Consider the following 60,948-nt stretch of genomic DNA (forward strand, 5'->3'; position numbering starts at 1 on the left):
CCAGTACTGTAGTTGGTTTTCGTTTCGTTTCTAAGTGATATTTCACACAATTTTGACTCACCCGTAATCAGGAAAATTTCGCCACTTTCCTGGCTATATATACATTGTATTTTTACTGAATTTTTTTTTTTAATATTCCACATACATTGCTGTCATCGTGCTCCAACTTATTCTTTACTATAGTTGTATTCTTGGTTGTTTCACTTTGTTCTTCATTACAAATGACTACCGAATCAAACACTTGGCCTGAAGACAGAATTCAATATGGAATTCAGAAAAATAACTGCTTTTTAATTTGGATATTAAGACTGATTAGGGCAAGGCTTTTGATTCCGTTGGCTAAACCGTAAAAATAAGCGTGAATGGTAGATTTTGAGACATGCTCGGATTTAATATTGCGTTCTGAGCGTCCGCAACACAAAAAAATCTCTCTTTCTCGTCAAAGTGATGTGAGTGATGTTGAGACTAAACAGTGTAAGTTCCTGAAGAAGTAGACTTAATCTTATCCAACAGACAGCATTTTATCTTTATTCGCCGTTTCAGTCTAGTGAGCAGCTCTGGTTTTTTGATGTTTCAGCTGGAAATTTCTTATTATCCTTTCGGTCCTTTGAAAAAAAAAAAAAAAACACTGTTTCATTTCACCCACGGCCTTAAAAGAGACGACTGAAAAATTTCTTCCTTGATTCGACAATAAAAAGAAAAAATATTTTAGAAAAGAATTCAACCATCAGACAAGCAGCTATTGCTTTTTTTTGTGTTTTGTTATTTTCAAAAGCTAATCCGAAAGAGCTGCCTTCATTTTGCTTTGTAAGAATTCTGCTGTGCAATTGTAATACTAGCAGTAGCACAGCGGTTATAATCACCGCCCTCGCCCACACCGGGTGGAAAATGCCCGGGTTTGAATCTCGTCATCTCGTCACTGACGAGAGGAACTTTTATGGGCTTTTTTCACACCGTGGCTAATTTAGTTGTAGTGCAAGTTTTCTTCTCCCTAAAACTCTGGTTTTTCTTCCAGCAAAACAGCAAACTGAAGAGAAAATAACAATCTCATTCTTAGTACACGTAGTGAATACAAAGTTTTAATGGTGCAAATAAATTACAGCCCAACAGGAAGAAAGTTTATTCCATTGCGGTTAAGTCACATTCGGAATACTGCATATGGGTTTCGAAACCTGATAGAGTGAATGTTGATGGTATCCTTATTCTTTCTCAGACGAGATACACAAGGTGACATTAATTGAAAAAGGACGGCTGCGAATACATTTGTAGAAATTGCCTTTAGCCAGAGAGTAATTGATTGTTGGAACAAACTTCTATTTGGTGTAGTGAAATTGGTATGTGGAATAAACTTAAGGAATTCCTCCTTAAGTAATAATAATTTATGTAAATTTATATTTTTCTATATCAGCTCGCTACTTTGCATTATTTTACCAATACCATTCCTAATAACAAAGTCACTGAAGCTGATTGCGACACCTGTTGCTCATTTTTCTAAGACTAATTTATATTTTAGCAAATACCATTACAGTTAAAATAAAGCTGGTAGCCAAGACGAAAAAAATTCGAAATTAATACAGTCATAAAGCCCATTTCACTAAATTGGCATAGGAAACTCAATTGGCTTACATTGGTCGAAAACTAACTCATGGTGAAAGATACGCTTCGAATAGCGAATGGGTGGAGTTCAAGGACATCAACTCCACCCATTCGCCCTTCGCCTGTTCTATAAAGTACCTTATTATTGTGACTAAGGGCTACAGTTATACTACAAGCGACTGAATTTAGAGGAACCCGAAGCGCAGAGCGTTATGCAGAGGAATTGGATGACACGGCTCTTACAAATACCAATAATCGATCGAATTTCGAAGCAATATTCTGAAAATAAAACATTCATTGCACGTTTTCGATGCATTCTCTAGCATTAAAAAAGAAGGAAAAACCGGAAAAGACTTGCTTCCCGTAGAGGTCACTTACATTAATTGGTACAATTATTAATCAGCGAAACGACTATTTAAAATGGTAGACTATAATTTTGTGATGAACAGAGAATTAAAGGCAGACTGTATTATAGAAAAGGTTAAAAATCACGCATACAGGTAACTAATATCGTATGTCATAATGTTTAAAATGACCAATGATGTTATTAAAAATCTACTGCCCAGCATCCTTTGTTCATATAATAAAAAATTCACAAACAGGAATCTTTACAGACGCAGACTTTACAGACGCAGAACATTGTTTTGGACGTGCTAAAATTTGCGAGCTTGTTAAGTTTATAATTTTTAATCTCACTGCTCACAGTTAACTATATACACTCAATCATCACAGAATTGTAACCATCATTATGACCCCATCCTTACGGAACGTGCCGCATAGCTCGCAGTATAAAAAGCCGATAAGCTTCGTATGCTAGTGCAGTGGCGAGACACACGAGTTCATGGACCCATCGTGCATTGTGCCCACTGTCCAGGCAGGTGGCGGTGGTGGCTTAATATGGAGCATGTTTTGCTGGTAAGATCAAGAAAACTGGTGCGTTATGGACCGACGTTTCACTGAAGAGGTCTACCCCCAGCTCTGACTCCTTGGCTGAGTTAGTCGGTCGCAGGCATAGATAGCAAAGTTTTTCTCCCCAGAAACTGGGGGGTTTTCGTCCAGCAGAGGCAAATCAACCAGAGAACACACAATTTACAGACACAAAATACGGGTATTGAATTACGGGTGACCCTAATTAATAATAATAATATTATTAATTAGGGAGGCAATGTGCACCCTGCCATGTTGCATTTTTTTGACCAAGACCATAATGCACTGTGTCGTCGGCCCACACTGTGCACGAGTGGTTAAAGGAACACAGTTTAAGAAATCACCCATCTTGATTGACTTCCAAATTCGCCTGACCTCAATCCAATTGAATATATGTGGGATGTTTTGGAGCAGAAAGTGAGGCGTATGGACACCTAACCATCATCTATTCCATCATCATCCATCTTCATTGCTAAAGATCCCTACGAACGTCTTCAAGCAGCTGGGAGTCAATGCCTAGGCGAATAGCAGCTGTTATCCTTGCGAACAGTGATCCAACATAGCATTAAGTAGGTGGGCATAATTCAGTGATCACTGAGTGTATATCGCAAAACAGATTGATTTTTACATGCATGCATGTAAAAAATACTAATACTGGGATACGGTCCTAAAGTGGCTAGGAGAGTTTACATATTCTTTGTAGCTGTTTTTTTGGCAGCCAGTATACGGGCCATGGTTAACGACAGGCAGCATTTCCTGTGGTAGAGTACGTCTAAACTACCATTGATTTCAAAGATGAAAGTCATTTATAATGACTTTCACCTTTGTCAGGAAATTCCTCCTCATTGCCAGTCCCTGAAACCCAAGGAACATGTAAAGAGTGTGTATAAGTGTAAAGTGTAAAGTGTATTGATGTCTAACGGCACCAGGGATTTCTCCCATCTCCGCGTTGCTTTCATTGTAGGTGTACCAGTTCACTGGAAAGGCCAGAGATTTAAAAGTGTGTGGATTTTGTATATGTGTAATGTTGTGTATCGTTGTTCATCTGGCCGTTTAGCCGCTGGACCCCTACTGAGGCCCAACGTTGTCCACACTTGGCCTCGTGGAGGCAGACCAGGTACACAGAATGAAATTTTACTCTGGCAGGCCCTGCCACCTAGTTTCCTGAGATTTCAGTGGCTAAGGCCAAAAAAAAAAAAAAAAAACTCGGTAGGGGTGAGCGCTGGAATTAGAAAAGCCAATTGAGGTGTATGCGATTTAATTTGGACGAAGTTAAGTTTTTGCAGTTTGTGTGGGGTTATACGCTGGCGTATTAGGCAGAGTGGGGGGGAGACTGAAGGCTGGGGGGAAAAGATAGAAGTATGGGGACGATAGAGAAGACGACCCCAGGATTTTCAGTGAGGCAGGCCCAAGCCCCACCAGGAGAAGAATCAGGGTTGGCAGAGGTGGGAGGAGACAAGACTGTCTCCTCCTCCCCACCAGGGGAAAGGGAGTAAAGGTACCAGGCAAGGGAGCCCGGTACTGATCGCCACAGGCATTGACAGTTGTGAGCACGTGCGGGTCCAAGCGATCTGAACCGGATCTTCTTTGGTGTTCTTTTTCAATGTGGGAGTCAGATCCCAGTCGCAGGGTCATACATGAATCAAGTCCTGTGTCAGGTTGTCTCTGGTTCAGACGTAGGTCTTCCTGGTTGTCAGTTCTCTCGTGAACAAGGCTAAATGATGGTCATGTTCGTGGGTTATTTGGTACAGTTTTCTTGTGTATTTCGGTTTTCTCTAGTCCTGGTTTTGGGATTCATCATCAGCTTCTGGGTGCTGTGCATGGTGGTTTGCTATAAGTGCTCGCCTTCTAGCAAAGAGTTTCTGTGCAAAAATGGTAAGGGCTTTGTATTCTTGTTCCGAGTCGAGAAGATGCTGTTCCATGTTCTGCGGGAAGTAGGTGATAGCAGTGGTGAGCCTGCATCGCAGGTCCTCATACTGGTCGCAGTCATACATGAGATGTTGCCATGTCTCCTCGTGGCCACAGAGGCAACGGGGATCCTCAGTGATTCGGAAGCTAGATAGTTTTGCATTAAATGGCCCGTGCCCCGTGAGCAGAAAGGTGACGTGGAGTCCTGGTTGAAACCAACTCGGGGGTTTTGGAAAGACTCTGTTAACGCTAGGGAGGAACTTCTTGGTGATTTCACCTTTAGTGGATTCTGTCCACCGATCCTGCCATTCCTGTCGGAGGTGGTCGAGAAGTCTGGTTTTTTCAAGTTTCCTGTTGTTGGCGAGATCCAACGTGAAGTTCAGGATAGTGCATGGTATTTCTTTTGCCATATTATATGTCAGGGCGCATCTGATGATTTCCAAGTCCAGCGGGAGGACTCCGGCCAGAATCTGGAGTGCGTGCGTGCTGACTGTGGAGACAGCTCGTGTGATTGTCAGAATTATTGACCGCTGGATGCTGTCCAAGGTTCTTCTATTTACCACTGTGGTTACCTTTTTGTACCAAACTGGTGAAGCATATGTGATGACCGGGATGAAGGTAGACATGTAAAGAGTGGGAGAAGAAAACTCAGGTTACCGTCTCTTAGAAACTGGAGAATCTCTCCCTTTCTTCGGATGTTTCTCCATTTTCGATGGTTCCGCTGGCCCTCTGTTGACCCACAGTGACTGTCTCTTAGTGGTAACCATGATAACCTGCATTATAATGGCATTCCCAAACCACTGAGGACAACCAAATCAAGATGGTTGTAGTAGGGTTTTAGGAGCATCAGCGACTAAGGCCATATTACTTCGTATATACTATCTGTAAATTGCGTGTGTTCTATGGTCGATTTTCTGTTTTCTGGACGGAAAATCCGATTTTCCGGGAAAAAAACACTATGCTACCCTCGCCTGAAGACCAAGATGGAAAGTCATTATTATTCCATTCAAATACGCGTTTATCCGTTGTAATCGCAATCAATCTCTACCAAAAGCAGTCCCAGGAAATGCCCGATTAAATCCAAATGCAGTCCCAGGGAATACCCGATTAAATCCAAAAGCAGTTCAATCCAATCCAAAAGGATGGGATTTTGCTTCTGCCGAATTACGCTCAGTTTTGCTTTTTTGAATCTGTTCCAATGCGAAGGAAATTCAGATTTTATGCCTTTACTTACCATCTGAACATTACAAGAATTCTAATTCTATCAGGTGATTAGTTTTACATATAAAATCTTCCACTCTCGCGCCGAATGCTGAAGACTTTCATATGCCACTCTCTTGGAATCAAGAAGCAAGAAACGAGCTCATAAAGACACTAAAAGATATGGGCTTGAACTTTGAGGAGACACTACCAACTAGACAGACAAATTCCCCAATTTGATATCACGTAATATTCCTTGTTTCTCACCAGCTTTGAAGAAATTCAGATATTCATCTAATTATTATTTTATCTCCTTTGAAGGCCAGTGACCTTTTGAATTACCGATTAGAGTTGCCTTTCTGGAAAATATCCAGGTGGAGCAGTCCATTTACTTGCGAGATCACTTAGTTCTATTGCCCTGGAAGCAGTCTCAAATATAGTTTGGCTTTCAAAATGTCCAAAACCATGAAATTTTCTTGAATTTAAAATCTGCCTTAGAAAAGAGGAAACGAACATACCATAAGAGAAAATGAGGTAAAAGTACAAAACACTTGATTTCCTAAAGGAGAGATAGGGTACCATGCACCAGATATAAAGGGAAAGCTCACATAAAAAAACTGGGACCATAAGTCTTCTCTCCTCAATATGAATTTCCAATGAGCAACTGCATATCGAGATAATACTCTATACGCTTGGAGTGTGAGAATACCGTAATTCATAAACATATTTTTGAAAACTGAATACAGTGAATTTGTAATAGCAGTCTGATGGGTCTTTCTGTCTACGACCTTCTACATTTCTCTCTTGCCCAGAGGAAACTGGCCTCTCTGTGGCCATCACAGAGGTTACTCTTAAAAGAGTAATTCACAAACTCCCATACCCATCAGGTCAAAGCTGCCATTGGGCCTGGTCGATTTCCTTTATTTATGCTCAAAATCTGTAGCCCATACGAAGGGTGAAAGTTTCCGACTGGTGCTATTGCGGCCGTGTTCAGTTAGTTTGAAAATAAACGGAAGAGATATGTTGTAGTTCAAACATCATCCTGGACAATCTTTCTACCACACATAGTATTAGAGAGATTGTCCAGTAGACCGACAGGTTGCAATAACTATCAGTTTTATTAGTAGCGTTAACGTTCCCTGTCACGAATTTGCTTTATAAAGATTTAGGGAAAAGGAAGGTCTTTGCAAAATCTGTGCCAAACAGGCTCACGGATCAACAGGAGTAACGAAGAGTGTCATCATGCGAAGACTGCATCCAGACTTCTTAAGACTATCATAATTTCCTCGACTGTATTATCATAAGAGATGAGTGTTGAGTGTTTCTGTACGTCCCAGAAACGAAGTGTCAGAGAATGCAGACTTCAAAATCATCACCAAGGTGCAAAATGTTTCGTTACAGAAGTCCAGGATCAAGACAATACCGATCATGATTTTCGACAAACAGGGTGCAATTCACAAGGAATTTGCAACCGAGAGAGAGCCAACAGCGCTCTCTCTCTCTCTCTCTCTCTCTCTCTCTCTCTCTCTCTCTCTCTCTCTCTCTCTCTCTTTTTCGAGGCAATTTCGAGGCTTTTTCGAGGCAAAAAGGCACTAACTGGATCTTGTTGCATGACAATGCCCCTGCTGATTCCGCACTTCTGAAGACATTTCTGACAAATCATGGCATTATACAGATCAACTATTCACCCTACTTTGCCGTTCTAGGACTTCATCTTTCCCAAAGTGAAAACTATCCTCAAAGGCTTTCAGTATGTTGAGGACATAAAGATAAACAACTGCCCAGCTGCACATAATCTCTCTGGACCTTCGCTGACTCTTTTCAGAAACTTTCAGAACAGTGTAATATGTGCATTCAATGAGGTTATGATTCCTTTGAATACAGATAAACCATTTTTGAGTTCCTTCACTTTGTGTTTTTTTATGTTTGTGTTCCTTCACTTTGTGTTTGCACCATTCCGGGAACTTTATTGCCACACGCCGTATAAATTTGTACTTTTACCTTTTCTAACTTTGGAAGCAGTATAATATTAAACCAAAACCAAGGCTCCACGTTACATTCCCACAAAAATTACAGACCAATCCCAATTTGATGTAACCTATTAAAATTCTTCGATATTACCACGGGCCAAACTACCTTCACGCTCTACTATCAGTGATCTCCACCACTACGAAACTGCTTACATATAATATTTGAAATATAAAATAACCTTAATGGCATTCCCATTAAGGTTAGAATTCCGTCAACAACTTGAGAATTTTCTTTTTAAAAAGACAGGGCAATCAGAGCTTCTCTTCTTGGTGTAAAATCCTCTTTCAACCATGCGTACACTTCTTTACATCATGAAAATGACATAGAGAAATTCAGGGATGCATTCAGGAAACATCTGGGATGAGAACGGATTCTTCCATCCACTCTTCCAAAGTGCAAAAGTGAAAACTCGGGTGTCACTTTGGAGTGCTCGTCAAGGGTTGATGGGACTCTCAAACTCTAAGCTCATCTCACAGTACATCCAAAGGTGCTGTACTAAATATTTTCTGTGGTATCTTGGCATGACATATCGCTAAAACCGTTCTAATATGGCGGTTTTCTGTACGACTGGAATGGTCCTCGCGGGGAGTACAGTAGATTATAATTTTAACTGGAACCATTTCAACAACAGGTGGGAAAGGCCTGAGTTCGAATCCTACAATGACCGGAGAAATTTCTAAAATTCTCTTCAATTCAGGCTGTATTTAGCCGATCTATAGGCAGAGGGAGGAGGAGAAGAGTTCCCCTCTCAACCCCGCTCGAATTATTCCTGGTTTTCACCATGCATAACAAATCAGCCCGACCACACTTGTAAATACACAATACACATACAGATATAAACTTATTGATTTAAGGCTGTTAAAATAATAATTTGTGTACTTTAAGCCTCAGTTATCTGGTTGTCAGTCTTGATTATCTGCCCCAATCGATTCCTAGGAATTTTTAGGAATTGAATATTGAATCCTCCGATGACTCGATAAAAGTACAAAATGCCATCTCACTGCCAATTCAATATACAACTCAATTCCAACCTTGATGTGTCCCACCCAATCCCACAGAAGTAGGTTATCAAAAAAGAAAACGTTATGACATTGGATTCCTGATGTTTCTTTGGTTATTGTTGAACTCATCCTCGTGGGTAGCATACAGGGTGTTTCAGTTAAACGTTTCAGAACTTCTAAGAGGGGTAGGGTACATCCTGACAACTCGAAATCATATAGCAATGTGGGGTCGGAAATGCTTTCCTGAAGCGGTGTTGTACACAGAAGCACCATAAAGAAAAGAGACCGTAAGTGAGAAATCGTTTTAATAATACATGAAAAGAAGCAAAAGGTACATGGATTAAAGTAAGTGTTCGAAGTTTCTTCCACGGGCTACAATGCACGCCTCACATCTCCGACGCATGGACATCCGAACATTCTGGAATACTCCAGGCGAATTTCGAATTTCTTCGGCAGCTACTGCGATTCTTGCAACCAGCTCCTCAGCATTGTCAACAGGGGTGTCATAAACTAGCGATTTCATATGACCCCAGAAATAAAAATCAAGACATGATAGGTCGGGTGACCGAGCAGGCCAACGCACGGGACCACCACGTCCGATCCACTGTTGACCAAATGTGACATCCAGGTAGTTACGAACATCTCCGCTATAATGGGCAGGGGCTCCATCGTGTTGGAACCACATTGTCTGTTGCGTCGATGCAGAAATCTGTTCATCTCTCAAAAGTTGTGGCAATACTTGCTGCAGAAAGATCAAGTAGATAGGTCCGGTTAGACGACACGGTAACAGGTAAGGTCCGATGAGGTGATCTCCCATAATACCGGCCCATACATTGACCGAAAATCGAATCTGCGCTGCATGACGTCGTATTGCATGCGGGTTCTCGACCGCCCAGATATGGTCGTTATGCGTGTTGAAAATTCCTTCCCTTGTGAAGGATGCCTCATCGGAAAACAACACTTCAGCAGGAAAAAGGGGATTTGTAGCACATTTTCCAAGGTACCACTGTGCGAAAGCAATACGAGGTGCATAATCCTCCGGTTGCTGTGTCTGGACACGCTGCATGGAGTATTCCAGAATGTTCGGATGTCCATGCGTCGGAGATGTGAGGCGTGCATTGTAGCCCGTGGAAGAAACTTCGAACACTTACTTTAATCCATGTACCTTTTGCTTCTTTTCATGTATTATTAAAACGATTTCTCACTTACGGTCTCTTTTCTTTATGGTGCTTCTGTGTACAACACCGCTTCAGGAAAGCATTTCCGACCCCACATTGCTTTATGATTTCGAGTTGTCAGGATGTACCCTACCCCTCTTAGAAGTTCTGAAACGTTTAACTGAAACACCCTGTATATTATAATCACAGCCCTGGTTCGAATTCCGTCAACAACTTGAGGATTTCTTTTTCGCAACAATAGGAGAAATAGTCTTCAAATAGTGATCAGCGAAATACCGTCTTCCTGTTATTAGAAATTGGTTCGGATCCTATCGACTAGAATACAGGTGTGAATTTAAGAGTAAAAGTAAGCGTTATTAAATACTGCTTTAATAAAATGCAGTATTTAATATTAGAAAATATAAGAATAAACCACAGTTAATACACTGATGGACAAAACTTAAGATAAACTTGTGTACAAATACCAAGTAGGTCCGAGTAATGTTTCATGTTAGGAACATGTACAACAGTACAAAGACACCGTACGAGTACACGTGTGAGTGATTAACTGCAGTGAAGGGCAGTGGCAGCAGGGAAAAAGGTCAGTAATAGGCAGGGGTAGAGAAGATCCTAAATGCCACCCAAACGTGATATCCCAATTGTCGAGAGAGTTCTAGAAGACAGGTAAAGTATTCCTAACAAATATGTACAAGATCAACCAAGGGTCGCAACACCAGTAGATGTCTGACCGTAACTGCCAAACATATAAAGGGATCATAACAAGTCTATTACAAGTTCAAAGACGCCTCGAAGCGAATTATTTCCAGCAGAAATATATCCCGTAATCTGCGGAAATAAGTTCTGTATACAAGACGATCCATGATTTATATCCCTCTCACCTCAAAGCGGAAAAGAGAAACTAGTATCGTGAATATGTCAATTATCGAATGTGATAGAAAGAGAGAGACAGATCTAATGGTCTGAGAAGGCGCTTTATGAGTACGTGTGATTGCTCTGAGGTACAGAGACAAAATCTTCGAACTGTCTGTCAGATCCTTTAAGGGGCTCTACCTACCTCCACTTCCTTCTAATAGACGATAATATTCAGCTCCGTAGAGTGCAACTAGTAAAGGCTCTCTTCAGAGGGAAAACAAATGGAATGGCCATATCTGTGATATGTAGACTCGAATCCTATTAAGCATTTGTGGGATTCTCTGAGGAGATAAATTTAGTTGTTAACCCCACCCCACATCTAGAATTAGTTACGAATCGCACTTCTGAAAAAGAATGAGAATCCGTTGTAAACGTTGATGGACTGTTAGGAATAATCCTGAACAATCCTGGATGCTATTATGTTGCACAGTCTCTTTTTCTAGATGTTTATTTTCAGTTACGCGTGAGGAAATTTGCATATTTCAGCAATGATATACGTTCCCATAAATTTACCAATAAACTCGAGTACGTCATAACATAATTATATTTCTTTGCCGAATTTCAGTGACCTATATCGATTATTTTTCAAAACTGCTGCACGTTTATACCTTAACGTTAAGGTATAAACGTGCAGCAGTGCGTAATGTTAAGGTATATCATTTATACCTTAACAATTTTCTACCAGCGCACTTTCAACGCAGAACAAGCGCGTATTTTTTTCCATTTTAGATCGCTAATTTTCTTTGTATCAAAGTAGCTGGTTGCATTTTCAATGAGATGGAAGTTATCCTTCTGATAAGCAGATGTGCATACTATCTATGTTCAGCGTATCTTATGTATGGTTCTGTTAAGTAAGTTCGGTTAAGCCTGCAGGTGAAAAAGGATTTACATTTATCTTGATCTTCGAAAGTTGCAGAAGCAATCCACGCTTCCTTGTTGCGCCCCTAAAGAATGTAGTGGTTTGCCTTTGCCTCTTGGAAGATTTAAAAACATTCTACTCGGTAGATTATTTGACCGAGTTGATTATCCTCAACTTTTCAAAGATAATATTCTTAAATAAAAAGGTTTCTTTCATTTTTTTTCTTAATTTTATTGTGACAGTTGCAGTACTTGAGTAACGAACGGCAATATAGCCTCATTCCAAGTCCGTTATGATCTACTATATAAACATTAATGTCGCTATGCCGAAATCATGACATTTTGATGGCTACTCCCACCCTGATTTTCATGATGTGACTTGTAACTTACGAACTACTTGATATGTAAGAACCATCGCAACGGAGTTTGCTCCAAGGCATCAAGGTCATTTCTACGTTGCGATACCACTTAGCTTCCCCATCCACGCTTAGAAAGGTTAACGTCTCCTCAGAGATAGTCAGACGCCTACGTCCTTAGCGTAAACGGGAAATGCTACCCACATTACGTCAGCTGCGAATTTCCGAAAGAAGAAGTAATGAGTATCCCAGTTCCAGTAAATAAAATCATATCTTTAGGCGTATCAAAGTCTGTCAATCTCTATATTATCCGCGTTTTGCTCTCTGTCTTTGTCGTAACTAAATTAAAACTAGTTAACGCTTTAAAATTACACTTATTTTTTAGTACACATGAAACGTAGGGTAATCTCTTACGACTGATATGGAACTAAGTCCATTGGTTCGTGTTCTTCATCATGAGTGGTGTTAATAAAAATATATCGCGATTCGCTTCTTCAGTCATTATGCTGTGATTACAAACTTTCATTTTAATAATCCCCGCAGAGCATATAAGGCATTTCAGAACATAAACCTCGTCCTACCTTGTCACGGATGCAGTATCACAGCCGACAACCGAACCTAGTTCCACTCACGTCAGCAAAAAACAAGAAGGTGCGGTTACAGTGAACTCGGACCACCAACACAAACCAATGGAGGATTGGAAAAACGTTGCGTGGTCTGTTGAATCCCGGTTCTTGCTGTTTCACGCTGATGGAGACCGGAAGATGACAAAACCAGAATGAGTTCATGGACCCATCCTGCCACTTGTCAACAATGCTAGTTGCTGGTGGCGGTGTAATGGTACCGCGAGTGTTTTCATTGTGCATATTTAGTCCCTTGATATTAGTGCAACTACATTTGGATGTCACAGGTTATCTGAAAATTGTTTCCGATTTGCATAGAACTGATTCCAGGAACACAAGTGTGAATTCAGCATACTACGGCAGCCTTTCCAATCACCAGATTTCAATGTAATTGTACACCTGTGGGATGAGATGGAACGGGCTCTTTGGAGTAGAAATTCGCAACCATCCGATTTGCAATAGCTGGATGAAGCAATTGAGTTCACACCTCGTTGAGTCTATTCCGCAATGAATCCTGGCTGTTCTGAGATCAAGAGGGATGGGGGCGTCTCTCTGTTAAGTAGAGTGCTCTGTTAGATCTACGTAATAAAATAGTCGTTCGGTGAGTAGGATGTAAAGGATGCAACCCATCCAATCTATATCCTATCAAATGGAACGAAGATGTAGGCCAATATGCTCCGAGAAGACATTAGGTATTAATGACAATCGACAATCGCGTTTCATTTCTCAGCAAACATAACAGTATTGCATGAATTTTTATAGTAACCTTAAACAGAAAATGTTTCCAACATACGTGTGATATTCCCGTATGCCTTAAACTGAATCGTGACTAGGAAATGAGAGGATCGGGGTGGCAATACTGGACTTAAATAATTATAATTGAAATTTCAGGAAATACATACGGAGGAAAGAATGAAAGTAAAGGAAAGAAAAAGAAAGAAATTTTAGTTCTGTGAAGTATTGACTTAAGAATGTGCAATTTCTCCTTGCTTGATGCTCTAACGGTTTATGAAAAAAGGGGTGGAATTATAATTTCCATCGAATATCTATAATAAACGTGTGCCTCAGAAACTATAGCAATGGTGCTGTTTGCCGGGCGAAAACCCCGAGTTATGGGGAGACAAAGCCTTGCTATCCTCGCCTGAGACCCACTAACTCAGGCGAATTGTGAAAAAGAAAAAAACATAAAATTCCTCGCGTCATTGACGGATTCGAATCCCGGTCTTTTCGGTTATAACCTCAGAAACTAATCTTCTGATATTCTCACAGATCTCTTCAGATGTAAGCACCTCACCCATCTCTTCAAACCTATGTACCTCACAGATCTCTTCAGATGTATATAGCTCGCAGATCTATTCATTTTATTCCCTGATGGGGGTGAAATAGGTAGATCTGTGAGGCCACTTGATGAAATAAGTCACTGTCTTGTAAAGAGACTCCTCCAGAAGCTTGAGTCCAGTCACAAATATAGAAATAGAATTTTAGAGTAAAACGTATTTGGGATTTGTATATTGTTGATAGAAAGTCGCAAAAAAAAAATAATTAAAAAATAATTCATATTAGGGCCACCCGAGAACGCTCTCATCTGCCCTTGTGTATTATATACATAAATTACGTTGTTCTTTGGTCGAGTTGACTGTTGTTCTAAACGAAAAACCCGAGTTCCTGTGGGGAACCTTGTTGCCCACGCCTGAGCCCGACAGACTCAGACACGGAGTGAAAAAAAGCCATAAAATTTCTTTGCGCCACTGACGGGAATCGAACCGGGCCTTTTCCACCCGGTGTAGGGAAGACGGTGATTATAACCACTGTGCTACCTTTCTCCCCCTGGCCTTTTCTGTCGGCTGGGGTTCTCGAAGAACCTTGGCCCATAGAGAGAGTCATCAAAAACAAATTATGATATTAGGGTCACCCGTAAATGATTACATATACCCATACATTTATTTTGTCTGTAAATTGCGTGTGTTCTCTGGTCGATTTGCCTGTTTCGCTGGATGAAAAAACTCCAGTTTCTGCGGGAAAAAACCTTGTTATCTACGCCTGAGACCGACTAACTCAGCCACGGAATGAAAAAAAGCCCACTAAAGTTCCTCGCATCATCGACAGGATTCGAATCCGGGCCTTTTTCCACCCGGTGTGGGGAGGACGGTGACGATACCACTGTGTTACCCGCGCAGACACAGAGCGAGTCATCAGAGACGTTCCAATTGAAATTTCCTACGTTTATTTAAACATGTACATTATGATAATTAATTGGGTATTATACAAAATGCAAAAGTAGCCGATCTCAGCTCGAGGGTATAGGGTTCCCTCATCAGTTATTGCAGGTTTTTCAACATCTTATGGGCCTTTTCTGGAATTAGAATTTGGAACAGCTGGACTGTTCCAAATCTAATTCATATATTCCAAATCTTCCAAATGGAAAATATTTTCTCCCACCCAAGAAAATGTTCATTTCCTTCGCGAGTATTTAATAGCAGGATCAACTTGAATCAATAACCTGGACGCTTTGGAGTTGGTGGTTCCTGTCTGCTGTAATCGCCAAAGTGAATCCGTGTATTGTTTCTTATTGGAATTTGTTAAGCAATGTGTACAGAAATAACTGTCGTAAAAGTGAGAGCTGAAACCAAACCACAGCAGTTATGGTTTGGTTTCAGCTCTCACAATGGAATATTTCACTGAATGAACACCAGCTACAATTAAGCATAACTTCCACAGACGTGTGTAAATACTGTTGGATGCACGCAGATTGCATAATAAAACGTTTTAGGTAAATAAAATTGGCATGCTTCGCGAATTGTGATGCTAAAGACGATATTTAAGTAAAAGCCATTCATCACAAGCGATTTAAAATAGAATGCTTTTTCAATTTTTCAGAACTAAAATAACACTGGAGTTTACACTCCAGTGGGAAATCCTCTTTTTATTTGACACTTAGTAAGCTACAGATGGAGTATATTTATGCCAAGAAAAGTTATTTAAGGATTAGCAGATCAGATGTCCCCATGAAGAGATAAATAGAAAGAAATTTTAGACAGAATCTTATCTAGAAGCCATAGTATTATCGAGAGTAATCACACGTTAAAAAACTATTTTTGCAGTAAATAAGATATGATTAAACAATTGAAATTAAAATAAAGTTAAAATTAAATTAGAATTAAACACGAAGATAGAGAATTTAAGAAGTTAATGTGGGACGGGAGATAATTGAAAAGCTTTGGTTGTTTGCTCATCATAAGTTATGTCATCCACAGTTTCATGACGATAGCATTGCATATTGTCGTCAGCAAAAGTGTGAGTAAGATTCTCATTAAGAAGTAGAAAGTTCTTGTAAAGAAAGAAAACATTAACCGAAATGCCCAAGGCACTCGGGAATTAGCCGATAGTTTTGAGGATAAAGTGGTATCCATCATCGCTCGCATAAGCAGCTGGAGAGGAAAGTGATTACCAATTTCCAAAGGCAGAAAATAAACTACAAGGGGATTTTACATAAAAGACATTTATAAAGCAATGAAATGGATTTTAAACACAATAAAAACTGCTTGAGAGTTTTCTGAAATGGCTTCACTGTTGATTGCTAACTGTGATAGGTTCTACTTGGCGCTTATTGATTAGACAGAGATCTATCCTGAAACAAAAACAAATTTTAAATAAAATCGTTCGTTTCAGGATAGAGAGCCAGCCAATCAATAATTAAATAAATAATATTTTACATTAAGTGCGCTTTTGCTTAGAATAGAGATCCACCTATTCATTTGTATAGATTTTGAAATTAAGGGCAAGGTCTTGGTTGATACTACGGTTGCATTGCAATTATTTCGATTGGCCATAATTTGTAATGCTGTCACCACCGCGACGGCTATTTTGAACCTCTTCACAGGGTGACCAAGAAAGTACCAACAATTCGGAGATTTAAATGGCAGCATCAGAGATACAAGATGGTGGTTCCAATTTTTTTTGTTATAAACAAAAAGATCTTCAAAAAAACTATACATCTTAAAATATAATAAAGGATCTTAATTAAAAGGATTTTAACCGTTAACCGTTTTCTTTACTTTAAAAAGTTTTCAGATTTAGAAGCAGATGGACTGTAGTGTTCTAAGGAAGCATTCTGTGTAATTCAGCGAAGTAAAAGGCAAAACAGGGCATAATGAAATGGCAAATATTTGTCTCCTATTTTCTGGGAAGAATGTGATATAACCGAATTCTACGCTACAAGAAATGTGACAGTAGAATATAAGCGTGTCAAGATGTCACAGAAGATGACATTTACTTTAGAATCGTGGTGAGTAAGGTGGGGATAGAAACCCCTTTTATGGGTCGCAAAATATTTTCTAAAAAAAATTTGCCGCTGCTGTAGAACACAGATCTCAAGAACTGAAAAAACGTTGTCAGTCCCAGAAAGCCTGCTGAGGTAAAAATATCTCTGATACTTGATGAAATCACGTCAGATGTATCAGAAATGTATCAAGAAAGGTATACTTCGTGTGGCAGGAGAAATTTGTCGATATCGCCAATGTTTTATTCGATGAAAATGGGGTATAAGGGACTCCTACAGCTAAACCACAGCCTCGCCTATTTTTGTAATCCTGGAAATGTAATTTTGCCAGTAAGTCGTATGATTGCTATGATCTGCTTTGCTCTTAAAGATGAGCAGAAATTAAGAGATGTGTCTTTAACATGAAAGCAACTGTGTCAGGGACAAAAATACATTTCCTTGGACATATAAACCCAAGTTTTAGTTTTATAATAACATGTCTGGGAATCCAAAAGCTTTAGTACGGGGGTAAAAGGAAGCTGTAGATTTTACTTCAAGTTACAATTCTGACATTTCTTTTCTCATGTGGCTACCCGTTAGAAAATTTTGGCTATGGAAAGTCAAGATTTGTGACAAGAAGCACATCATAACGTAACATTCGTGTTTCATTGTATTTTCCTTCTTGAATAACTACAACGTAGCCAAAGGTTAGTACATCACCCTTCAATTCACTTCATAATGTATGCTTTAAGGTGAAACAGTAAGATTATTCAAATACCTACGCAGTGTGGAACAAACTAATCAGTAAAGAGTATTTGATAAAGAAACACCACTGAAGTCTTAAGTTTTGCAGAGCATCAGTTTATTTCATAAACATTATACTCCATATATGCATCAGTACACCAAAGACACCGGCACAAAACATACAAGGTATATACAGAGCATCTCTCGCACATGTAAAATATAAAAATATATTTATCATTTTTTCTCTCACTTTAATAAGCTGATATTTGGATAACAAAGAAACGTGTGAGCTAAGCCTAATATTTACATATTGGCTACAGTGTAATTCCCTGAAGAGTCATTTCAAGCAATGCAATGCCATAAGAAAGGGAAAATAAGAGTGATGATCAAGGCACCAAATAAAAGCTGAATGAAAGCGCTGAGTAAGTCCGGAGGAATTAACTAAATTGTCCAGTCCTATAGTCCATGGATTTTACCAATGTGCAGCCCAGTGGGGTCCCCAAGCTCCGTGATGTCCCCAGAGACCATGATGTCCCCAGGCTCCGTAGTAAGGATAACCATGATGCCAGGCGCCAAGGTGACCAGCGTTCCATGCGGCATGAGCAGGGTCAACCGGGGGAGCCTTGGGAGCAAGTGCAGCTATGGCGGCAGCTTCTGCAGCAGTCTTTCTGTCTACACTGATATCTCCAGAAGCCACGAAACCTCCTGCTCCAGCGGTGTAATGAACTGTGCGGGGATCGCCGTTGGGATCAATGTAGCTGTAGCTTCCATGGACGCTTCCATCGGCAGTTCCGCTCTCAACACGGGAGTGGCCACCCGCGTCTCCAGTAGAGTACCCGAAGTTGTATCCATGTGGGTAGACGTCCATAGCCGTATGAGCGGCCAGGGCGACGGTGAACAGCAACGGAAGCAGAAACTGAAACAAAAAGTTTTTGTTCAGTACTTCTTAATTTCATTTAGAGCTGACTGGAGCTTATCATATAAAAAGAAAATTTGTTGTAAATGAAATGTTACCATCTTATAATTATCATCACAATTGCTAGAGTGATTTTCTAATAACACTATAAATTAAATTAATGGCTTTATCCCAAAGTTAAATCTAACAATTTATTCCATTAGGTTTATGGTATAAAAACATTTTTTTAGTATTTTCGAAAAGTAACACTATTTAATATTGTTATGATCAAAATCATCTTAAAAAATGAATTGCTGTTTCGAGGTCCTCGTCCAAAGTTGCTGGTGGATTGCCTGACAGTTAGCATTTGTTATGGTTACACTGTTGTGGGAAGCACAGAAATGACAGAAAATTACACTAATTTATAATTAGTGTAATTTGTAATTATACTAATTACAAATTAATATATTATGGAGGCCTCTTAAAAACAGTGACTGCCTTTTATCTTGTGAATTCCTGTAATTTGGTTAGCAGTAGTAAGAATTCATGTTGCTTTTCGAAGTAATCTACTTAACTATTATATTTTATAGTAGAGTGTTAAGCATGGACTAATTTAATGATTAGACAATTAATGCCAAAACTAGCCTGCAACGATATTCCATGCAATGCATCTATGAAAATTTTAAAATCATTCAGAATGTCCCAAAACACTTCAGTTAGAAGTAAATAAAAATATCAATATATCAGTTATTGCACTGATTTTTGTCAAGAAGATTAACGTAAAAGCTAAAATGAAGTTGCTAGTGGGGAAGACAAAATAGACAGTAATAAAAATTAGAGGGAAAATGAAACGAGCTCAGATGAATTTAACAAAAGAACACACTAAAGACAAACAGTACAAAAAAAAAAAAAGTTTAAAACCTCTCTTCCAAAATATCTGACTGCAGCAGTCCGTAAGCTAAACGAATGTTGAATATGGTAAAGAGGCTGATGAGAAGCCCATACAAGCTTGTCAAATGAAATGTATTTTCTGTTTATATTCTAGGATAAAACTGTCATAATAGGGCCACCTAAGTACTAACTTATATGTCCATCAATTGCGAGTGTTCTCTCGTCGATTTGACTATTTTTCTGGATGAAAAGATTTCAGGGGGAGAAAGAACCGTGCTACCAACGGCTGAGACCGATTAACTTAGCCACGGAGTATAAAACCCCATAAAAGTTCCTCATTAACGGGATTCAAACCTGGGCCTTTGCCACCCGATGTGGGCAGGACGGTAATTATAACCACTGTGCTACCCACGAGACTGTATTCGAGGATAACCACTGTGATTAGAAGAGAGTGCAAAATAGAACTTCCACAATATTACCATATTTTGAGGTATCACATGGATACTACCACGCCCAGGCTGCGTGTTCGCTTCCACCTAGAAGTCCTTTGCATCCATCCATACTGCGTTTTGGCGAGTTATGGCGTTTAGATCTTATATTTCTTTTCATTAAGATTTCTGAAATACTTTTCCATACCTGCATTCATGGCCAAGAACACTACACACCTTGCTGGCCATGAATATGCAGGGTGTAGACAAACACACACACACATAATGTGTACACACACGATATACATCATATTGTTATAACAGGCGTTGGCTCAGGTGAAAGAAGTTTGCTTTAGCCTTGTTCTAGAATGAAAGACAAAAAGGAAACATGTAGACCTAGTAACCTTGAAAATAACTGTGAACAGTTCTGTAAAGTCGCAACAGGTGTTTCTTTTCTTTATTTTTTTGCACACTGTTGTTACTGTTTTGTTTTTGTACCAAAGAAACTAAAACTGTGAGGCGTCAGTGTACTGTGTATGTTCCGTGGAGTTACGGATACCTTGCTTGAAGCAGGCTAACTCAACCACGGTTTAAAATAATAAATAAATAAAGCCCATGGGAAAGTTTGGGAATCTCTAGGATATATGGACGCTGTTCATGCCTATATCCTAGAGATTCCCAAATGTATCTGTATGCATGAAGGTTTCGAGAGGAAGAATTAGCGAAAAAGAAAGCGTATTTTATGCAGCGAAAGTAACATTTATAATTTGCCTGTAGAGCAAAAGAAATCAAGTATTAGATGACTATACTAATATCTCGTATATATAGCGCACAATATATAGTATTACAATATTAACATAACCGATAATCTGTGGAATCACCTTCTGGATCTAATCGGTCTAGTCTAAGTAGTAGGATGTTTTGACATGCAAAAAGGACGGACATGAAAGATTTAGGAATTAAGTAGAAGAGCTTTTTTGCTCGAACAAGATGGAAAGTGGAGAAAAGGGAAATAATAATGAATCTATTGCTACGAGAAATATAGAATTGCTTTATTCTATAAGAGATACAAAAGACAAGCGGAAAATTGAAAGGAAATGATAATGCCAGAAGGAAGTAACATGCAGTCTGATTTTGTCCATGATCGAAGCTACAGAGAAGTCTCAAGCTCATGTATTCCATTCAATAAAGCCGACCCTGCTGATATGAAACACTGTACAGTCATCTAGAACAGAACATATGAGAGCTGTTTCTGTCTAAACAGATATTAAAATGTCAAGTGAAGAAAGGACTTTTAAATTTTTGAAATAAGAAGACGAGTATAAACATTTTTAAATAAATTATCCACGTTTCTCCTGTTAGAAATTCCTTAAATTCAATTAAGACTGAAGAAGTCATCAGACGCACATATACCACTAAAAAACGGCATAGCTAACTAATAAATAAAAAATATAATTCGAATAAAATAGTAATTAATATAATAATTTACAGAATTCTTATTCCTACATGCCCCTATATATGGAGAGCTTCAAGATTCCTTTAACTCCACATATTTATAAGCCAACAAAACAAATTTTTAAGAAGTATTTAATAATATTATGTAAGAAATCTACTCCTCTGTATCTTACCAGTTTCATGACGATGTTCGACTCAGTCTGAAAGAATTGAACCCCAAAATCTGATATGTTCGTTCTGTTCACCCTCTTCCATTTATACTATTCAGTGATCAGTTTTTATGAAGTTATTCTTAGTTCTGGACGATGTTATTGGCCCATGTTTATAAACAACATTCATTTCGTAAGCAACGTAGCTAAGGGAGGGTTAAAATATATACCATCATTCAAAGCTGTTGACGAACTCTGCTTGTAAATGAAAGCAAAACAAAAAATATAAAAAAAAACTTTACCTTCGTTTGACCTCTAGAAGCTAATCATCGAGACATAAAAAGAGCAAATTCACAAGGGAAGCTCTCTAAAGGTGCAGCAGAAGTCAGGTTTGGGAGGGTGGAGATGGGAGGGGATTCTAATAACATCATGAAGGAATGAAGGTGATCGGATGGAAAGTGGGTCATTGTGAGCCAGGTGTTAACAGGAAATCAGTTAAGAATACTCACGCTGAGTTCTGTTATTTAGTTTCTCAAAGACAACTTAGATTATGATCCACCTGTGAATACCCTAGTATTTCTTTCGAAATTAACTAACTAGGCAGCGAAGAATTGTTACTCCAAGAAAAAAAAATTCCTCCTGATCGGGATTCGGACCATTCGATTCAAGATTAGTACCAAAGACTGTGTCTTCTTCCTAATTCATTGTTAATGCATAAAGTTCAAATTCAGCCCTTAGTGAAGCAGTTAGAGAGCGATGGGTGATATATTAAAAGCAAAAATGCGAGCTCAGATGGTTGTTTAAATATTTTAGCTCATCCTCTTTCCATTTTCTGAGTATTACCGCAGACTTCTATCTTCAAAGTAGAAGGTCCAAACTAGATACTTGAACGTCTCTCATCTCACGTATGAATCAAGGTTCCCAGACGGATTCAAGATGAATATTTCTACTTCATTCATGTCTCTATCGGAAATCAGCATCTGCATCGAAACACCTTTGCAATTAATGCACAAACAGAAACCTGTGAATGCTTCATCGCAAACGCGTCTGTTATAAATAAGAATAAATCTGATGTAAAATCCAATTGCAAGTGAACTCAAAGCACTCAAAGAATACTCTGAAGGGGTGGGATGTCTCGATGGTAACTTAATTGATTGTGTGACTGTGTGATGATTCTGTAACCGCTACGAAACACATGACGCAAAACATTGCACAGTGCTAAACGAGAAATAGCCACTAACTTAATGAAGAATCGTGTTTATTGCGAAAACCTGCAAATTCCGAAGTGTTTGAACTAAAAACAACTGTTTTAATTAAGTGTGACATTTTCTTCGTGTTTTGATGACATTTTGTAGATCGTAATTACGAAAGTAATCGATATTACTAGTTTATATTCATTCTATATCTGTGGATTATATCTGTGGCAAATAACGACTAATCTGAACATTTATGGAGGATTTGGAATACCTTTGTGCATTTTTTATCCGAGTTCATGAATCATTATAACGTACCGAAATTGATTCACCAAGAAAAGATAACCACCAAGACGTTTAGCAGCACAAAAAAGAATGGAAAAGTTAAAAAAACTAAATACTAATTCGCGTTGATTCACACTAGATTATTTCATGGGAAAAAAAATTTCACCACTGTAAAAGATTATGGTAGTTATCATAAAATTCAAAAAAAAAGAGTCACAATGGAAATAAAGTTATCAGAAGATTATACCACAACGGTGAGGATAGATGGAGTTTAATAGAAAGCACTGACGAAGATAACCACCAAGATAACCTCCTTAAAATCGTGTTTTTTAAAGTCTTTTTTTAAATATCAGTCATATTTTATTCCTAAAATAAATAGTTAAATAAAACGGATATATTTATTCCCTCTAGATAATTTATTCCCTCTAAGTAAAGACTGTCTATTGGCAATAAAAATAAAAAATCCGGTATAAGCACATAAAAGTCAGAGGAGTGACGATTTTGGCAATGAACACAAATTATTTCCGCATCGAGCAGTCATGTGGATTCGAACCACGGTTAACTAAAAGGCATATGCTACTGCAGCATTGCGCTAATCACTCGTTTATGACAATACACTAATATGAGTGGATTTTCTTCTAAGTCGTCGCCCCAACTCAGGATCTTTTTCATTCAGGCTCTTTAGAATGTAAAACTCGAGAAAAATCCTCACCACCTTTGCTTAAATAGAAATAATTTCCTTTTTTTTCTTTGTTCAATTTTCATATTAAATAAAACCGTAATAGGTATATTTTAGATTATGTTTAATAATTAGATAGTATGAATCAGAGCTGTAATACTCAATATGTTCTACGTTGATAATAATATTAGTAAATTTATAAGAGGAGTTTACCTCAATATAGTACGTGGAACACTTCCGTATGATACCCTCCAGAAATTAAAACGGAAAAAACGAAAAAATCGACAACTTACCGGTACATTAAAGTAAAATATAAATAATTAAAGTAAAATATAAATAATTAAATTATCAATTTAACACAATTCAAAATCAATTCAAAACATTTAAAATTCAAATTAACGCAATTAAAAGAATCTAACGAAAATATTCAAAACGATTTTCCTTCCTGAAGCTGACAATGCTTTTCGACCAACTGTCGTGATCACAGGAATGAAAATTCATTCCTGTGATCACGACAGTTGGTCGAAAAGCATTGTCAGCTTCAGGAAGGAAAATCGTTTTGAATATTTTCGTTAGATTCTTTTAATTGCGTTAATTTGAATTTTAAATGTTTTGAATTGATTTTGAATTGTGTTAAATTGATAATTTAATTATTTATATTTTACTTTAATTATTTATATTTTACTTTAATGTACCGGTAAGTTGTCGATTTTTTCGTTTTTTCCGTTTTAATTTCTGGAGGGTATCATACGGAAGTGTTCCACGTACTATATTGAGGTAAACTCCTCTTATAAATTTACTAATATGTTTAATAATATAAATTAATTCTTATATTTATATTTTGTAAAGAAGAAAGATTTGTAACGACATCAGTATGACTTTTCTTTGGCATAATAAAGATAGAAAAGGCATAAAAAAGGTGAATCAATAGCAAAAGCTGCTGGCCATCTTCCTGTATTAGTGCTTCTCTCGACTCTGGAAACACATCGGTTCTTTCGCGTCAAGTCCAAGTGGCAACATGGCCAGCAGCTTTTGCTATTGATTCACCAAGAGAGTAGTGCCGTAGCGTCTCCTCCTAGGTGAAAAAATTCCGACACTTCACACTGGAAATCCATGATCGATAACTTTTCCCTCTTTCGCTTTTCAATAGTTTCTCAAATAATCGACTTCTTATATGGAAGCAGACATTAAAATTCCATACAAACTTTTTCGATGCTTTCAGAGAAGTATTATTTATGTTTCTATATGTATTATTTTGGTCTAAAAGACCTCCATGATCTATTTTCGTTTTAGCTCTGATTAAAACTTTACCACATAATTAATAATAATCATTATGCGCGAACCGAGAAATTTTCCTTTCCAATCAGAGCACCCAACAAACATAATATCCGCTGCTTCTTACTCCTAGTGGATGTACAGTACTTACAATGTACGTCCACTAGGAGTCGATTTACGACATGAGGATGGACGGACATGGTGAAGACAGACGGTTTACGCATCTATGCTAACGCGCCTGATAACTAGTGTATATTACCCAGGATTTATGTGAGTAATGAAAGCAAATCATAGCGAAGTTGTGCCTGAAATTATTATCAGGTTCATTTTAATAACGGGCTATTATTGAACACAAGAAATGAGAAAATAGGTATATGCCTTGTCTTGTAATCTGAACACAAGCGCTGCAATAAGCCCGGTCTATGACTATGCCACTTGGCAGATCCACGATATGTGCATAAATTATATAACACTGAAATAGAAAATTAAAAAAGTGCAATTACGTGACACTAAAACAAGATCCCACAAAATTGGTAACCTTGATTCTTTAACTACGAGGACTACCACTTTTTGTTCTGAATTAACCGCAATATACTTCCATTTTGGATAAGAATAAAGTGTGGGCAATCAGGTGATCTACATTCGATCACGTGATAGATACCTGTTTGGCTTTGGATCGCTGCCACTTCTGGCTGTTGGATGGTTTTCAAGTTTATTGGAAGATACATTAACTTCGACATTTTTTATATATATTTTTATGTCAATTATTATAATACGAAATTTTCAAGCTTATTTTAAATTTGGATTTTAGGCGGACAAAGAAAAAACTTCATATTGAAAAAGCTATAATTCCTGAAATAACGAGGTCTCATTTCGTACAGATGAGCGTCGATAAGAGGGAAAGAAACCAAGAAACTGTTTCACCTTTTCTTCGAGGAAAATGCAGAGAAGTAAAGCATGGAAAAAGCCTCAAAAACTAGAAAACAATTTCTATGTGAATTGTATCATAAAATCAAACCAATTAAATAACCTATCGAGGAGGAGGAGGAGGAAACCCATCTGAGCAAGAAACATTATTGTTGATTTCCTGCTACACCTGGCTCACACTGACCCAGTTTCCCACAGATCGCCTTCATTCCTCCATGATGCTATTAGCATCCCCTCCCATCTCCACCCTTCCATACTTGGCGTCTGGAACCTTCTGAATAACTCTAGCTATGACAACTTATCTGTTATTTTTGTGTCCGCTGCTTTAGTTCTTAGAGGTCATCCGAAGGTGAATTTTCTTCTTGCCTATACATCTAAACATCAAAATATCGCCCACAGAAGTTTATTGGAATGAGAATACTTTACTCTCCCTTAACCTTTCCCCTATGAAAAATGAAAATGTAACGTGTTTACAAATTAGAGCCAATAACATTACTGCAAACTAGATTAAGCTAATAAAAACTAGCGATTTTTACTATAAATTAAAGGAAGAAAGCGAACGAATACACTCTTAGCAACGAAGTCCCAGTCTGTGAAGTAGAGTAACCACTGCCATCATGAAGCTGGTAAGATATCTATACTTTTCCTAGCTTTCATTCCAACTAGGTTAATACGTTAGGATTAGATCTCATTCTTAAAAATGTGCCAATTTCTCAGTAATCCAGGCATCGCCCTGTACCATTGGTAAATTGTATTTAAGACCACGATCACCGATTCATTTGAACGGCATTCCAATTGTCAAGTGATGTGACCATCTCAAGTTGTTGGAAATCTTTTCTAGAGTATGATTAAGTCCGATATGTTTAGGATATTCACATATGCGCTAAATACCACCGTAGATTGAGCGCAACAACATTTATCCTTCACTCTTATCTCCTGAGGTGATGGACACAGCTAGACAATATTTCTGTTACGAATAAATGTTTTGAAAAATGGGAAATGTGTTTTGGTTTATGGAATTTTGCCTTTACTTAAAATTATTAATAATTTTTGAGAGTGGAAGTCCAGGACTGCGTATTCTAGTGGGAGTTATAAGAAAAGGAGGGGAAAAAACATAAATAAATGAGTCCACTAATATCTAATAACGTAGAGGGCAGCACTTGTTGAGAATACATTCTGGCCAAACCACCAGAACCAGTCATACAGCTAGAAGGTCAAATTTAGTCCCAGACCATTAGCTAATCTATTACAATTATTAGTTATTACTGTATTATCATTGTAATTCGTGATTATTTTTCAACAAATTTCACTTATTTCAAAAAGTGCTGCTAACAAATTTCAATTATTTTAAGAAGCATTGTTTTAAAAACAGATTTATTCTAACACTTCCTTTTTTTCTATTTTCTATTTCTTCTAAGACATAACTGCAAGAATCTCTGTAATTAACTTAGGTTTACTAAAGGAGAACTATATGTAATGTTTTAGTAGATGTAGATCGCTGTAAAAGTTTGAGGAGTCTGGGTTCAAGTCGGAATTCCAGGACACTGTATATATTAATTTACACACTATTTATAATAATTATTATAATAATTTACGAATTGTACAAGCAATTGTTCATGCATGTTCCACATTGGTATGTGGAGCGTACCACATACTCCCCCAAACCAAATTTCTAGGGTCACTGCTTAAATACGAGAAGAATACGTAGAAACAAATCAAAGGAAACTGCAGTAACAAGAAGGATATCTTTTTACATCATTAAGAAAAATACAGTGGAATACTTCAAATTGGAATAACTGGTATAATATTCTGTCGATTGTCTACAGTTGTATTTTTGTTGATTTATTAAGAAAGGAATTAGTAGATGTTGTTGTTTGTTGGGTTTCATGTGCACATCAGCGATTTAGACTATGTCGCGACATTGTGTATTATGTCTGTACAAGTGTGCGTTCATGAACCGACTTTAGAAATTCCTCCAGTCATCGACGAGACTCAAATCCAGACTTATGCAAACGAGAGGCAAGTGGCGAAACCACTATACTGCCATGGAGGACATTAGTACAGGAATGTTTCTCTACAAAAGTCCTCACGGGTAGCACAGAGTTATACACTTATCGTCCTCCCACACCGGATGGAAAAGGTCTCAGTTCGAATCCTGTCGATGACACCAGGAATTTTTATGGCTTTTTAACAACGTGGCTGAGTTAGTCGGTCTCAAGGAGGGTTGCATGGTTTTTCGTTCGTCAAGCAGCAAACCAACGAAAAATACACGCAATATATACTGAGGACAAATAGCCTTATTTGCTTTGACATTTACAGTATACAAATACATCTTCGTCTCTCTATCTCTTCCACTCTACATAAAACACGCGGGAAAACGAAGACGTGGGAACAAAATTAGTAAATACTAAAGGAGGGACACAGTGATAGAGTTCTGAGACCTGCTTAGCAGGAAGAGAGGACGTCGAACAGTAGAATATGATTCGTCAATATTTGCTGTAAGCACGAGAGGTTGTGAAGTGGCAGTTCCCTCATCAAAGAGTATAAACTATCAATTAGCCAAATTATAGATATTTTCATTGATGTACTCTACAAGATTCTTGTATGGTGGCACTTAACCTAAGAGATCTCTATAATGATAGCTATTTGGAAACTGATTCCGTGACAGTAGAGAGCAATATTCCATAACTGGAACCTCCATTTCGGTTTGCTTCCGACAGATGGCGCTTTCCGTGCTTCTTTTTGGGATTTTTAAATTAAAATATTTTTTAGACAATCTTGTCAAACACTGGCGCATTTGTCGCAAGGAAGAAGAGGGATCTCCTCACGGAAGATTTGCCTGTTTCATTTTGGGGATAGTTATGCTTTCAGAATGGAATCAAGACGTGTGCCGTTTCTACTTAAAAGACGAATGTTTATGTAAAATAAGGAGCATTGCTTGTAACTAGTCTACTTTTTTTAATATTATTAATGCTATTTTAATTTTATCGACCCTCCATCTATCAAATTTCCAATCGACGAATTTGATGAGAGTATGTTGAGATAAAGTATTCGCATACTGAATATATGAATCATTCTTGTAACTGTGAGACGCAGAGCGCAGAGGAGAAAGACAACGGCGACATATGTTTCAGAAATAAAAACTACCTTAAATATCAATTTCTTAGTATATTATATTAGCAAATCATTATTTATATCGTTAATATGTATAGAGGATATGCAATGCACTGTGAAAGAACATGAAATTCAGTAAGTTATAAGTATAAATAATTAGGAATGAAGTTTAATAGTTAAAAAAAAAAAACATATACTGTAATATAATGCAATACAGTTGACATGATGTTTTATACCTGAAAAATTAGACTATGAATTTTGATAATCTTTAGTTTTGTTTTAAATTGCTACAGAATTATAAACCAGTCACCCGGAACATCACCAGTTTACATACATGTTTCTGCCAAATTTCTTCTAATAGCCTTACTGAACTGTCTATAATTCTTCTCGATTATGGATCTAAAACAGAGCTATGATTGCTCCATCTCTTGTAGGTCCTACCAGTAAAATGAAAGTGATTTTTAAAAAAATCTGTTCATATACCCAAGACAGAACTTATGGCAAGAGAAGTCTTAGCTACCTTCATAGTTAGGCTAGATATACACGGCGTTCAGTTAAATACGGATTCCAACAGGCACACTACAACACGGCTAGGTCCAGCAGTCGAAGCAATTCGACAACAATCTACTCATCCAGTACAAAACAAACAAAATTTATTTTTTTCAACTGGCATCTTACAGAAATAAACAAATGTACTGAATTATCTGTTTCCTTTTTCAGTTTCTTCTTCCGTTGCTGTTCACCGTCGCCTTGGCCGCTCATACGGCTATGGACATCCACCCACATGGATACAACTTCGGATATGCCACCGGAGACGCTGGTGGTCACTCCCGTGTCGAGAGCGGAACAGCCGATGGAAGCGTCCACGGAAGCTACAGCTACATTGATCCCAACGGAGACCCCCGCACCGTTCATTACACCGCTGGAGCAGGAGGTTTCGTAGCATCTGGAGATATCAGTGTGGACAGAAAGACTGCTGCAGAAGCCGCCGCCATGGCTGCACTTGCTCCTAAGGCTCCCCCAGTCGACCCTGCCCATGCTGCATGGAACGCCGGTCACCTTGGCGCCTGGCATCATGGTTATCCCTACTATGGAGGCTGGGGACATCACGGTCTCTGGGGACAATACGGTGCCTGGGGTAACCACGGTGCCTGGGGACCCCACTGGGCTGCACATTGGTAGAATTCATCGACTATAGGACTGGGTCTTTCCGATCTAGAGCTTCTCTTTGGTGGCTTCTCATACGTATGGCTTTCATTGCTTGACATTGCTTGACGTGTTGTTTTCCATCCACGCAACAGAAGCTAAGTGCTCATTGAATGTATTTTGTCTGGGGGATTATACCGTCTAATATGTAAATATTAGGCTTAGCTCATTTCATCGATTACCAGGACTGAAGTGTGCCAAAACAGAGGAGGAGATTTTTATATATGATGCATGCATGAAATTTTCTGTATATAGGTATCCTTCATATTCGGTGCCTTTACTCTGGCGTTTCTTTGGTGTACTTGTGCGCTTTGGAGTGTAGCATTTATAAAATAAACTTGAACTCCGAAAATTGTAGAATTTGTCTTTTTTCTCTTTATTGATGTGTTAGTTAAATCCACAAAAAACTAGAAATCATGACACACACACACACACTGTTTTGCTACAGTCAATAAAAAAGTTGTATTAAATATATGGATCAACATGAACTTTACATAATCGAAGACTACATTTGTAGCATCAATATAAAATCAATGGAATAAATAAATATAACCCATATTCATCTTAGCAGTATCAACAAAATTAAAATTTACTGAGGAACGCGAATTTAAAATTACAAATGACGCGCTTTAATTATTAATTTGAATTATCTGTTTGAATTTGCTATTATTAATACTGCATACGGTGTTCAAAAAATAAATAAATAAAACACCACTAGATCACTCTTAAGTAGTTCGCATAGCCTTCTTCTTCATACATGTGCAACTGTAATTGCTGTATCCTCATCAAGACATTAAATAATCTATCCTTTCAAAACGAATTAATGAACCAGCCCAGCTGTGGCCTTTCCTTAAACTGAAATGCAGTTAGTGACATTTTTCGCTTGTTCTGGTTTGTCACATCTTGTAAGGATTATCATGAGAAAACAATTCCAAACTATCAACATTGGGTTCTTTACTATTTGTTCTCTATTCAAATGAGGTAATGAACTTTAATAATAATAAGAACAACAACAACTCTGCGAGAAGTGTTATTTATGTAATCATGTTATATTTTATCAGAGCAATAGATATTAGAACGGTATTCGCATTAGCATTAGTAGAGGCATATGATGCAAGAAAGCAAGCTTATATAGCATCGGTAAAAAAATAAATAAATAAAAATAAACCTTCCCATTTCACCCATCCATTCGCTCCAAAAGTTTATCCACTTCTTCCTTGAATTTATTTAAGCTGTCAACTTCCACAACGACAGATGGAAGTTTGTTCCAGCAATCAACAACCCGCTGGCTAAAGGCAAACTTCTGCTCATCCATTCTACAACTGTCTTTCCTCAATTTGAATTAATGCCCCCTCAGGTTCGTAATCTGAGCAAGCGGAAAAATCCCATCAGAATTGAGCCTGCTCAATCCATTCAAGGCCTTACACACCTCAATCAGATCACAACGCAGGTGCCTCGTCTCCAGACATTGCAATTTGCAGAACTTAAGCCTTTCTTCGTAAGAGCATCCCTTTGTTCCCCTCACCAGTCTTGTTACTCTTCTCTGTACTCGTTCTAGCAACTCTACATCCTTCCTAAAATGAAGCTTCCAGACCATGCAGTACTCAAGGTGTGGCCTGACCATTGCCTTATATAAGGGGATAATCACCTCCTTATCCCTGTTAGCAAAATTCCTGTATTCCTGAATCCAACCAAGATCCCCTGACCTATTCTGGTAGGCTGGCTGCACTGCTCAGAAAACTTCATATCTGACTGCACAATTACCCCCAGGTCTCTTTCATTTTCCACTACCCTGAGTGTAACACCACCGAGTTGGTGCATTTATGCTATCCATATGCAATACTTTGCATTTGCCAATGTTAAACTTCAGTTGCCACTTCTCAGCTCATCTGCCCAACTTTTCTAGATCCTGTTGCAGTAGCATACTATCATTACTGTCATTAAACAACCCTACCAGTATCCGGATATTCAATGCTTCAAAGTTGCTGGAGATTCTTTGAGTGTTCTTTAGAAAATGAAGTGACTTTTAAACAACGCAAGCAGTGAATATCTTTTAAAAAACACACGAAAAGAAACATGAATATAAAGTATAATTAGCCAGTTTTGGTGAATTAGAATCGCTTAATTTAAGAAATTGAAGTAATTCTGTTTCCTTTCTAATTTCGTGAAATCACATGAAAAGCCTTGACCTCTGCCTAAAACTAAATAGCTTAACCCCCACACGAAAGTCCTGCATAAGTTTTAGCATAATCCATTTGTATCCAGACGCGTAACAAAGTTATTGAATTTCTGTAATGCAACTTATTGTGCATACTTGTAATACTGCACTAGTATAGCTGTTTTTAGACAGAAAGGTGACAGTGCATTGAAATGTAGAGTAAATACTGCACAGTACAGCAAATGTACAATATACATAAAAATAAAACCAATTACTTCCTCTTCCAAAATATCCCGTAATATTACTTATATTTTGGTAGAGAAAAAGCAAATAGTTGAAAATAGCAAAAAGTTTAAAGAGGTTCTGGGAATTGATATATTACAATTTCGTCTATGAGGACTCTATGGTAACCGAGAGTAACAGCAAGAGCTTCTTATTCTGGTGTTTGGCTGGAAACTTGATGAACAAGTGACGCCTGTGGGCTCTTAAAGAAAATTGCTACACTGCCTTCCTTTCGCCCAACTTCATGTTAGTCTATTTTGGTATAGTTTGTTTCCTGAGTTTTCTAATTCTTGGGGGTGGGTCATTTCTGGTGTCCCAGTCCAAGCGAGCTGAAGAAGAGATGTTCTTTGGTTATAATGGTAGTAGGCTGTGGGTGCCGCCATTTGGTTTCTCCTCCTCGCGAACAGTGCCTGTGCGTAATTCCGAGAAGGCTTGATACTCCTCCTTCGTGTCTAGGAGGTGATGTTCTTGTCTCTGTTGTAAGTAGTGGATTCTGGTGAGTAAAACACCACGTAGGTCTTCATAGAGCCGGCAGTCATACACGAGGTGCTGCCAGCTCTCCAGCCCCCCGCAAATGCAAGTTGGATCATCCTGGATCCCAAGTAGAGACAGTTTGGCATTAATTGCTCTGTGTCCAGTTAAGAGGTAAGTTACTTGTAGACCTGGAGTGAACCAGTTGGGTGAGGTTGGGTAGTTTTGTTCAATATTGGGTAGAAACTTCTTTGTGATCTCTCCCTTTTGAGAGTTGCTCCACCTTTCCTGCCATGCCTGCTGCAGGTGAGTTTGTGTCCTCTTCTTTTCCACATTTCTGTTGCTGGTTAGGTCAATAGTGAACCCCAGAAAAGTCTGTGGGGTACCTTTGTCTATGTAGTACATAGTGGCATAGTATTTAGGTTCAGGAGCCACCGGTGGTTTCCCACATCTGCACCATATGTACTCTGTGATGAAATGCAGAACTACTGCACAGCTAGAAAAAAAAATGTAATGTCTAGTTAATGTAGTATTGTGCTTTGTTCTGTTGTTGTATCTCGCTGCTTGGCCGCGGGGCCCCTACTGGGACTCCACGTTGCCCGCCACAACCACTGGGAGGTGAGCCAGGCTGCCCATTATACTCTGGCTTCCTCTCCAGGGTTGCCTGAGCTACCTGACAGAAGCCATAAAAAAATAATAATAATAAAATAAATAAAAATAAAATAATAAAAATAATAAAAAATAAAATTAAATTAATTTTTTAAAAAATAAATAAATAAAAATGAAGAGTGAAAAAAAAAAGTTGAAGCTGTAAAAAAATAGTACAGTAGGTCGCGTCGTATGATTTCTAAGTCCAGCGGGAGAGTGCAGGCGAACACCAGCAGAGTATGGGTGCTCACCGTGCGGCAAGCGCGAGTGATTGGTTAGGAGGATGGATCCGTGAATTTGGTCTGTGATACGTCTGTTTACTGCTGTTGTAGTTTTTTGAAACCATGCGCCGGATGTGTAGGTGACGATAGAAGTGAAGATAGTTTTGTAGAATTGGAGGACTCGCTTTTTCAAGCCCCATTCTTTACGCGTGACCCTCGCAACCATGGCTGCGTAGCGTCTTATTTTTTCACGGAGATATTTCAGATGGTCCTGAAATGGCATGTTTTGGTCCAATATCACGCCTAAGTATTTCAGTTGGTTGTAGAAGTTGATTGTTTCCTTCCCAATTTTTATTTGCGGAGGCCGCCTATGATCAAGGCGTCCCTTTAGTAGGATGGAGTTTGTTTTTGTGGGGCTATTTTGAGTTGATTTCGGTTTGCCCATTCTTGGAGAGTGGTCAGGGCCCGATTTGCAAGGACCTCTAACGCGGCTCTTGAGTTTTCCTGTATCGTCAGAATGAGATCCCGCAAATGCCTGAGATTGTACTTCATGGAGATCGATGTTAAAAAAGGTGTCCAAGACAATATTCCACATTAGTGGGCCAAGGACCGAACCTTGAGGGCAGCCCCGATGGAGATGCCTGGAGAGTGTGCCATAGGGGGCGGTGACTTTGATGGTTCAATTGCTTAGGTAACTTTTGATGGTGTTATAGAGGTTTTCCGGCATGTTGGCTTCGCGCAGCCTTGCCAGGACGCTCGGCCACCAAAGCGAGTCGAACGCCCCAGCGTAAAATTGTAATGGCCAGACGACTGGGTCAGAGCGAAAGTGGTCCAAGGAGGGGAAACCCACGAACCGCCAGCGAGGCGTTGGACGACCACGGCTCATCGATGCTCGAGGTGAGCGAATGCTCTCCCGGATAGCACATCAACATCAACATCATCATCATTATCAATAATGATGCTGCGCGGGGTAGCACAGTGGTATCGTCACCGTCCTCCCCCACACCGGGTGGAAAAGGCCTGGATTCGAATCCCGTCGATAACGCGAGGAACTTTATTGGGCTTTTTTCACTCCGTGGCTGAGTTAGTCGGTCTCAGGCGTAGATAACAAGGTTTTTCTCCCCAGTAACTGGGGTTTTTTCGTCCAGCAAAACAGGCAAATCGACCATAGAACATACGCAATTTACAGACACAAATACGGGTTAATGTATTTAATTACGAGCAACCCTAAAATAATAATAATAAATTATCAATATCCGTTTATTAAAGTAGCAAGTGTTTGCTTTCACCCCTTATACACAGCCGACCGGCTAGAAGGGTGTACAAAAACGCAAGAATTGCAATTATTTAAAATATTTACAATATAAGAAGAATGTTCAGAAATGCACGATTACAATTATTTAGAATATTTATAGAAGTGCGTATATTTACAATATTGTATACAAAATTCAATTATTGACAAGATTATAGTTGAAGTAAGCTGTGCGCTTCAGAGAGGCTCTTCACTCTGTACTGCTTGCTTTCGAAGTGTTTCACAGGGTCTATTGCCAATGAATTGAAAAGGTTGACTGAGTTGTTTGGGAAGAAATTCTTCAGACAGCACAGATTGCACAGTATAGAATGCAACGGTAGGTAGGGGTTGTCATTACTGCGTCCAGCACGTGGAATAGAGATAAGTCCTCGAAGACTGGGGGCGTAAATCACACCGGTAAGCATCTGAGAAAGAAGAAGAATATTCCTGGATGCAATGTGAACTCTCCAGGGAGTGATATTTAGGTTGGTATATAAAAAAGCCCTGGAGATGGTGAATGCGTTGCCCGTGACCCTGTTCATCCATCGCATTACCCAGTACTCGACTGCCAGGAATCTGTTTATGTACGACGTCGGGGAAGACGACCAGATTGATGATGCATATAGTGCGAGAGGTTGTAGGCACCGCTGGACGTATCTTCCGACTACATCGACGTTCAGTAACCCGGTCAGCTCCTGTCGAATTGCCTACATCGCCAAGAAAGTCTTCGATTTCATGATGGTACAAATCGGGAGGCGAAAATCTTGGTTCTGTAGAAACTAAAGAGATATTATATCGGCTAGTGACAGACGAGGTTTGGAAGCTGTTAATTGCCGAAATATGGAGGTCTGATTAGGAATAAGAGCGTGATGAGGAAAGCAATCAGTTGGTAGCTTGATGGCATCCGGAGGTATTGCAGTTGGCATGGTAATGAGGGTATTTTGTATATCTTTAGAAGGGGCTTGGGTATCACAAGAAGGGCTATTGGAAAGCATACCGGTATATGAGGTGGGCGGATCATGATGGGTTAGTTGAATTGATGTTGGCTTCGTTAGTTCAATTGATGTTAGTTTTTGGGTTTATGTGAAGTCTTTCCTTTTCCCCGGTGGGTTCTCTTGTCGGGATACTTTAAGAGAGAAAACAGCCGTGGTTGGTCACCAGCCTCTGCGGGTCTGAGGATGGTTTTCTGCTAAGTACTGTACATGACTGCACCCTGCTAACGTGATCCGTCGGCGTGTCTGTAGACCTCTTTGCTAGTTGATTTGAGTGGAATCAGGGCTTTTTTTTGGGAGGATGAGTGGTTTCCGTTCACTTAGGGATTATTGCTGGCTGAGCTGCCAGCTCGTGATTTTGGCCCATCAAAGAACAGAAGTAGGAGAGCATATTGGTAATACGCTTCTTTTGCTTTTTCAGTGAGTAGACATCATCCTTGAGATCTTCAATTTATCTCACTTTATCAAAGGGGTCACCAAAATTCTTCGGCTATTCTGATGAAATATATTACGTACTGAGTGTCATAATTTCTTCAGTTTCATTTATCTGTGTGATAATCGATGAAGAGAGTACTAACTTTTTTTTCGTGATAATTTGACAATTCTGTTAATAATATGTGACCTGTATTCCTTGGTAGAATCCATTAGAATTCTTTCTATAAAAAACAGAGCGCTTCACATCCCAAGTACCGTTATTATTCCAGATTTGGCATCCTTTCAAATAACGGTATTTGTGCAATAATCAAGGTCAGTGAGGCTACTCCAAGATCGACCACATAACATCTTTGTGCTCTGCAAGCATTTAATTATTCTGGTATGTGGTTCGAACTACTTCTTATCTTGTATACTTGGAGGAATTTAACAAGTGATGACGTGATCAGAAAGTTAATACACGAGCCATGGTTTCTTCTTATTGGGCTGGGTATCTAATTTGCACTTTTTTTTTTCTCGCAAATTAAGGTTTCTTCAGAGCCTTCCTCATATACACGAACCAGGAAAAGTTCGCTCTAAGCAGGCCTTTGAAACTTAATTATGCTGCTAGTATAGTATTTCAAATACTGATATCAAGAGAAATAAAATAAACTTCTCAGACTCTACCATTCACATTACTTTAAAATTAAGAATATTAGATATATTGTCATACTAGATCTAGATATATTCAATGTGTGAGCATAATTTGCATCACGTTTATGGTAAATTGTTATTTAAAGCCAAAATTAGTTAAAAATTTTAAGCAATGGTAGGCAACTTACCTAACTATTCGCTATAACTCACCAGAGAATTCCACTAACTGATAACAATAAAAAATATTAAACTCGAATAATATTATCCAAAAAATTTAAACATCATTTTTCCTAAATCAAAATCTCGATTTATTTTGCACGAAAAATAATACGATAAAAGATGTTTTGAAGTGTTGATGAATAACCCGTGTTGATGAATAAAGGAACCTGAAGAACATTATATTTTTCGAAAAATAAAGCTGCAGATGTTAGAGGCTCTTAAATGTAATAAATACTAATGAATGAAGCAGTCTATATAGTTACAATTCAAAGAATGTGATAAATATGAAGTGAGAAATTATAATTTTACTTTGAAATTTCAATTTTAACTCTTTTGGATTTATGTGCTCCCCCCCCCCAAACCACCACCTCCCAAAAAAAAGAGAAAAGTTGCTGTACACTGATTTAAATCTTATTATTGAAACGTACCTTAGGAGAGCTGCTGTCAGGTGCACCGCACGTCATCTTCTTCGGTACCTCGCCTCATCTGTGCTGAGGTAGTGTTTGACTGAGATATTCTTGCACTTCATATCAAAGTTCCATTCCTGCACCACGGCAGAAATCCGAAAAATAGGGGGTCTGATAGTAATTACAATGTTATTGTTAAAGAACGCAGGGTGTCCATTTGAATATCTCACGTGGGGTCAAAATTTGCAATTTTTCTACAGGCGAGGAGGCACACCATCTTGTTGGAAGACTTGCAAGTCACAATAAAGTCTGTATCGCTCCTTGCACTGCAAACTTGTAAGCTTTATAAAAGCAAATGCTTCCAAAGAATACAGACACCACACTTGTTTGAAGGATAATAAACCTCAAATCTACATTTGTAAGTTGTTTTTTGAGGGTTTCCGCTAAAAGACTTCTCTTACGCTTTACACTATTTCATCAATGGTGTAAGGGCAATCAACTTCGACTCTTCTGAATTACAGGTACAGATTTCGCTTTCAAGTTGACCACAACAGAAAGGAACTACCACAACAGAAGTTACAATGGAAAGAAGTTGTAAACTGCATTTGCGATATTGGTCTCTGTATTTAAAATGTAAATAGTTTTATTAAAAATGGTACATTTTAACATGCATTTTATTTTTCCTGCGAGGAAAAAGGACGAGGCTTATATCAATCGTCCAATCAGGGTTCTTTTCTTCGAACAATTTCATTTTAAAATAAAACATATTTGATTTAAACGAGCGCGTTTTCTTCGAAACAATTTCAAGTATTTCATATAAACGAAATTCATACTTTAGTGCTGTAGTTTTCCTATCAGCTTCCCTCAATTACTAACGTAGTGCAGAACTACTTTTTGCGGAAGGAACTCCAAAATTTAACTGAGATGGAGTATAGTTAGTCCTGCTAAATAAAGTCCTCGAATTTTGAACTTCCGTAAGAGTTCGCATCAGTTGCTTGTGACTTCCGGTTCTATCACAAAGTGAAAGAGAAGGTAACAGTAAACAAATTCATTTATTTATTATCGGGTCAGTCAGATAATAAACTTAGTCATTGATGAAAATTTTAACGATCGTAGACACAAACCTTTCGTAATTGCATATTGAGTTGAAATGCATCCGAATTAGCATCTCGTAATGTGACTTTGTGACCCGTTTTCCTAATAAAGTTGATAATTTAGGCGTGCAGTAGATCAAGATCCGTAATGTGCCAGTTTGTTGTTGAGAACCGTGTATGAAACGCAATCAAAGGCACCAGATTGGTCTGCGAAAATAAACTTTACTTGTCCTACCTTGTCAACAGTCTTTTTTTTTATGAAATACCAAACAACCCAATTTTATCTGGCAATCAATTAAAGTTAACTTACTGAGAAGTAATTTTTATGTAACTCTCATTTCTAAGTAATATTTAAGTAATTCTCAGTAACTTTTCTAAGAAGTAAAGCAACAAAGCCGTATTGTCAACTCCATCAAGTGCGAAAGTTATTTTGGGGTTTTTGTATTATAAATAGCTTGCGAAAATGGCGAAAATCGATGGTTTGTTTAGGACAAGTTCCCAAGAAGGCTATAAGAAGAACGATGCTTAAAACATTTTCTCCAACTTAGTAACAGAATATATCTTCCTTGTCTCTGTGCTTCTGACATACGAGAAATACAGTTCGAAAAAACAAAAAATATCAGCTGCAGTTGTGAAAGAAAATTTAGGCGCTCTCTTCGTCTAGTTTAATAAATTAATTATCATTATCAAAGATTAATCTGATAGCTTAAGGCTATTAAAATAAAACTTCATTGCAATTACATAACTTCAAGATTATGCAGTTATGTAAAAACTTAACTTACCAAACGTGTGCTTTTTTTTACCATCGAGCCACCCATAATTAACACGAACAACATGTTTGACATCATTATTTTTATAAATTATCTTCTCTGGTAGACAATTTCCCATAAATCTTGCGAAGTAAAGGTCGTCTCGCACCAACTGGCACCACTAATATTTTCTTTCTTCGTTAAGAATATATCAGACCTCAGTTTAGTTATTTTTTAATATTTTTTTTCCATTCAATTAATAGTACAAACTCTCTTGTGCGCGCACGTATACTCACTGAAAATATTCTGCTTTTTATTCTTTCCCCAATCAGAAATGAGTTAATCTTTATCAGGTTAAATTGTAGACTTTCCCTTATCGGAAAATTCGTTGTTTTTCCGAAGCAGATCGCAAAACTGAGCAGAGAATTCAAAACTAAGAATTGTAATCTCATACACTATGTTTCATAGCTCGTGAATGATGTAACTCCTTTGCCAGCATGGCTGTTCTTAAAGTATAAATTGAATTAAAGAAACGCATAAAACTAATTAGATAATTAACGCTGTGGCAATGAACAATAATAATTCAATAAAGACAAATATTCTGAAAATTTTAAACACATATAAAAATATCATCATTATCATTATATATTGATATATATAACCATATATATCATCATTATCAGAAGTTCTCTGCCATGAGAATCTTGTGGAGAACCATGGCAGACAAAACTCAATTGCGTCTCCATCTCTCTCTCTCTCTCTCTCTCTCTCTCTCTCTCTCTCTCTCTCTCTCTCTCTCTCTCTCTCTCTCTCGTCTCTATCCTCTTCTTTGAGCCATGATATTCGTCAGCCTCTATCCAATCAATGAAAAACTCGATTCGTTTTCTTTCTCTAGATCTCTTGCCCATGGCGTTCACTTCAATTACATCTCTTAACAAATCTCTCTCTCTCCTCCCCCTAAATATATGCCAAATTTAACTTTTCTCTCTTTTCCTTATAGCCTTTATCATACTCTGATTTCCCGTTTTCGTCCTTAAAATTGCCTCACTTCTGATCCTATCTTTTGTCCATTTCATCCTTTCAAGTCTCCTAAATTCCCAATTCTCAAGCACTTCACTATTTTTAATATCCTCCCTATTAATGCGCATACCATTTAATTTAACTGACCTTTTTCTTAACTCAGTATCCATTCTCGATGAAAATAGAGAATGTTTCCTCGAAAGAAATTGTATCATTCCCTCTGCAGACAAAGCCTTTGCAAGGTTTTCCTGACCTAGTACAAAACAGTCGTCTGTGACGGTAGAATTTATCTTAAAGAAATCAAGAAAAACAATTTCCAAAGAATCTCAAGAAAATTGTTGACACAAAATTTCTTTGAAAGTAAAAATGAGGTATACTCCCAAACCATGGTATTTTTTTCGGTCTACAACTTACGTGACAATTCCATGTTTCAACCATGGTGACAGATCGATATAAACAGTCCTCGGGATACTTTTCAAACAACTCTAACATGCATTTGATCATCACTGTTGAAATATTTCAGTTTCACATCCTTCACACAAATTTCTATACGAAAGAAACTATAAAAAAAAGAAAACTACATTAGAAAAGCCTTAAATTTTGGTAATCAATTTTTACTAATATCTATTTATATTGGCTTCCATAAAATATAAACCCAATGTCTTAATTTCCTAGTAGTCAAAATACGAACTCTTTGAATCACCCTAAACAACAGTATCTATAAATTAGCATTATTTATCATTTTAGAAGAAAATATAGATCTTTTATTATTTTTTATAAGTAAAAAACAATAAAAGAATAACGAATAATAAATAAAACAAAAAGAATAAAATTATGTCCTTAAGGACGTTCTGTTATTCTTTTTCGCTTTGCTGTTATTAGTGTACTATGTAAAACATCATATTTACAATTTAATTTTATAGATAACTGAGAAAAGGTCCAAGATGGGAACCGACATGTCTGGTAATTTTTTTGCAATTTAATTTAATATTAGTTATATCTTTTTAAATCCATGAATGTATGCAAAGAAGAGGTGTCTTCTTTCATATTTATAATCAGAAAAAAGATTCGCTATTAATTTTCCATTTCTTCTGTTTGATAATTATTCATACTTCACACACATAAAAACAAATTAAAAATCGTTCAGAACAGATGTAACTCAACTCTGTGAAACTAAGATTTTCACCATCTGAAAAGCTTGAGTAGCATCACACCCAACCCCTCCCCCGGGCAACCTACGCTATATATAAAAGAACACAGCATAGATATTTTTAGGACTGTTCATAAAGATAAAAACATTCACATAAAAACAGAAGATGATTTTATCTTTAAATAAATCTTTAATAAATATTACTTTTGAAAATGTTTAATGGTTACATGTACGTATGAATCATGAATATGGAAGGAAGAGCAATTTATGAAAAAATATTTGAAACGTTGAGATTAAAGTGGAAAAAATCGACTATATTCCACTTAGGACTTCAGAAACAGGTTTCGTGTCAGCTCAGTGATATACAGATAGATAAATAGATTTTGATTGAGAGAAAGAGGTGAATTAAAGTGAAGAATATCTGCATTATTACATCTCCTAATCTCTATCATCTGGCTAACAATGACCTCATTTCTATCATATCTCGTTCATTTCTTCGAAATACCATTAACATCTCCTCCTATCTCTATCTTGTCAAACCACTCTCGTCGCTACCGTGCTGGCAAGTATCCCATTTTGAAGAGTTTCCTGGGTTCCATCAATAAAGCAAGGAGAGATCCCCGCCCACCAAAAGAACAAATTTTAATACGGGTAATTCTTCCCGCCCCACCCATAATCCTCCCTTCATTAGATGAATAATGAGGGACCAATAATATCACTGGGAACTAAGAATGAAGAGCGAAAAAAACTACGAGACAATCAGTATAAATATAGGGAAAGAAATCAGAAAGGACACATTGAACATTTTGCAGTTCCGTGATCCCCAGTAGCCGCTATGAAGCTGGTAAGATAAAAGTTTTAATATTTTCTCTTTGAAATGAATATGTGACTACTATTAGGCAGATGAGTGAGTGAGAGAAAGAGAAAAATTCTCTAATTAAAGTTTCTTTACTAAACCTACTTAGAAAAATTCTCTCTTTTGTCTTTAAGTTATACTTTACTTATAGATCACCTTCTCCATTTCTATTACTTCTAAGGAAAGAATGCGTTAAACTTCATATTTTATACTTAAAATAACTTCCTCGTAGAAAATCAAGCATTCTTTATTGAATTCTATAAGAAAAAAGAGGGGAGAGATTTTTTTTATTTATCCATTTAAGCAGTTACGTACTCAGATAAAAGTTATTACCCTATTTGAATATAAATTAATAGTAAACTTCAACTGTTACAAAATCAGTTCGTGATTTTTAGGTGTTCATTCGCAAACTTTTAAAGTGCCTACTATCTTCACTATATCCGTCCTCGTGCAACAATTCGATCTCGGTGGACGTATTTCGACGATATCTTATATTTGGGACAGAAAGATTTGTCGAGCCATCTCAAATTTCATTAAACATCAGACCAGTAGAATTTCGGCTTTTTATTTTTTATTCTATTATTATTATTATTTTATTTTTTATTTTTTTGTTCTGTAAAATTTCGAGTTATCTCTATACTTAAATGGAAATATATTTCAGATGTTTGACTTTTACTCAAGGAACCTGTTAGGATCAATACCAATTCAACGCCCCACCTCCAAACCTCTAACCCATTATAGAAACTTTTGTTAGTTTCGGATATTCGAGCCTTACTCGAAAAGGATAATCTTAACAATATAAAATTTTCAGAGTAAGCTCCAGTGGCTCCTGGGAAGCTTTCAAGACCAATTACGATTCCACAGGTTCTTCCCTGCTCAGAAATCTCTTAAATGAAATGCTTTGGACATTATTCGAAAAGAAAAGTCGGATGGACACTAAATTTTTTCATCGCATCTTTTGTTAGTCTCTGCGGATGTTTAAAGACTAATCCCGATTTCACAATTCCCAATTCCTCCTTACAGAAACTTTGCGATAAATCTGGAATAACACTCTGATACCTTTCAAATTTTCAGCACTTATTTACGATATTCTTCTGGACTAGAATAATATTCCATGTCCCCTGGGAAAGAAAGGTCCGATTATCGGACCTCTCTTCCCCTATAACTAATAATAATAAAACTAACTGCTACACAATCTCGCCTCATAAATTGTCCATAAACGAGAACATCACATCATAAGGTTTTAATAACTACTTCTTGAATACAAAAGTTTTTAATCATTGAGGTTCGTTATATGATAATTGAATCCGACTGAAATAAAATGCAATGCGTACATTGCTAAAGTTAAAAGGTAGATGAAATCTAAAAGATCTGAGAATTCAATAAAAGAGCCTTCGAATGTATTCAGCGAACCAATATTTAATACTTTAACTAGTTTGTTTTGTGGTGATTGAAACACTCATCCCATTAACCAATTATGTTTCTTTCGATAATTTATTTATCTTCTCAGGGTCAAGTTCTTGGTCTTCGGCGAGTCGAGTCGCCCACTTCACAGCTTTGAAAGTATTAAGATGTACGAACAGTTCATTACATAAAAAAGCCCTTGAGATGATAAACGGATGTTTACTGTCTGAAGGGGTATTTTGTTGAACAGAATGTACTGATTCTGTTTAACCACTTCAGTAACAGTACTCCAAACCTAGGAAAGCAAATATGTGCATATGTAGGCTGGAGGTTAATTATTTCGGTTCACGTTCTACTTATGTTTAAAGTATTAGAAATAAAATAATATAACTTATTACGATTAGCAAAGTACGATGCGTTAAACTCTAACTTCCTAAGTTACAATCTTACTTAGAGGTAGATGATTATTAGTCTTCATCGACTAGTGATAATACATCCAATAATCAGCTTATTTGTCAAGTTATTAAAATGAATTACATCACTGTTAACTTGATGCATATACCAGCGCAATTATCTAAAGAATTTATTTTATCTGTTTCAGTTTCTACTTCCCTTGTTCTTCGCTGTGGCCTTTGCCGCCCACACCGCCATGGACATCAGCCCCCATGGCTACAACTTCGGGTACAGCACAGGTGATGCAGGTGGTCACTCCAGAGTTGAGAGTGGCAGCGCTGATGGCGGAGTAAGTGGAAGTTACAGCTACATCGACCCCAACGGCGATCCCCGCACAGTTCATTACACCGCTGGAGCAGGAGGTTTCGTAGCATCCGGAGATATCAGTGTGGACAGGAAGACCGCTGCTGAAGCTGCTGCCATTGCAGCTCTTGCTCCCAAGGCCCCAGTTGATCCCGCACACGCCGCATGGAATGCTGCACATCACGCCCCCTATTATGGCGGCGCCTGGCATCATGGTTACCCCTACTACGGAGCCTGGGGACACCACGGTAGCCCCCATTGGGCCGCACATTGGTAAACTAGGGTAGTTCGCCGACTACACGACTGGGCTTGCTCATCTACTGTGTTCATTCGCTGCTTTCTTTTGAACTAAAAGTTTTCTCAAAAGAGTGATCTCCACCGCTCTTCCTTCAGTCTGCTCTTGAAGGATGGCTATAACATCTCTTTTACAGAGAGAGAAATGTCACTTAATTTTTTCAGTCAGGGATTTTATTTTGTAAAGAAATGATGTGTAAATATTAGGCTTAACATTACTCTCATTGTAAAAAAAAAAAAACAAAAAAAAAAAATTGGGAAGTTCTATTTTTGCCACCAAACGCACCGTATGTAAATACCCTTCTATGTTTTTGTTTCTGGCTATCATCGGTGTTCTTCCGCATGCATGTAAAATCTGTTTATAAAATAAACAGATGCTTCTGACACAGTAAAGATAATTACATTCTATAATTTAGTGTGTGTTTTTATTATACTGTTGGAATTTACAACATCCGAACATGTCAATACTTGTTAAACACTCAGTACTTCAATACATCAATACTTCTTCAGCACTTCAATATTTGTTCAATACTCGTTTCGATACTTGTTCAATGTGTGTCAATACTTATTACATACTTCAAATGTGTGTATAAAATTACGTTTTCTACACAACACAAGTCACTAATGAAACTTATTTACCCGTATGTGCCATACGCATTCGTATAAGACACAGATCATGTTAGCTCTTTCTTGCTATTTACATTATAAAATTTTACATTGCATAAATTTTATTAAATAAATAAAGCGCTAGCGTTGTTAGGAAACAAATAATGAAGTGTCTTGTGTTTCCAGAAAATCTTCTCACTTTAGACAACCCCTACAGATCAATTCCTTGAAATTAAATGTTGCACAGAAAACAATAGTGTGATAATTAATTCAGTGATTCTTATATATTACTCTTATTATATATACAGTATTTAGTATTAAATGTGGAATAATAATCATTGATCAATACAAACAAACAGTAATCATATCTAGAAAACAAGTAGTATTTAAGAGGACAGCAGAGCACATATCGTATATAGTAGAAGTGGAACAAAGAACAAAGAACTACATACGACAAGAAATTTTAAACATCAGGATCTTAATATATTAAAAAATTTCTGAACTTGCCGTGGACAGACACCATCGTTCCTATTATTAAAAAAAAGCAAAGAGAATCACTGCAACAAAACTGTTTGGAAGACCAATTGCTGAAATCTGTCACCATTTCGCAGCAACTAAAATGGTTACCATCTGGGATTCTTGTGTGATTACTGGAAGCTACAAAACTTCCAGTAATCACACAAGAATCTCAGAAAAGTAGGCCCTTCATAAAATGTGGAAACAGAATAGTTCTATCGATGCGGTAATTGAATATTCAAAAGCAAGGACTCAATTCAATAGGGAAAAAAAGCATTGGCCTTAGCAACCATTACAACGGACATTTGGAAAAGACCGACAATTCTATAAGAAACACCTTTTCAACAACATCAAACTGATTATGAGAGCTGGTTATGAGCTTCATTGACAGGTTTTCTAGTGCATGCTAGCCTGATTTTAACTCACTTTCCTTCCTTTCCTTCATGTTACTAGCACAGGTCGCCATAGCCGAGTGGTCCGCGAAAGTGCTGAGTACACGTGCTTTCAGTGATTGTGGTTCAAGCTCGTGTGACTACTAAATACGGTGCTGTTTCTTGCGTTCTCTGTCTTGTGAACTTCTTTGACCCGGAGGTGTCACCCGGAGGGTAACAGAACAGGAACTCCTAAAGGCAACGAACGATCTTCTGCTAGAGGCCACCTTCGGACTGGATGGAGTACCTCGATTCATTAAATGTCTTAAATTCTTAAATGTTTGAGTCCCTTCATTGTAAATGTTCTAACTTCGATGTTAAGTCGAGTGTTGTTGGAAATCCACTACTTTCTACCATATTTGGAATTACAAGACATTCAGCATTTCAGGCCGATTTCTTGTTGTACCAGCCTAATAAAACTCCCAAAGAAAGCACTGTCTCAATAGCCACGTTTCAAATCATGGATCATAAATCCCAACGGATCCACTACTCAGCAAGAATGAAATCAACCACCAGGAACGAGCTTAATTGCAACTACCAACGACAAATTACAGGCATTTGAAGAAAACAATGAGTTCGTAGTAATGTACTAGATATTCAGGCTTTGTTCGAAGCAATAAATGTTCCATCCCTCCTTTACACTCATAAGGAATATAATAATTTTCACAGTGACTACTGTGGTTCCTGTCATGTCTCCTGACAAAAACAACAATCGTAACGTGAAGACTGACAACTAAACTATTCGATGTGTCATAACCACAGGGATCCCCAAGGAGGCGTTTATTCTCAGCCGCTTTAATTCCATTTGTAAAAGGATCGTCCTGACATCATAACTTACGACAACGACTTAAAAAATCTCGCCACTATCAAGTCCTGGATAATGTATCTGCCCTGTCATCGACAGTGCATTGCAATCTCAATAAATCTTCAACAGATCTCAATAAAAACCTTTCTAAGTTCTATATCCATCCCGAAAATTCAGGCACGATTAGTTTTCTTGAAGCAATGTCCTATCCTAACCTTTACTTAAAGAAGTGCCATTAAGATGTCCACAACCACTCTGACCTAGAATCATTTTTGATGTCAAATTAAAATTTCATCAACAAATTGACTTGCTCCAACAAAAAATGTACAAAGGAATCGCCAAGAATCGGCTGTTTCACGTTAACAATTATAATAAACTAAACTATAAACTTACAATCTTCTATACAGCCATGATGTGAGGGACAGAAATATGAGCACAAGCAGCGTGTCATATTTACTGTCCAAAGCCAACAGCCTTGAAGAGGACTTATACTGCCGAATATTCACTATTCGCATGAACAACAGCCAAGCTTAATCTACCAAAACAAATAACGACCACGGCGAAAGTACAATCGATGAAGTGTATCAGGATCCAGAGAACAGCCAGTCTTCACTGCAAATAAACTTTCTGGAGCAGCCTGTGACCCTGGTACTTTACGGGAGCTTTGAGTTTGGCGTATCCCTATCCCTCCATCGTCATCAAAGCTATTGCCACGGAACAACAAACTCGTGTTGTACGACTGTTTTCTCTCAGTCAACTGCTGACAAGAATTCATCAGCAGTTGGACTGTCCCCCTCCACAAATTAACTACGAAAGCCAAATACAGAAAGTTCATACTAAAATAAGGTATGTAGGCAACTGAACGACGCCTAAGTAAACACTAACAGAGGTATACTTTGATTCATCCAATTTTCTTGTGAGAACTGCAAGCAGGGACAGCCACTTCTACAAACTGCGATGGATCCAACAGCTGAATACCAAGACGAACTGTCCCTACTGTTTGATGATGTTTAATTTTTTTAAATGATCCTAATTCTATTCTTTAATCCTTTCCTTTTTATAATCTTTGCTTTTATTCCATTATCCTTAATCCTATTATGTAACTACTCTATTTTTTAAATTCATCATTGCCAATTAACTTTTATCTATTATTAGAAATTTCCCACTGTTATTTGTCCCAATTGGTAATTTGTGTTTCCTTATAATCTTAACCCCTGGTGTTTCGCTGGGTTATTGTACTTGTCCTTTGTACAATGTTTATTTTATTTATATATATATATATTTATTTAACCTTTCTTTCATGCAATGAATTGGTTTCACCAGTTTTGTTTTTACTCTAAAGAGTGTGTGCAAAGTCTCTTTTCCCTCCAATAAAAATTAAATACATTAAATGGAAAAGAAGAAGAAAAGTCATCAATAACAGTTATTCATCCAGAATCTCCTTGTGTTAGTGTGCACCACCGTCTTCCAAATTAAGTGACTCGGTATATTGTGGGGGAATTGATTCAGCATTTTCACAGTGATGCATCTCTGAGTTTTCATTGTTTCATTTCCTAAGGTTTTTTTTAATAAGAACCCCAAAATGAAAGGTATTTAGAACCTGTAGTGCTCCAATAGTACCTGCGTGGGTACAGGATTCAGAAGTTGAAAGAATAAACTTGTGGACATTAAAATTGAATTTACATAGATTGTAATTTTCAGGAAATACGTATGAAGGATTCCTAAAAGTTTCTAATATACGTTCTTAGCCCTCCATTTGCACCTAAGAAAAGCTCTGAAACGAAGACTATAAAGTTTTAGTAATTTGGGAATACACGGGCAACACGTGGGGTGGTAACAAAATTAAAATACTTGGTTCATGGTTTGCTAGAACTCCAGGTTGTAGTACTATGTAGAAACCCTATAAGCTAGTCACTGCCATAGGCAACATTAAAAGTTTTTAATAAAACTAATGTAAATTTTTGTCTCGGGCTGAGAGAGAGAGAGAGAGAGTACGGCTTTTCTGGTAAGTTATTATAGTTTTTTTTAAACTGTAGGACATTTAAATTTGCCCTTGGACAAACACTTTAACAGACACTATATATATACATTTACAACACAGGCGAAACGGGAAACAAGTGCTTTTTTTTTTTTTATAAAGACGACTGCCTCGCTCAGATAATGAGACAGTGTTCACCTGAATGTCAAGGCACTACCGAAGCACAGATTAGCGAAGTAACTGGTTGCGAAGGTTGAACGTATTCCCCTATCTATGACATTAAAAAAAAATGCCTTGAAGGGTTTCTGTACCTATCATTTGTATTTAACTATTTTTTGGTGCGTTAAGTGAAAATCATTTGTACAAAGTGTGGCAATAAAGTCCCCGAATGGTACAATAAAAAGAAAATAAAGTGAAGACGCTCAAAAATGGTTTTTATTTTTATTCAAAATTCAAATTCTTAACAAAGTAATCACCACCTGATTGAATGCACGTATTACATCTTTCTAAAAATTCCGCTGAAAAGAGTCAGCGGAGGCATCCAGAGAGAGAGAGAGAGAGAGAGAGAGAGAGAGAGAGAGATGATGTTCAGTTGGAAGGGTATGTTTTTCTTTATGTCCTCAACATCCTGAAAGCTCTTTCTTTTGAAGGTAGTTTTCACTTTGGGAAAGAGGAAGTCCTCTAGTGCTACACTGGGAGAGTAGGGCAGATGACTGATCTATACAGTACTATGTTTCGCAGAAATGTTTTCACAACAAGTGCGGAATGGGCGGTAGCATTGTTGTGCAACAAGAACCAACTGCCTTTCTCTCGAAATTGCCTCATCCGGGAAATACGCTTCCTTTGTCTTTGAAGTACCTGCACGTAGAACGCAGTATTCACCCCCTCTCTCTCTCTCTCTCTCTCTCTCCCCCTCAGGTACAAATTCCTTGTGAATCACACCCTGTTTGTCGAAAAATATGATCAGTATCGTCTTGATCCTGGACTTCTGAAACGAATCTTTTTGGGCCTTATTGATGATTTTGAAGCGCCGCCCACTGCTTGCTCTGACGCTACTTCTCTCGGTCATACTGAAACAACTAATATTTATCTGCAGTGACAATACGCTCGAGGATATTAGGATGAGCTTGAAAAGTCTAGATGACGCCTTCGCATGATGATACTCTTCATTGCTCCTACTGATCCGTGAGGCTGCGGCACAGATTTTGCACAGCCCTTCGTTTTCCCTAAATCTTTCTGCAGAATTTGACGAATCGTCTTCTTATTCATATTCAACTCATCAGCCATCATTCTAAGAGTGAGATGACGATCTCTTGCCACAATTTCCTGAACTTTTGCAACTATATCATCACTTCGAGAGGCTGACGGACGTTCACTTCTTGGGTCATCGCAAACATCCTCATGTCCATCTTTGAACCATTTATACCATTCAAACACTGGTGCAACTTAACGTTTCATCACAAAGTTATAATTCTTCTCTACAAGCAGCTTATACTTCCCATTTTGATTATTGTGATATTATTTGGTCCCCATAACAGGAATATCTTTCTCATAGACTTAGAGAATTCACATTAAATTCTTATGCTATCGAAATCACCGTCGAAACTATGGAGCTCTTTGTGGTCGCTTCAGAATCATTCGTCTTCACTCTAGACGACAACTCCATGGGTCTCTTTTTGTTTACAATAACATAAACTCTGTTATCGATTCTCCATCTCTTCTTGCACAAATACCTTTCGCTATACCCCGTTTGAATTCTCGTTATAAAATTAATTTCTCACTGCCTCGTACTCATCACTCACTTGGTAGTCCTCTGTTTCGTTTCCTTCAGGTATTGAATAACTACAATATTGATTTTACTCTTATTCCAACTATCTATAAGAATGTGCTCCTTACTCTGTTTTCTTAATGTAAATTTTGTATATATTTTAATTCTAGTTTTGTATTGATTATTACTGTTTTGTATTTTCTGAAATTTCTAGCGTTCTCACCTTTATTTAGGGTCTGTGTGCTCTGTGTGTGAGAAACGTATATATATAAATAAATAAATTAATAAATTAATTAATTAATGATATAAATTAAATCAACATAAGCAGTTTTTAACATTTCATACGTTTCTGTTTCAGATTTTACCAGTTTAAGCCAAATTTTTATTTTATTTCTTGGCTCCAATTACAAAATTATTACACGAAACGTTAAGGCTGCTACAATTTTTATTGTTACTTGTTGTTGGGGGAAGTGTGAACTACAATATACTACTTTGCATATGCGCGGAAGTACAGGTGGCGACAATGGGTTCATACCACTTATGTTTATTTTCAAACTCAACGACTTGACTGCAGCAGCACCAGTGCAGGAACGTTATTGCAACACTTCGTATATTTTATTATTCCCCCCTCAAAAAAAAGCAATGAAATCATTCTCAAAGGGTGGTATTTTGTATTTTTATGCTTTTAAGTTTCAAGCCTTATCAGACTCGAGGAAGATTACTAAATCAACAGAAATTTGTCAAATGCGTCAAATTTGGAAATGCAGGAATTTAGAGTATTTGTTGTTTTGTCATAACTCACCGCATTCATAAATGTTGTGCGATAATAACATGACAATCAAGTATTTGTATATTTTCTAAAGACCGGTATTTTTTTTTTTTTTTTTTTTGTTTTCAAGGACCGGTATCTGACTGCTGACCAAAATTTGTGAAATAGTTTAAAACATTCTCTAGCTCCATTAACGAAGATAGCTGCTTTTATCCTGCCCTGCATTTCAACTCATTCCAACGATGTTCAATTGGATTATAGTCAGGCTCTGTGCTGGCTATTGCAAAGTTCCGATTTCATTCTCTTCATGATCATTGCTTTGTAACATGGCTCTTCGTTGTTTTTGAAGGTGTAAGGACGGCTTCCATAAAATTGCCGCAATGCAGGCACACATGTTCCAACCATCAATGGAAGACACATCATTCATGACTCTATGCATTGCTACCAGCAGACCTGGTCTATACAACGAGAAACACTCCCAGACCATGAATCCTCTTCATCCAACTTCACAGTTGGGACAACACTCTCAGGCAGTAAGCGTTCTCCAGGTGTTTCCAAATATGTCCATCCGACTGAAGAGCGGTAGTGCGAATTTTCGCTCCACAGTAGCGATTTTCACTGATCATGGTCGGGTTCGGTGTAGCTTACACTGTGCCAATCTGTATTGTGCATTTTTTATAAATGCCTGAACTCTGCAGCTTTTCCATGAAAATTGGCAGTACGCAGGTCTCTCTATGTGTGGTAGAAATATTTATAGGTTTGCCTGCGGCCGCTCGAAACATTAAGCTGAGATTCTCTTGAGCCATTCATCTCAAAGCACCTCCGATTCTGTCAGTCACTGTCCTACGCCTACTTGGTCTTTTGTTGGATTCAGAGTCTTCTCTTACTTCTGTTACTTTAGCATGATGTCAATTGACTTGGAAAATGCTTAATTCCTGCACACAGACATTTTCTCTGGATGATATCCAACTGTTTCCCTCTGAAACTCTGTGGGTTCTTTCACTGTGCTCATCTTTCGGCGTATACGTTTGAAGTAAATTCTAGGCTAAATTTTGATCACCCTCATAAATCAAAATATTTCATGTTTTGTAGTTTCCTGCACATACACGAATGTGTGTGTGTGTGTGTGTGTGTGTGTGTGTGTGTGTGTGTGTGTGTGTGTGTGTGTGTGTGTGTGTGTGTGTGTGTGTGTGTGTGTGTGTAGAGGAAACTGTACACAAAAAATTCTACATGTATGTGTGTGACAATAATTAATTTGAATACGTTAAAGAATTCAAATTAATTATTTGAATATTTTAACGTATTCAAATAATTAATTTTACCATTATCGCAGAACTTCCTAAACAAAGATGAGAAAATCGTATTTGGAACCATGAACCTGACATAAAAGTTTAATTTCCCACTTAACGCATTCTCCTGATTGTTGATGCCTTTAGCCTTCAAAACTCATTTGTTAGGTGAGAGGCAGCAAACTCATATTGAAGACTGCTTTCTACATCAGCATGTTAGAGATACCACAAAGGAAAGCAATATTCTTCATCTTATTAGCAGTCCTTGGGGGTAGTACTGCATCTATAAGCATCGTCCTTAACACATCCGGGTTCGAATCCCGTCAGTGACGCGAGGAATTTTTATGGCTTTTTCACAGCGTGGCTACTGACTTAGTCTGTCTCAGGTGAGGGTTGCATGTTTTTTTCTCGAAAAAACTCTGGTTTTTCGTCCAGCCAACAGGCAAATCAAATACGGACACACTCATTATACAAACATAACACATAAGGCGCAGCATGGTCTAAGTCCTTGATGCGCCTAAAACAAGAACTAACAACTTGGTCAAGGAATCATAAGATATTAAGAATCTGCAATTAATGGAGCCTAGCAGCATTGATGGCAGTATATTAAAGTGAGATTTATTGGTGGAAATAACAATGGTCAAGTGCAGGCAAGAAAAGGATTTTGTTTTCCCAAAGTTAGATTGCAATGGTTACTTATACATCCTTTGAATTCCTTTCAGTATGTCCGTTGAGTAATTTCTAATGGACATTTCTAGCAAATACAAATGCTAAATGAAATTCTCTTTTTTTTTTATTTATGAACGAAAACGGTACTTCTCAAGGTATATGTCTTGGGAAAAAAACTCATTCTTAGACATAAAATTGATGCGGGAAGAACTGAGAACCACAGTATAAAAAAATAAAAAGATGCACAGGATGACTATAAATTAGCAGGGATGGAGGAACGATATGGTAAGTATAAGCTAGTATGTAATTATAGTTAGTTAATAGTAATTCGGGGAAGAGGGGTAAGCATACCAAGGCAGATTACGAGAAGTCTGGTTAAGAATGCAAAGCATAACAGTAAATAATTCTTTTACTATGGGTATAAACTAGGAGAAGAGGGCCTGAGCCATATTGGCCCACTTCATATGAATGGTAATCTTACTGGTGATCTCGAACAGCTTACCAACAAGCTCAATAAGTATTTAGCATCCATATTCACACGTAACGAATTTAGACTTGAGAACACCAAGAGCCAACTAGTAATAACGAGAGGATGAACGATATTTTTCTTTAATTCCAATACCGACATATAACTATGCCTCATAGTTAAAAGAGATAAACAGCATCAAGATAACAAGAATATCCAGTGCCGGATTAAAGCACGGGCTAACAGTGTAGACGCCGGGTCTTTTCTTGGATTCAGTGTCTTCTCTGGACTTTCATTACTTTAGCATGATGTCAATTGTTGACTTGGAAAATGTTTCATTCTTACAGTGGCGCCAGAAGCTGAAAAGCAAGGGAAGAATTTTTTTTTAACAAAATCTTACGCAGATTTCAAGGATATTCAAAACTGCGCCAAAATAATCGTTCTGCCCGAGGTGCGGGAATATCTTAGTCCGGTCCTGAGAATATCCATCTATTCAGATGTACAGTTGATGCGTGCAAATGTCTCTCTCCTATTCACAAAGATAGTTCTCAATGTCGAATGGTCAGTTACACACCTGTAATCTAGATTTTGTAGTAGGAAAAATTATGAGATCCATCGGTAAGGATATAATGTTGAATCCTCAAAACAGCATGGATTTGTTTGCTGGAGATCATTTGTGACTGAAGGCAAAAATAACTATAGGAAACCTTTCGATACAGTTCCACACGACAGTGAGGCATTAGCGGCAAAGTGATTGCCATATTTTGATCCATTCACTTGTTTGGCATTCGCGCATTTGTAGAAGTAGATTTTTAAATACTTTAAAAAATAACATGCAAGAGAGAGCAAAATAATCCGAAAAGATAATTTTTCTATGTATAACTCTAGAAATAGTTTGGTACTTTTTCCATCCTTGCGAGTGAAATATATTTCCCCAGGTGCTCACATCTGGTGAGTATGGGCTTGGCACACCCAGGGTCCTGAGCTGGATATCATCATTCTTCTCTTTCTTGGTAATTTCTTTCTACTACTGACTCTTGTTTTCTCTCTCTCTCTCTCTCTCTCTCTCTCTCTCTCTCTCTCTCTCTCTCTCTCTCTCTCTCTCTCTCTCTCTCTGTCTCTCAAGATAATTCAGAATTTTTTTTTTTTTTTTTTGGCTGATGCAGCATAAGCACTTCGTGGGCAAATGTTATTAGTGGAGTTCCCAAGGGTTCGCTGTTGCGCCCATTGTTGTTTTGTATATTTATAAATGGTATTGATGAAGGTATATCAGGCTTAGTGTCGAAGTTTGCAGATGATATAAAAGTTGGCAGGGTTGTTAATGACAGACAGTAATGGCAGTGTGCTACTGCAACAGGATCTAGAAATTCGAGCAGATGGGCTGAGAAGTGGCAACTGAAGTTTAACATTGACAAATGCAAAGCACTGTATATAGGTAGCAATAACCCCAGAGAAATGTACCAACTGCGTGGTACTACACTTAAGGTGGTAGAAAATGAAAAAGACCTGGGAGTAATTGTGCAGTCAGATATGAATTGTTCTGAGCAATACAGACAGGCTGCCAGGGCAGGTCATGGGGGTTTTTTCAATGATATACAGAAATTTTGCTATCAGGTAAAAGGAGGTGATTGTCCCTCTGTATAAGGCAATGGTCAGGCCATGCCTTGAGTACTGCGTACAGGTCTGGAGGCCTCATTTTAGGAAGGATGTAGATTTGCTTGAGCGTGTACAGAGAAGGGCAACAAGATTGGTGAGGGGAACAAAGGGGTGCTCATACCAAGAAAGTTCTACAAATTGCAGCGCCTGGAGAGTAGGCACCTGCGAGGTGATCTGATTGAGGTGTATAAGGCCTTGAATGAGTTGAGCAGGCTGAATGCTGATGGGATTCTTCCTCTTACTCAGACTAAGAACCTGAGGGGGCACAGTTTCAAATTGAGGAAAGATAGTTGTAGAACAGATGCGCGAAAATTTGCCTTTAGCCAGCGGGTAGTTGATTGGTGGAACAAACTTCCATCTTTCGTTGTAGAAGTCCAGCTCAGCTTAAATAAATTGAAGGCTGAGCTGGACAGGCATTTGGAACGAATGGAGGGGTGAAATTGGAGTTTTTTTGTTTTTTTTTACTGATGCTGCATAAGCTCTCTTTCTTGCATCGTATGCCTCTACTAATGCTAATGCTAATGCTAAAGCCTCAAGCTTCCTTGCACCATGTGGCCAATAGTAATAACTGTAGTAGTTGTGGTAGCATCAGCGTCTGTAAATTGCACGTGTTCTGTGGACGATTTTCTGTTTGGTGGACGACGAAAAATTCGAATGTGTGGGAGAAAAAAAACGATGCTACCCTCGCCTGAGATCGACTAACTCAGCCACGTTACGAAAAAGGCCCATAAATATCCCTCACGTCATTGAAGAGACTTGAACTCAGGTCTTTTCCAGCCGGTGATGGGAGGACGGTGATTCTACCAACTGTGCTACCCATAATGGGCATAATGGTAGTAATTGAGAGGAATCTGTTATCAATATTGCATAAATCTGTAAAGTGAAAGTAGCAGTGCATTAAGAAATTCAGGAAAAACTATTTTTTTTTTTTTTTACAATTCTTTATTTGCACAAAACTAGCTTTATTCCCATTAAATTTCAAATGGCATTTATTTTTAAATTAGGATTTTGACACAGAACACAAACTCAAAATTCATTCAGCCAAACGCATTAACGAAAATTCAACAGCACTGTTCACGGCACATTCGCAAATTTACAAACGCACCACGGCGTCGATAAAAATGGTATGTACATTAACGAAGCAATTTAAAGCAGATGCCCTAATACAAGCACTAAAGCCATAGAAAGCACCGACCATTACTGTTTGAGCAAGTGAATAATATCAGTCCCAGTCCATTTGCCGATGTCAGTGAAAGCTTACCACCATCCCCAGCCACGGTTCCAGGCACCATACCAGGGAGCTCCGTACCAACCACCATAGTAGGGAGCTGCACCGTGCCACCCTCCCCAGTAAGGACCCCAAGCTGGGTGAACGGGAACTTCGGGAGCCTTAGGAGCCAAAGCAGCGATCTTTGCAGCTTCTTCTGCGGTCTTCTTGTCCACGGAGATATCTCCAGATGGCACGAAACCGTCGGCTCCAGCGGTGTAGGTAACTGTGCGAGGATTGCCGTTAGGATCGACGTAGCTGTAGCTGCCGCTCACTGTTCCATCAGCGGAACCACTCTCACTTCTCTCATGACCACCTGCATCTCCTGTACTGTATTTAAAGTTATATCCTGCGGGACCAACGTCCATGGCTGTCTCAGCAGCCAAAGCGACGGCGACCAACAGAGAAAACAATAGCTATAAATAGGATAAAAAGAGATAATTAGTGATTTTTTGATTCATCAATTTATGGAGAATAAATAGTTTGTTTAATTAAAGTTACTGATCTACTATTAATTTTTTTAATAATAAAGTGTAAAAATATAAACAAACTATGGCTCTATTTTACACTACCCTGCCAAAAATCCAGGACACCCTCACAAATTACTTTTAGTGGGATGCAAGCACACAATTTTATATCTTCCTTAACTTTGAATGCATCGAGCTGTATGTGCCTTATTTTGTAAATTATTCTAATTCTTGTGCCTCTGCCATAGGCGATAACACCAAAAGAAAGCCGACTAGAATATACAATAGTATATAGAATATACTATTGTAAAGCCTATAATTATTATCAGAAGGCATGGACTTTTGGGAAATTACAGCAATCTATCATCATAAACCATTTTCAATCCACTGCAGGATGAAGGCCTCTCCAGTAACTTTACAGTTCCTTTTGTTTTGTGCAATGGCTATTTACTACCCACAAACTCATGAATTTCATCTATCCATCTCCACCATTGTCTTCCAGGTGTTTTTCTAGCTCCTCTTGGGTACCATTCAGTTATTTTCTTAGTCCATCTGTCATCATGTCTTCGTGCTATGTGTCCTGCCCGCTATCATTTTAGTTTTAACAAGAATGTCGTTTACTTGAGTTTGCTGCCTAATTCATGTATTTCTCTTTTTATCTAACAGTCTGATTCCCAATATAATTCGTTCCATTCTTTGCTGTGTAGTTCTCAGCTTCTCTTCCATTCTTTTGGTGAGTGCCCAAGTTTCACTTCCATAAGTCATGGTGGGGAGTATATATTGGTTCATTATTTTACGTTTCAGCAATCTATAGGTAGGATAAACTGTTGGATTAGTAACTTAATTCAAGGGACACTTTGACTTCACTGTACTCTTTTCACAGGTAACTACATTTCTTGCCATAATTTGTTTTCTTAGTGTTCACATCTTTATTATTGAATACTAACCTCCCTGTTTCTCCTTTTCAAACATTTCCTTTCACGTAATTAATCCTTATCGTCTCTCTTTTACTTTTAGCACAATGTTTACTGTATTAATCAATTCCTTATTCTTCTCTGTCATTTACAGTCACTTCCGTTCACAATACTTCAATTACCACAATTAACAATTGCCACAATTTATGTTAACCAGCTCAACGACCTGTATCAGCATCACTTTTCTGCCTACAATAAACAAATCTTATATAATGAACTGCATATTTGATATTGTGTTGAACTGTTTACACTGAGTGGCCATTTTATGAAGCACACACCCTTTCATGAAACGGAGAATATCATCGGTAACAGCATCACGTGTGGCGATTTATATATTTTTAATTTACGTCTTACTAGTATTGGCGGTCACAAGCTTGATAACCCTAAGTGTAAATTTATGTGGAGTTGTGTGTTCAAAGGCCGAATTGCATGTTGCACTGGATAAAAAATAAGGAATAACACACACACAAGAAGAAAAACCCTACACCCACCGCCTGAAATCTGTAACTACAGCTTCGAATGAAGAGAACTTCTTCATTCGAGGACTTGAGAACGTCTTCAGGTCATCAATAGGAATCAAACCCAAGCCTCTCCAAACGAACGTCAGACGGTGATGTCATGCCGACTAGGCTGTTGTGGAGGAGGAGGATGCTTAAGACGAAAGTTTTAGGAGACTTTAAACATGAATGGTAGACAGCGTCAGATGCTCCTATTTCTAAATATTTTATTGCAGAAAGCATTCTGAAATACTAAAAATTAAACAAACAAGCAAACATAATTTTACAACTTTCAAACTGGCCATATGAGCATTAAAAAAAAAATCTATGTAGAACGCTAATAACTTACCAGCTTCATCGTGACAACACTCTTTGTGATTGAAGAACAAATGTGCTTGTTTCTTATAATCATACCTTTTTATACTAAATGAAGGTGTTGGGGGATGGGGGGAATGGATTATTCGTAATGCTGTTTCCATCTCTTTTAACACGTCATTTTCTGTAATCTTGATTTACTACATGGGAAAGATGACTAAAATTCCATAGCTCATTTATGGGTGTGTTTCGTGAGATCTTGAACAGGGGTAAAAGATAAAGGACATTTTTTCTTCTTTATTTTTAGTCAGTAAGACGCCTTCCTCTTTCATTCATCAAAAATTAAATATATATATATATATATATATATATATATATATATATATATATAAGAGTGAAGAGCAGAACGTATGAAATGCGATCAGAATCAGAATTATTTCGAGGTCAGCCAACGAGGAGATGTTTACGACTCATCATGAAGAGTTCGATTTGGGCGATAAAAATTGGGTCAGTGTCATCAGGGTGTGGCTACGTGAAGACCATCGCACCACTTCGTCCTTGCAATTTTGTGTTAAGTTTCTTAAAATATAAAATACATTTTGAGATTTAGTCTTCACAGAAGACATTTCGTATGACTGATGACTTAATGCATAATTAGGCAATTTAAAAGGTTGTTAAAACCTAGCAGGTAAAAACATGATTTTTTTCAAAATTAAAGATAACACTGTCAAATTATAATTTCATATGGCGATGCAGCAAACAAGCATTCCGCATTTTATGGTGAGGCGGGGATTATTTACTCTATATTCAGGTCGGCCTATGCTGGTGACCACTGGAATTTAAAAAGAAAACAAAAATTAAAAATGGCTGGCCAATATATCGCGGTCAACGGCCAAAGGTGAAAGACAGCCGAAACTCTTTATAGCGACCTTCTTTTTAACGTCCCACACATTATAACGTACTATGCAGTTTGTCCCGGCCAGTTTCTCATTAATCTAATGCTATTTTATGAAGAATCGATATAACGCCCTTCCAATATAACGACCGTTTTCTCATTCCCTGGGGGAGTATTATATAGAGCTTCGACTGTATAAAACAGCTCAATAGCGTCGAAGCTCTCTTAAATAGAAATGAGTGATTCATAAATAATTATTTATCTATTAACTTAGAACCCTATATTTATCCGAACTTAACTTAGCTACACTTTTGCATACATTTCATATAATGATAAGCAGCGGTTATACACTGGTGTGCAAAATTTAAGGACCAGTCAGGTTTTCACCTGAAACTTCTCATGGGAGTGGCCTGG

General features: G+C 37.9%; 4 protein-coding genes across 4 annotated transcripts; 2 read left to right on the forward strand and 2 right to left on the reverse strand.

The window, feature by feature from the left end:
- Nucleotides 1–17,688: 17,688 nt before the first annotated feature.
- LOC150078301 (adult-specific rigid cuticular protein 11.9-like) lies at nucleotides 17,689–21,568 on the reverse strand. The gene is made up of 2 exons (XM_090384293.1): nucleotides 21,435–21,568; nucleotides 17,689–18,508 (listed from the first exon to the last, which is right to left on the reverse strand). The coding sequence occupies exons 1-2, from the start codon at nucleotides 21,441–21,443 to the stop codon at nucleotides 18,065–18,067; spliced, it is 453 nt and encodes a 150-aa protein (XP_090240419.1). The 5' UTR covers nucleotides 21,444–21,568; the 3' UTR covers nucleotides 17,689–18,064.
- A 4,692-nt stretch (nucleotides 21,569–26,260) lies between these two features.
- On the forward strand, nucleotides 26,261–30,441 carry LOC150078302 (uncharacterized). Its single transcript, XM_090384853.1, has 2 exons — nucleotides 26,261–26,395; nucleotides 29,604–30,441. The coding sequence occupies exons 1-2, from the start codon at nucleotides 26,387–26,389 to the stop codon at nucleotides 30,063–30,065; spliced, it is 471 nt and encodes a 156-aa protein (XP_090240979.1). The 5' UTR covers nucleotides 26,261–26,386; the 3' UTR covers nucleotides 30,066–30,441.
- Nucleotides 30,442–42,567: 12,126 nt separating this feature from the next.
- Nucleotides 42,568–45,577, forward strand: LOC150078303 (adult-specific rigid cuticular protein 11.9-like). Its single transcript, XM_090385129.1, has 2 exons — nucleotides 42,568–42,700; nucleotides 44,718–45,577. Exons 1-2 carry the CDS (start codon nucleotides 42,692–42,694, stop codon nucleotides 45,147–45,149), a joined length of 441 nt encoding a protein of 146 aa, XP_090241255.1. The 5' UTR covers nucleotides 42,568–42,691; the 3' UTR covers nucleotides 45,150–45,577.
- An 11,513-nt stretch (nucleotides 45,578–57,090) lies between these two features.
- On the reverse strand, nucleotides 57,091–59,792 carry LOC150078304 (adult-specific rigid cuticular protein 11.9-like). The gene is made up of 2 exons (XM_090384762.1): nucleotides 59,674–59,792; nucleotides 57,091–57,802 (listed from the first exon to the last, which is right to left on the reverse strand). Exons 1-2 carry the CDS (start codon nucleotides 59,734–59,736, stop codon nucleotides 57,377–57,379), a joined length of 489 nt encoding a protein of 162 aa, XP_090240888.1. The 5' UTR covers nucleotides 59,737–59,792; the 3' UTR covers nucleotides 57,091–57,376.
- Between the last annotated feature and the right edge of the window lie 1,156 nt (nucleotides 59,793–60,948).

The sequence above is a fragment of the Mastigoproctus giganteus genome, chromosome 11 (assembly GCF_048544385.1).
Source record: "Mastigoproctus giganteus isolate SK-2022 chromosome 11, ASM4854438v1, whole genome shotgun sequence".
Classification (NCBI taxonomy): Eukaryota; Metazoa; Arthropoda; class Arachnida; order Uropygi; family Thelyphonidae; genus Mastigoproctus; species Mastigoproctus giganteus.

What these genes read in the sequence shown, in the direction of transcription:
- LOC150078304 (XM_090384762.1), bottom strand. Translation starts at nt 59,736, where the DNA reads ATGATTATAAGAAACAAGCACATTTGTTCTTCAATCACAAAGAGTGTT. An exon ending in GTGTTGTCACGATGAAGCTG is followed by an intron (nt 57,803 to 59,673) that starts GTAAGTTATTAG and finishes TCCTATTTATAG; the next exon opens with CTATTGTTTTCTCTGTTGGT.